Source organism: Nuphar pumila, chromosome 12, assembly GCF_984573655.1.
Source record: "Nuphar pumila chromosome 12, dmNupPumi1.hap1.1, whole genome shotgun sequence".
Lineage (NCBI taxonomy): Eukaryota > Viridiplantae > Streptophyta > Magnoliopsida > Nymphaeales > Nymphaeaceae > Nuphar > Nuphar pumila.
The window spans coordinates 104,059,955-104,124,772 of NC_143260.1; the positions used below are offsets into that span (position 1 = coordinate 104,059,955).

A 64,818-nucleotide genomic window follows, 5' to 3' on the forward strand; every position below is an offset into this window, starting at 1 on the left:
GTCATTTCATATGTACCCAATAGGGGTACTTGTTTTTCTCCTCATTTTATTTTTTGTATTTATTTTCGTTTTTATTTTTCCTTTTTTACCCACTTATAGGGGCCCCACCATTGAATCGTTGGGGCCCCCAACGGTCACATTTGTGACCGTTGGGGGCTCCCAATGACTCCATGGGCACTCCCTTTATGGCTCTTCTTTTGAGGCCTCTTGGCCTCCCCCCTCTCTCATCTTTCTTGTATAAATAGGGGTGGCCCCCTTTGTATATTTTCGCTCTTGAGAGCTCTCTCTCTTTCAATAAGAGACATTTATATTTTATGTTGTGTTGTCCCTTGTGGACTTGGGTATCATCTCTTTTGTTTGTCCATTGGTGGACATTGTAAGTGCTTATAGCACTCTTTGTATTTCCGCATATCTCGTTACAACCTCCAGGTACGCAACGTCTTCTTCTCTTATCTTCTTCCTTTTCTTTCTCGTTGAGTCGACAGGGGATGGGTCGAGCCCCCTCCCTGCGTTTCCTTCCGGCAAGGGAGGGGACGAGCCCTTTCTGTGCTCCCTGCGGCCAAGGGAGGGGTCAAACCCCCCTCCCTGCACCACCTTTAGCAGGGGAGGGGCCCAGCCTCCTCTCTGGTCCCTTTGACGACAGGGAATGGCCGTCCGACAAGGGCTTTAGCCCCTGCCACTTTGTCGACAGGTCGGCAGGGGTAAAACCCCTGCCGCCTGTGAGAAGGGTCTTGGCAAGGGGTTTTGGGGCCCCTGTCTGCCCTTTTGTTTTCACTAGGGAGGGTCGAGACCCCTCCCTGTCTCTTCTTTTTCACAGGGAGGGTCGAGCCCTCCCTGTCTCTTTTTTATTGCGTAGGGGAGGGGTCGACCCTCCCTGCCTCTGTTTGTTTCGGGGAGAGGCTCGAGCCCTCCCTGCTTTCAAGCTACACAGGGGAGGGGTCGAGCCCCTCCCTGCTTGTTTATTGCCCAGAGAAGGGGTCGGCTCCCTCCCTGTTTCGCTGAGGAGGGGTCGAGACCCCTTTCCTCCCTTGGTTTGGGCAGGGGAGGGACTGAGCCCCCTCCCTATACCCTCTTCTTTAGGGCAGGGGCATCGCCTCTGCCATCGGCAGGCACAAGCAAAGCTCCCTGCCTCTGTACTTTCCAATAGGCGAGAGAGGCAGACGAGAGCGAAGCCTCTACCTCTCTCATCTTCGTCAGGTAGGGTCTCAACCCTTGCCTCTGTCTGAACAATCGGTAGGCAGGGGTGCAACACCCTGCTTCCCTGTTCTTGTTGACAGCGGGTCAGCAGGGGCTCGCAACCCCTGCCTCTGTTTCTTGCACGTAAAGAAGGTTCGTCGGGGGCACGTTGCCCCTGCCTCTACTTCTTTCACGTCAGGACAACGGCAACACCCCTGTCCTCTCTACCTTTCTGATTGAGATAGCATGTTGACGTCTCACTTTTGCAACTCATACGATGGATCACACTCGCACCCCAAGACCTGAACCGTCCATCGCTTACCCCTGCAAACGCCAGCAATCTTGCGACTCCCCAAGGTAGGAGAAGATTGCACGGAGGACTTGGACAATTGAATTGAGTTCAATTAATTAAAAAGGACAATTAAATAAATATATATGCATATATATATATATATATATATATATATATATATATATATATATATATATATATATATATATATATATATATATATATATATATACGAGTGCGTATTTAACTTAAGGACGCAGTTTCGCTATCCTTGTCCTTTACTTTCTGTCATGTCTTTACTTTGTCGTCGCGCTTTACACCCAGGCTTCTGCTTTTGCAAATGTTTCGTTATTGCCTTGTCATTGCAGATGACGCTCAAGTTTTCACTCATTGCATGTTCTATAAAAGGCATCCTCGTGGAGGATGCAAGAGGCATTGCCACTTTTCCTCTTGCGATAAGAGGTGAGTCGGGGGCTTAACGATACATCATCGTCTAAGGAGAAGGATCCCTAATAGGGATCCTGACTTTCCGAGTGAGCAGTCCAGCAAAGTAAACTTGAGAATTTTGGGAGCTGCGTAAAAGCATCAAAGACTGCCCAAATCGAAGTATTTGGAAGGATGTGATTGGCTGGTTTTGTTTGTTTATCCGACATATCTCGTGTAACCTCGAATTGGGGCTTGAGTGAACTTCTTAGCGGGGGTTCTGTTAAGAAACCTGTATTCTGTTCATCGAGGTCGGTATCGAGTCATACGGGGCATGTAGATACCACGATAGCAGATCAGATTCTAGAAAATCGCATGCCAAATGTTGGCACAAGCTGTTGGTTGTTTCAAAAGATAAATAATGTCAAAAGTAAAGTTTGTGAAACATTACATCTTTGTGAAACACTTTTGTTGAGGCTTCTATTGAGGAACTATACCCCTTTCATCCTAGAGTACTTGTAGTCGTGTACTACACGCTAGTACTGCGATGATCGAATGAGATGGTCGTGCGACCTCAAACAGTGCTAAATGCACAATGCTATAAACACATAAAAATGTGATCGCCTTCATAGGTAAGATGCTCATTTGGTCAAAAGACCAGAGCATATAGAATGAGTCGTCAGTTAATTTACCCCTGACGCACTCATTCGCTTCTTGTAGTCTGTTAAGGGAGAGGACAGAGCGGTACACACTCCAATGGACAGGTTGTTAATAACCACCCCATGGGCAAAGATCTGACCTCTCCAGTCATTGGAGTTAGGGGAAGGGACTACCAGACATTATCCTAGGTGGTAGATCCAATGGACTTCTGCAGAAGTTGGATGTATCTGTTGCCAAGTACCTGCCTTTGGAGAATCCTCTCTCGGCTAAAGTCGTCCCCTTAGGAGCGGACTCAACTAGCTATTCGGGTTATTGAAAATACATAGAATAACAGACGCCCGAACTAGTCTCAGTTGTTTCTACGATTTGTTTGCACGTACCCGCGGGCCAGTAATATCGAAACATAAGTCTGTTCACACTGGTTGATGGGTCATAAGACTTGCTAGTTGCGTGGTAGTTCACACCTTACGATCAAATAAATCGTCATGTTGCGTTTGACAGTTGCATTTCTTACATGCTTTGAACTGCTTACCTATTTAACTGTTGATCTGTTTTAAACTGCTTAGCATGCTGAATTAAGTGCTCTTAATTCAATTTCATGTAATCTCTCTTGTGTACCTACTAGTTTTTCGCAAAACTAACCCTTTCTATGGGTACAGGTGATTATTAGGTACACCACGGGCGATGGCGCGATGACTTCAAGATTTCCTTTTCATGCTCTTAGCTCATGTCCTGGACATTTTTGGGTTTTATCATGAATTTTCCTTTGGATATCCGAAATTTGTACTATTTGGAAACTTCTTTAAATGAAAGTATCTTTTCCAAGTGTTTTGCAAGTATCATGTGTAGTGAGTTCTGGTTCTTTTAGCTAACGTGCCCAAAATTGTCAGCTTGCCTTTCTAAATTCAATAAAAGAATTATCTTCTGTTGATTACATAAACAAACTCTGAAAGGAAAGAGATTTTCTTTTAGTCTCTTGCATGTTTTCTGAAAGATTCGCAAGTTTGAAATTTTGGGGTGTTACACTGCTTGTGATGGTTAAACCGATGTTTTAATTTGAAAAATTCATTTGGATGTTTGAGAATTTTTAATCTATTCATAATTTTTCTAAACTCATCTTCTCTCCTATGAGAAATGGTTTTTAAAATAATTTCATGCATTTTGCATTATTCTGTTAAAATTTGCAAAGTATCACTTTTTTATATTTATGAGAATTTAATTTTTATACTTTTCACAAATCAGTGTCGATTTGCAAATATCCTTTTTTCTTGTTATATGAGATTTTTAAAAATCTCTCTTTGAAATTTCTATACTTTTTTTTGGAAGATGTTTTTAGATAAAAACTCCAAGCTTTTTCGCATACTCTTTATATTATAAGTCTTCTTGTGTCCCCCTTTGAGGGTTTTGTAAGTATGTCCCTTATATAAACACTTGTGTATTGTTATGATAGGGGACGTTGGTTCACAACTGAAGGTACTTGATTCTTTTCATACTTGTTATGTGTGTTTTATTGATAAAAATAGTTATCCTTTTATTGTTGTTCCATACACATTAAAAATGCTTGAATTGCATGATGCATATATGTGTGTATTAGATTGGTTCACATAATTGTATACATGAAGTTAATTAGCTCTTTCTAAAACTTTTGAGCTCTCTAAATAAAGATTCTTTTTCATGCCTTTGTGCATTTGTGCTCCTTTGTGAGTGTTATCTTGTGCCTTTGTGCACATATCTTCCATTAAGATTGTTGTGGGTTAATCAAGTCATTTTTCGGACTTGATTCTTTTTCAAATTTGAAGATATTTTCACATGGTGCATGATTGAAATGCTTAAGATATTTTTTATGCATAATTGTTTATCTTTTCTTAATGAATCATATGTCCTTTAAATAATCAAATCTTCTTATGATCAATGTTATGGTTTCTTGAAAAATGAGTTGATTTTGTGATTGAATTTATCTTTGTTGGGGAGCCCAATGACTTGTTTGAAAAATTCTATTATTGTTTAAAATATATTGGTTTTAAAACTTTATAACTGTTCGGCAAGGATATTTTTCTTGTATACTTGGAGCTCTCTGGTTTGTTTTACAGGTTCTTAAAGATGTGATGGAAGAGTACCTTTGATACATCATGGAGATAGTCAATGAAGGTGCTTGGGGATGATCACCATTAAAGACAATTGAAGGCTAACATTTGCAAAATTCTCTTATATGCTATAAAGATGGTGATTTTCATTAAAAACTCTTGAAGACTTGGAGCCCTTCCTTTCATATTTTCAAACTTTGTGTCCTCTCTCTGTAAATTTTGAGGGGGCGCGTTAAAATATATATATATATGTGTGTATATGTGTGTGTGTGTGTGTATTTTTCTATTTTATCCAAAATACTCGATAGGGGTATTTTGGTCTTTTCATATATAATATAAGTTGTTTTGAAACAACTTATTTTAGGTTTTTTCTTTTTCTTTATCTTATTTTTTTCTTTTTCTTTTTCTCCTTTTTTTAGATCATTGGGGTGCTCTGTTAAAATACATGTAATATATAAATATAAATATATATATATATATATATATATTGTCTAATATACCCAATAGGGGTATTTTAGTTATTTCACAAGTACCCGATAGGGGTACTTGTTATTTTCCTTTTCTTTTGTAGTTATTTTTTGCACTTTATTTTATTTATTTATTTTATTCACATAAGGGGCCCCACCATGGAGTCGATGGGGCCCCCAACGGTCACATTTGTGTATAAATAGGACCATCCCTCCTCTCCTTCTTTTGTGTATAAATAGGGGTGAACCCCTCTTGTATTTTTCACTCTTGAGAGCTCTCTCTCTTTTCAATAAGAGACATTTATATTTTTATGTTGTGTTGTCTCTTTATGGTTTTGGGTGTTACCCTTTTTGTTTGTCCATTGGTGGATGTTGTAAGTGCTTATCACACTCTTTGTCTTTCCGCATATCTCATTACATGGTATCAGAGCCTTGTGTATGCTCTTGATTCTTAGAATAACTAGTTGAGTAGTTATATATTGTTTTCTTTCTTTTTGTATCTCTCTTTGTTTGCCTTCTTGTGAGAGATTAAATGGAAGGGGAACAAAAGATTGATCTCTTCTTCAAGCTTAATGGTTCCAACTACATGATGTGGGCTGCCGCCATGGAGAACAACCTCAAAGGTAAAAAACTTTGGGGATACGTTATGGGCACCATTCCGGAACCCCAACTCCAACTCACCAAGATGGATGGTGATCAAGAAAAAGCTCTTGAAGGAAATGCCCGCATGAAGGCCATTGAAGATCACCAATCTAAAGTGGAAGATTGGGAAAGTAAGCATGCAAAGATTCTTGCTTGGTTCATGAACAATGTGGAGCTCAAAATTTGCGCCAACATTGCTAAATTTCGGATGGCCAATGAAGCATGGTTCTTTATGAAAGATATGTTTACTCAAAAAGACCTTGCTCGTCAATTCTTCCTCTAAGAAAAAATCCGGACTATCAAGCAAGGAGAAATGAGTGTAAGAGATTACTTTAGCACTCTTGGACCCTTATGGGATGAGTTACCTTTACTAGAACCAAAGTGGGTCTCTAGTGTGGATGTGGAACTAAGGAGAGAACAAATGGAAAAAGAACACTTTTTCCAATTTTTACATAGGCTTAGGCCCGAATATGAACAAGTTAGATCTTCCCTTCTTCATAGATCTAAGCCTCTTCCCTTGGAAGATGCCATAGCCGAAATATGTCAAGAAGAAACTCGTCTTCGCATGATTAAAGGAGGAGATGACGTTTTGGCTGTATCAAAACCCGACAACCATGTGAAAGCCTATAAGCTTCCACACTTTGGAAGGCAAAGTAATTATAATGGCAACTATAGAAAAGCCATTTGCCATCATTGCCAAGAACCGGGTCATATAAGACCTAACTGCCCCAAATTAAATGAAGCACCTAAAAATAAGGTTGCCTCCGTTGAAGAAGCTACTCAAAAGAAGGAGGAAACTAACAAAGGGAAGGAATCCTTTTCTCCTGCTCAACTATCGGAAGCACTACAAACTCTACTCAAGATACCATCAACCTCGGGTGCCGCCATAGCTTCTTCCTCTCCTCCAGGTATGTCTTTCTGGATCCTTGATTCCGAAGCTTCTTTTCATATGACTCCTCTTGAAAATGAGCTTTTCGACTTATATAATAACTCTAAAAACTTCTATGTTTCAACTGCCGATGGTACATCTTTAGAAGTAAAAAGTTTTGGAACTTTGAATTTTTCCAAAAATTTCTTTGTGCCAAATGTGAGAGTGGTACATCAACTTTATTTAAATCTCCTCTCTGTTGCTCAAATATGTGATCATGGATGTGAAATCTCCTTCTCAACTAAGGATTGCTCTATACAGGATCTCTGGTTCGAGAAGCAGATTGGGCAAGGCCATAGGAGGGGAGATCTCTATTACATGAGCAACTTAAAACTTCCTACTAACTCTTTTTGTAACCATGTCTAAGATAAAAATATTGAAATTTGGCATCAAAGACTTGGACATCCAAGTTTCTCAAAAATGTACTCCTTTCCATTTGGAAAGAAATTTTGTAATGAGAAACATTTTGTTTGCAAGAGTTGTATTTTTGGCAAAATGAAATCCACTCCTTTTCCAAATCGAACTTTTGTGTCCAAAAGACCTTTTGAGTTAGTCCATTCAGACGTTTGGGGTCCTTCCCCAGTCATGTCTAAAGGAGGATACTCCTATTACGTTATCTTCATTGATGACTACACTAGGTATGTGTGGATCTACTTTCTCAATTTAAAATCCAAAGTCTTTGATTTCTTCAAGAAATTTCATATGATAGTCAAAAATCAATTTTCAAGTAATATCTCTACTCTTAGATCCGATTCGGGTGGAGAATATTTATCAAATGAATTTCAAAAGTATTTAGAAATAAATGGAATTTGTCATCAAAGATCGTGTCTTAGGACTCCTCAACAAAATGGTTTAGCCGAAAGAAAGCATAGACACATCATGGAAACCACTAGGACTCTCCTCATTTCCAAGGAAATTCCAAAGAATTTTTGGGCCGAAGCCGCCTTAACCTCAACATACTTGATAAATAGAATGATATTTTCATCCTTACAAAATACATCTTCATATGAAAAACTATTTGAAAGAACACCTGATTTCAATAGATTAAGAATTTTTTGGTGTAAATGTTTTGTCCTTACACATAAAAAAGACAAATTATCTTCTAAAGCCATTGAATGCATTTTCTTAGGATATGGAGAAAATCAAAAGGGTTTTAGATGTTTTGACTTGAAAAATAACAAACTCTATGTATCCAAAGATGTAACCTTTTTGGAAAATGAAAATGGTTTTGTGAAAACTAAAGATATTGACGAAAGTGAATATGCTTTCTTATTTGATCTTCTCTCCCAAGAAGATGAGACTCTTCAAGAAGAGGAAATCTCTAATGAGTTAAATGACCTAAAGGATATTCCTCTTAACAATGTTGAAAATGAAAGTGATAGACCTATCCAAAGCTATGTTAGGCGTGGTCAACAAGCTCAAATGAGCGCCTTAGAAAAATACTCTCAAGGGTCCAACATAGAAGAAATCTCTTTAAGAAGATCCAGCTGAATCTCCAATCCTCCTAATAGGTTTGTTTCCTATGAGTCTCTAACTCCAAGATATAGAGCGTGTCTAATTGCGTTACACTCATTTCATGAACCTTCACATTATAATGAAGCTAAAAACATTCCCCAATGGGTTAAAGCCATGAACCTAGAGCTTAGTGCCCTTGAAAAGGCAAAAACTTGGGAAATAACTTCATTACCCACTGGAAAGAGATCGATTGGATGTAAATGGGTCTTCAAAGTTAAAACTAAAAGTGATGGTTCATTAGAACGCTATAAAGCCTGATTAGTAGCAAGAGGATACGCTCAAGAATACGGTATAGACTATGAAGAAACTTTCGCACCCGTAGCTAGGATGACTAGTGTTAGGACTCTTATTGCCATTGCGTTAGTTAAAAAATGGTCTATCTATCAACTAGATGTTAAGAATGCATTTCTAAATGGCGAATTAAATGAAGAGGTTTACATGGATCCTCCGCCAGGAGTATGTATTGGTAAAAATAAAATTCTCAAACTTAAAAAGGCACTATATGGTTTGAAACAAGCCCCAAAGGCTTGGCATGATAGATTTAGTAATGTAATGACAAGTTTGAATTTTTATTCATGTTATACTAACACTGCTTTGTTTGTGAAAAGTGCAGGGTCTTCAGTAGTTATTCTACTACTTTATGTTGATGATATGATCATCACTGGAAGTGATGAGCAAGGAATTAATGATATTAAGAAAGTTTTAAAAGAAAATTTTGACATGTCTGACCTTGGTTTTTTAAGATATTTTTTAGGAATTGAAGTGGCATACTTTCCTCGATGGTACATTCTCTCTCAGATGAAACTTGCTGCTGACATTTTTTCCAAGTCTGGAATTTTGGATGATAAGAAGACAGAAACCCCTGAGGTTATCAATGCAAAGTTAAGGTTGGAAGATGGAACACTTCTCGAGAATCCTACTCCCTACCGCCAACTTGTTAGGTCTCTAACCTACTTATCCATCACTTGGCCAGACATAGCTCATGTCGTCCACTCGGTCAGTCAGTTTCAACATGCACCTACAACCGTGCACATGAGTGCAGTCTTAAGGATTGTCAGATACATCAAAAACACCATAACTAAGAGAGTTTTTCTTTCCTCCTCTTCATCACTCAATTTAATGGCTTATACTGATGCTGATTGGGGAGGAAATCTCAATGACAGAGTCTCAACTACGAGTTTTTATGTTTTCTTAGGTGACTCTATGATTTCTTGGAGATGCAAGAAGCAACACAAAGTATCTTTGTCCTCAACGGAAGCGGAATATCGTGCTATGACCACTACAACTATGGAACTTTTATGGCTAAGAAGTCTCCTCAGCGATATGAGCATTGTCATCTCTACTCCTTCGAAGATGTGTTGTGACAACAAAAGCGCAATTTATATTGCAAGTAATCACACCTTCCATGAGCGTACTAAGCACATCGAGATGGACTGCCATTACGTACGTGATGAATACCTAAGAGGAACCATAGCACTACCTTACGCCACATCCGAGTACCAGTTGGCGGACTTCTTCACCAAAGCCCTTGCTGCTCCTCATTTTTTGTTTCTCCTTAACAAGCTTTCGGTTATATCCCCGTAAAGCTTGAGGGAGGGTGTTAAAATACATGTAATCTATATATATACATATATATTGTCTAATATACCCAATAGGGGTATTTTAGTCATTTCACAAGTACCCGATAGGGGTACTTGTTATTTTCCTTTTCTTTTGTAGTTATTTTTTGCACTTTATTTTTCTTTATTTTTCTTTTTTGTTTTTTATTCACATAAGGGGCCCCACCATGGAGTCGATGGGCCCCCCAACGGTCACATTTGTGACCGTTGGGGGCTCCCAACGACTCCATGGAAAGCCCCCTATGTGGCTCTCCTTTTAAGACCATAAGGCTATCCCTCCTCTCCTTCTTTTGTGTATAAATAGGGGTGAACCCCTCTTGTATTTTTCACTCTTGAGAACTCTCTCTCTTTTCAATAAGAAACATTTATATTTTTATGTTGTGTTGTCTCTTTGTGGTTTTGGGTGTTACCCCTTTTGTTTGTCCATTGGTGGATGTTGTAAGTGCTTATCACACTCTTTGTCTTTCCGCATATCTCATTACATGCTCTTTGTCACATTATGTATCTTCTCAATAATATTAATTTTTTTTTGCCTTTTGACATTTCTCTTTAGTGGGTTTGTGTATTTGCACTTTATATGCTTGTGATTTTCTCTTAGTGGGTTTGTGTATTTGCACTTTATGTGTTTGTGATTTCTTGTTCATTATTGGACCTTCAAGTCTTATCAATTGTTATTTGTATTTCTGCCTATTTCCTTACATAGTCCATCTTACATAGTTTCACATTTATATTTAGAAGCATTAGTTGTCATCATACTCATCAAATGTTAATATGGGATTTACCCAATTAATCCTAAGCAAATACCTAGATCATAATTTAGCTAGATTCAATAATGGTTAGTTTGAAAACAATCATGAGTGAACCTCACTCAAGAAGATATGTTAAGAGATGTGTTAATGAAACAACCTAATTCTGTTTGAATAAGCTTTCATTCTTAATGCAACAATATTTTAATCTTATGATTCAGATGGCATCAACCTATGTAACAAACCTTTATGTAAATGGGAAAGGGAAATGTAGTAAAGGTTCTAATCCTTTTTAGTTAAAGATGCAGGAATGCAGTGTCAGCATACTATGATGGAAAAACCAGACGATTCTGTATCTGAAATAGTTTATGTTTACCACAATAAGTTTGAAACATTTAATATGAGAAACAATGAGTTATATGTCATTTACTATTGTGCATGATCATATTTCCTTTGCTATGAACTTCATTGCTTTCAAGAGTTGCATTTAGATGTGAATTCTATTATGCTTGTTGACTTCTATATCAGAGATAGCAGAGGTAGTGGATTACCACTGGAAAGTCTTTATGAACTTGGAACTAGTCATTACAAGTCGATAGCTGAGTCAGTTATTCAAATGCGAGCATTGATTTGAGTTAGTATTGAAGTAGCAGGCTTCTGTTTTTTGGAGTCACAATATAGTTTCTGTGAACAACTAATTTATGTAATGTGACTGGTATCCTGCTTATGCGAAATCTGCTCTCTGTCAAGCTTGTTACAAGGCACTGCGGCTCAAGAAACACTTGGAAGATAAAGGATTGCAGCTGATGAGGGTGTTGCCCAATTCTTTCCTGTCCCTTCACCTTAGGTTTGAGCCAAACATGGTAGCCTATAGCCAGTGCGAGTACACAGGTCTATCTCCTGCTTCCATGGATGCCATTGATGCTGCTCGTGGCGATAGGAAACCCTGGATGGGCGATGTTGCTCGTGTGTGGAGAAACCGTGGCAAGTGCCCACTTACTCCCAATGAAACAACTTTCATCCTGCAGTCCTTAGGCATACCAAAAGATACACCCATTTATCTGGCATCTGGTGATGGTCTCTTAGAAGTTGAAGGTTTAACGAGTATCTATACTAACGTCTACGTGAAGTCATCCCTTCTTAATGATTCAGATTTCACAAGCATGCATGGGAATACTAAAGCTGCCCTGGATTATTTTGTCTCAATCAATAGTGAAGCTTATGTAGCTACATATTTTGGGAACATGGATAAGATGGTGTCTGCAATGAGAGCGCTGAATGAGAAGCCAAAAACACTTTTCCTGAACAGGAAGCTGTATGCAGAATGTGCTGCAAAGGGGATGGAAGGGGAGGAGCTTGTTGGATCTTTGTGGAATGCTCATAGAGATGATTATGTCATGGGAAGAGGATCTGCTTTGCCTGACTGCTTTTGTGAGTTTAGTTTGCAATAACACATTCTCAAAAAGAAAAAGGAAGAGAAAGGTATTTTTTTTCCATGACCAAGTTTTCTGATCATTGTTTGTGGATCATGAAGGCCAAAAGACCCTAGTTTATGGGGGTGAGTTCATTTGAACTACAAAAATTTATTTGTATCACTAGGAATGCAGGGTCATGGTTAGCTGCTCAAAGTTTGAAAGCAGTGTATTCTTTACCATTTGAGATGGTCATTTAATTTTTTTGAATTTATAACCTGAAGAAACCGCACCCGTCTAGAAGACTTAGTCGCACTGGCTCAGCCTGCCATACCTACAGTCACCATGCCGGCAGCGTAAAACTGTAAGGCTAGGACTCCTTGCCCCCATGGCCTATGCCATTCATTGGCTTGTGCAGAGGGGCAATGCCCATGAGGATCGAACCTTCACTGCCCGTCTCGCAGTCAAGGACCAACCCCCCTTGGGGTGAGAGGGGCATTTAATTGTATCATTTTTCCTTTCTTTTCCTATTGTGATTTCATGTTGAACTTGGAAATTATGTACTATATTACTAGGGTGGAAAGCCCTCCTCCATCAAACCTTTCCTGTAAAATCCTCAAGTTTTTTATTTGTATGTCTCAGTGTTGTGAAAAGCGTTGAGGCGTAGCGAGGCGCTACACCAAAAACCGAGGTGAGGCGTAAAGCGTAAGCCTCAAATTTCTTTTTTGAAAACTTTAAAAAAATTGTAAAAAAAAATATCTAAAAATATAAATAAATAAAAAATGCTTTATTGATGAAATAACAACCAAAAAGAAATAAAAAATCTCAAATAAGTACTAAAAATATGAGATATAACGTGAAAATATATGAGATTAACCCAAAAGTTAAAATATACTAAGAAACTGATTACATAACTGAAATAACTGAAAAATATATGAGATTAACCTATAAAAGTTAAAATATATGAGATTATTCTAAAAAATATGAGATTAACATATAAAAGTAACTAAAAAACTAATTACATAACTGAAAAATATATGAGATTAACCAACAAAAGATAAAATATACTAAGAAACATATTACATAACTGAAATAATTGGAAAATATATGAGATTAACCAACAAAAGTTAAAACATATGAGATTATTCTAAAAAATATGAGATTAACATATAAAAGTAACTAAAAAACTGATTACATAGCTGGTAAATATATGAGACTAACCAAAAAAAGTTAAATATATACTAAGAAACTGATTACATGACTGAAATAACCGGAAAATATATGAGATTAACCTACAAAAGTTAAAATATATGAGATTATTTTAAAAAATATGAGATTAACATATAAATGTAACTAAAAACTGATTATATAACTGAAAAATATATGAGATTAACCAACAAAAGTTAAAATATACTAAGAAATTGATTACATAACTTAAATAACTGAAAAATATATGAGATTAACCTACAAAAGTTAAAATATATGAGATTATTCTAAAAAATATGAGATTAACATATAAAAGTAACTAAAAAACTGATTACATAACTGGAAAAATATATGAGATTAACCAACAAAATTAAAATAAATTAAAAAACTAATTACATAACTAAAATAACTGAAAAATATACGAGATTAACCAACAAAAGTTAAAATATACTAAGAAACTGATTACTGAAATAACTGAAAAATATATGAGATTAACCTACAAAAATCTTGTTGATTATGTTTCAGAAATCTTGTTGTAAAAAAAAATAATAATAATAATAAAGTTTTTGCGCCTCAGGCTTGTACCTTGAGGCAGAGAGGGCTGCACCTCAAGGCGAGGCGATCCTCAAGGCACATTTTTTATAACACTGGTATGTCTAGAACTTTTCGTCTTTGGCATGAAACTATTGATATCCTGAATATGGTTTGAGCTTTTAAGCTACAACAATCATAGTCTAGAACATGGGCCATTTCAGTTAGTCTGTAAGTTGTTATTTTCCTTTGTTTTTTTCTTTTTCTTTTTCTTTTCCTTTTTTAAATGGATGGACTCTTTTTGGCATCATTGCATGAAAATATGAAATGTAATTTTAGATTATGTGGCTATGTCTTGTGGATGCAGCAGACACAGATGGAGACTCGATATGAATACAGGGCACGAATACACTTTCTGAAAACTAGAATGGACATGTTGTAGCCTGTCCATGTGTTGTATCGTGTCACCTCAAAACATGAACCTATATAGCATGTCCTTGTGTTAGTAAGTTACACAGCAGAGAGAGAGAGAGAGAGAGAAGAAAACAAGTACACACAACGACACGATTTACATGGTTCAGCCAATGGCCGATGTCCACAGGCGGCAGAGGATCAGAGATTTTCACTATATCAAAAAAAGGATTATAAAGGTAGATGATGACTCTGATACAGAAAACCTAAAGCCGCACAGAACACCCAAACTCACAAAAGTGTTAAGCAAGAAAACCCTAAAAAAGCATTTATAGGACCTTGTTACAAACAGATCGGGTTCATACCGTGGGGGCTTCATCCCCCGCACCCCCATGAAGTCGGTGGTGGGCTACGGTCCTCGCCTAACGGCCCGATCCCTTTGCTACCACCAGAGACTTTAAAAAAAAATTCTCAATATGATTTTCTTCAAGTGACATGTGTCGGGGTTGTAACATGGAATTCAAGGCACATTTCAACACCCTGCAACATAGTCCCACGCTATGCACTTTGGTCTAGGTCCTAGATATGCTATGTATAATACTACTTTCCTGAAATGGTATCCCTGTATTGTGCTTCACCCTTCAGTAGCCATTACAGTAGGTGGCCAATGTGACGATATGTGTAGGGGATGTGATCACGATCCGTCTGAAATCCTAGTCCAGCCATATGGAGCATACAATCTTTGAAGCCCAATTAGTGTTGGATGCTAGTGATTCTTCAAGGGTGCATTTGTTTGCCTTGAGCCGAAGGTAAGTGAATTTCAATTGGCATGAGCCGCACATCATCTGCAATATTTGAATCTGAGATCCAAAGCATTCAATATCACAGTGACTCCAATTCACTCTCATGTCATGTCCTCTTATTGATGGAAAATTATGCGAAAAAGGCATGCCACTAGCCCTTTTGCTGTGTCATTGTGACAGAGATCTCAATTTTATGTAGATCTATGCCTTTCACCCAGAAACTCAACATCTTAAGTTTGGTTGTTTCAAACAGAGGCTGCTTAAACTTGGGTGGGCTAATAACTGGAAATAAGTTGATCATGTTAGACCAATAACTCTGCTTGAATGCACATTGAAGTTGGATCTTGTCTCTTAGGCTTTTCTTTCAAGGAACACAAGGAACCATGTGGCCTTTGGAAGCTGTGGAGAGAGAGAGAGAGAGAGAGAGAATCCTTTATTTATAATTTATTTTCATACATAGCGATTGCTTACATGTTCTGCTATAAAGCTGACAGAACAACGCTTGCCAAACTCGGACCAGAGAGCCTTGCAGTCACAGAAGAATCTATGGAGACATTGATCAACCCTCTCATTAGGGCAGGGTGTATGCTGCACACACCAACTCAACATATCAAACAAGTGATTATAACTTAGAACTGATCATGCACTATGACTACAATGCATGTGGATTTCTTGAAAGAGTACGGATCCCATGATTTGAGATATGATGGGATCCATCCTACATTCAATCTTAGCCATCCAAGCAATGGCTAGGATTAGTTCACATTCTCACCTGGAGGACTGATCCTATCTGTCCAGGGATCAAGATAGGATCCTCTGTATCATATGTCAAAGGATAAGATCCTTTTTTGTTTCTTGAAACAGCTAAAGCATTATCCTGGATCTAACAAGTACTGCATCTGAAGTCTGAACATGCATGAAACAAAAGTGGATCACAACCACTCCAAGACTTGTCTAGGCAGCTTGATGAATCATGTCATGATTAAGCATCACGCCTAAATTACTCCCTGATATTGATTGGTTCGCGATATTGAAGTACACTTGGCACCATTTGAAACATGACCAAGTTCATGAAGTCTGTCATTTCTGTCACTAGAAACATTTGATTTCATGAACTTGGCCACAGCGAATCTCATAGCTGTAGCTCTGGCCAGTGGCGTGCAAGAGCCCCACTGTCTCAGATACTTGACTAAGCCAAGGTCAAATATTGATTATGGCCTGTTGATTGAGTACTGTCGAGCTCACCCAGTTCACAATTTAACTATGCATTAGGCACCATTTTGCTTAAAAAGAGGGGGCATTAGTACAGCATCCAACCTCCACATTTGTAGCCGATGGGCCTATCGGCCAAATTGCAACGCTTAGGGATGTTGATCGCGACCTCCGGCTGGACTCCAGCACTCCGTGCCGTAAGTGACAGCATCACTGCACAAAGACATGCAGGATTCTGGCCCAGTTTCTTCACCTGAAGGCAGCATGAACTGCTAACCGGGGCGTTCTCGTCATGCCCTGCACTGGCACAAGGAACCATCTTGAAAGCCTCACTCTCCACAGGAGCCCTACCACATTCATAATATCCCTTACTCACAGTAAGAGTCAGTAGGAGGATAAGAAAGCAGAGGAATTTGCCATAGGTTGCCATTTTTCTTAAACCTGACAATGTAGTGCGCCTTTTGTAGGTTTTTATACTAAAAAGAGTACCCTGACTATGCTGATTCCAGTAAGGTTCTAGAGTTTAAATGCACCTACCAATCCACTAATGGAAGTTAGTGGAATTCCCACTAACTGGGGGTTCCATTGTTCATCATTGCAACACCAAGTAAAGGACCAACATGGTGCAGAGGTGTGCTGCCAAAGACTATCACTCCCAAGTATTTAATGGGGAACAAGGGATAGTGGAAGGAGGTAGTTTATGTGTGGTTGGTGGACAATAGATTTAACCAAAACTAGGAGTGGACATTGGGCTGGATACTGGACAGGTTGTCAGGTACTCGGCCCATGACAAGACAAGCTCGGGCTCCGTCTCGGTCTCGGGCTCAGCACAATAAGATAAATGGACCTGAATTGGATCCAGTCCATTTAGAAAAATCATCAGCCCGACAGGCCCTGAGCCAGACTGATGTCCAAGCCTAATCAGAACACTGAATTGGGCACACCATTAGTTATCAGAAGCTTTTTTTTTTTGACAGAGAAAGCTGGGGTTAGGCAGGCCCCTACCAGTTATACAACTATATACCATTGGGATTTGAACTTGCTACGTCCCAACACAAGGTGACGTTCACTAACTGCTCCTGCCAGACAAGCTGAGCCCCTGTTGGCAGTTAGCAGAAGCTTCTTAAAACGTGTAAGTTGGTTTATTTAGAAGAGTCAAGCAATACCCTTTTTTCACTCTTATAAAAACTAAATGTTAAATAGCTTTCGAAAGATGAGAAACTTGCTTCTTACATCAAAATCAACCGGAAATTTTTGTTTTAGGGTTTTTTGCAAATTGGTCCCTGCCTTATGCCATTTTGCAAATCGCTTAGTCACAGCTGTTAGCTTTTTTGACAAATAGATGATTTTGCCCTTACAAGAAGATTAATTTGTAAAATGTGAATAAAGTAGGGACTAATTTGAAAAAAGTTACTATTTCATGAAGGGCATTTTGGTGACAAGTTAACCATGGTCAGTGTTTGAACATGGTCAAACTAACATCTGTTGACAGAAAGACCAGTTTGCAGTAACTGGTAAGAAGGCGAGTGAGGGCTGACTTGCAAAATGGCATAAGGCAAGGACTATTTTGCGAATCAGCAACAAGCTGGGGATCAATTTGCTAAAAAAGCCCTTTTTTATATTAAAAGAAATGTACTTTTGTGATGTTATTGGTATAAAATTTACATACTGATAGATTTTTTAACACACAAAAAAGAAAGCTTTATTTTCTAACTTAAAAAACCAAGTTCTAACCACCTTTTGATGGCGTTTTTAATGGTTTCCAAACACTTTCCTCTTCTGCTTGTTCAATGAATCTGATCGTTGGATTAAAATAAAGCTTGACATAGGTGAATGAAGTAGAGTGAATCTTGAAGTCATTCTGTACAAAATCATAAAGAATCAATGCAAACATATCAATATGATGGTCTGTGACTTGAGTTGCATCCCAACAGTTGAGAGGGGCAACCACATTAAAATTCAGTGGATTTCAACATCCTTGTGAGGACGTCTTTCAAATCTGGTCACCCCTCTCATCGCCTCTCCCAAAGACGCCTTCCAAACAAAGCCTAATTTAAAATTTGAAAAATAAGGCCCTCCCTGCAATCCGAGGGCAGAACAGGCAGTACAGTTCGGATAAGCTCGGCTCATATAGTTATATAAATAAATATATAGTCACTAAAATATGAAAATTAGAATATGATAATTAGAAATATGGGCATTTCCAACACTTTTTTTTGCAATTCCCAACCATGTGGGTGGATGTGCTTGGCGTGATGAATTTGCTAGGAATCAACCATTTGATAATGTATTTTCAAAGAAAAAATGTGATTTTTGAATGATCGAATATTTATGAAGAATATGAGCCATTGATTTTAAAGCTTAAAAAAAATCTAGTTTATGCATCAAAATATGACGACTCATGAGCAAGTTCTTATAAAATCAAGCGTGCAGATCACATATACTGTTAGATTCAAGAGTAAAGAATAAAAAATTCATGAAAATCGTGGTTCACACATTAGTTCTTATATTTCTAGTTCTCATATTCTAGTAAATCTCTCTCTTTATATATATATATATATATATATATATATATATATATATATGCACTTTGTTAGTAAAAACACAAAGAGAGGTCTTACCTTAACAGGTAAGTAGTTGGTAGAGTAGGTTCAAGTCCCACCATTTTCCTCTCTTTTAAAGCTAGGCTTTTTATACAAATTTCAAAAACTTTGAATACATTTTTAAATTAAAGGTATTCAACTTGAACAGAGCTTGACTCAATCCAATCTAGGCAAAGGTTGCTAGTCAGGTGGTTTAGCTTCAAATCCTATGGGCATCACCTCTTGCACAAGCGAAAGTGTGGCGGCTCCTTGAGGGCAAAGGGTAAGCTTGCGGAGTTTTACGCTGCTAGGACAATGACCATAAGTATGACGAGCAGTACCAGCATGGCTAGGTCTCAGTTTTTGGGGGGCAGTTTCTCCATGTAAGTATCAAAACAAAATAAATATAAGTGCTTGTTAGATAATTAGATTTCACTCTAGAGTATAACCTTTATATATATATATATATATATAACAGGGATGGGACCTGCTAAGCAGGCTCAAATCCTATTAGCATTACCTTTTCCTCAAGTGAAAGAGTGGTGACTCCCTGAGGGCAAAGGGTAACCATACCGAGTTTTACGCTACTAGGATAGTGACCATAAGTATGACAAGCAGTACCAGCATAGCTAGGTCTCGGTTCTTAGGGGTGGTTTCTCTGTGTAAATATCAAAATAAAATAATTGCAAGTGTTTGTTATATAATTAGATTCCACGGTAGAGCAGAACCTTACATATATAGGATTCTGGATTTCAAATCCAATTCCATTTTCAGATCTCATCTGGACTTCTTAAATCCATTTCTATTTTTAAATACCATTTGGATTTCTCAAATCCAAATTCCATCCTGATTTCAAACTTTAAATCAAGAAATTCAATATCACTTCAAATTTTCATCTCCTTCTCTTAAAACCGAGTTCAAAATTCAAAATCAATTTCTAACTTTAAAAATTCATTTCTTTTCCTTTTATAACGGTGATCAGAAAAAAAAATCATCAAAGCACATAAGAACCCAGTTAAGTTATATTATTCCCCACTCTTGGCATGGTGATATCATCTTTCTAGTTTTAATTTACAAGAGTACCAACATGACTTCTAGTGGGTTTATAATAATGTTTAAAATTGAAAAGTGAATGGTATGTGCTTCTTTATTTTATAAGATGAAGTCTTCTAAAATAAGCATCACCATGTTCATATGTACGTCAGCCAATGGGCTGGATCTGTGTCAAGAATCCATCCTGAGCCCGACCAGAATTTTCAAGTATTGGTAAAAAAAAATGCTGACCCAAATATATTTCAAGTGGACACAAACCTGGCCCAAAATAATATATGGGTCCAGTTGAGTTTATGATTTTTATTAGATATCCAACCCAACCTGGCTTGGCTCCAGAAATCTGTGTGTATTTTTACCCATCATGTTTGATGTGTATGACCCGTTCTTCAGGGTGGGCCCTTTTGCAGTTAGAATTAAAGAATAAGACCCCGGAGGTCTACGCTGCCAGCATGGCTAGGTCTCTGATCCTGGGGTAGTTTCTCAGTGTAAATATAAAAAAATGCAAATAAGAGTATTGTTGTCAATTGCTGAATTCATTTTGGTAGCGTGTCCTTAATGATACTATCAAACACGCTCAGACATGTAGACAGGGACACTAACATATATAGAAAAAAGTTAATATTATTTTATCATTTTTATTGTTTTAAGGTTTTATTTTAATAAAAAATGCAAATTGTAATATTAAAACTTCAAAAAATCATCTTGTATTGATTAAAAAATTAAAAAAACTCGTGTCATTGCAACCCGCGTCATGTCTTTGTGACATAGCTTTTATGTGTTTCACCAATAGGGATGTAAACGGGTCCAGCTTTGGATCGGAAACGTGACTGAGTCTGAGCCCAGCGTAGTGAGAATCAATAAAAATCAATTGATAAGCAACACGGATTTGGTTATGGCATTTTTCAAATCAGTACCCAAGTTGGAGTCTGGATCTGACTCGGTTTGCCAAAACCTGACCTTTTTACATGTAAATTAGTATCCGGTTAGGATTAGGTATCCTAATTGGATCTAGATTCCGCAAAGCTTCTCTCCATCAGATAGTCTCAATGTAGCTCCGAATCAAATTGCCTTATACTTGACTGTATCCGATCCAAACCCAACCTAATTAAGTCCGACCTAACATTCACCCACAAATCCACCAGCTTCCAAAACAAGAGTTACTGGCACAGTTGTAACTCTACACTAAAGCAAAATATTATTGTTCTGTTTTTTAATGTGATTACCAGGATCTGGGCAAGATCCATCCCCACCGTGGAAAATGATCTGAATACAGTGACAAAAATTCGAAGCGGTAATTAACGGACTGTCGATTTCTAGTGTCAATCTTTTATTTAAGAAAAAGCACTTGTTTTTACTGTTTGCTGATAAAAAACGTACATGTTACGATAAATTCACAATATTTATTTTCTCAATCAATGGAAAGAACATCCTCCTTGTACTTAGTCTATAGATAAGACAATAAGTAAGTGGCTGTCAAATTCTTGTGAGAAATTTTAAGTTTGGTATTATATTTCACTCACTTTTATAAATATTTTAGCAAAAATGCAAGTAAATAGAATTAAAACTATAAAATATGCAAAGCCAAAAGCTCAAGATAAATACATGACACTTTCTTTTTCAATATATGCAAAGTAAATGGGTTAGTTTGCATGCCACTGAAAGTTGGGGCTTTCTACTTTTGATGCATTTCTGCGGGGTGCACTCTTTCCGGGTGTAAAAAGAGACTAGGGATGGCAGTGGACAGGGGGACAACTAGGCTCCGCTCTGCCTCGCCCCGTTTGGATCGGGGATGAAGGGCATGAAACGGGGATGGAGGCAGGGATGAAGGTTAAAATCTATCCCTGTGCGGGGATGGACTTAAGCTTTTCCCTGCCCCCATCTCAATCCCCGCTCCCAAACTTTAAGGGATGACCAGTGGCGTAGCTAGGATTCATGGGGGGGGGGGCAAACAGGGGTGTAGCAAAAAAAAACTTTTTTGTGTGATAGTTGGGGGTTGGGGGCAGCGCCCCCGAATTTTTTTTTTTGAGATAAAATAAAAAATGGCTATAATTATTAATAAAAATCTATTTCATATGGACAAATCAAACTATTTGCTGCAGTCAGGGCAGGGCTGGGCTGGGCTACAAAAATGGATAAAAATCTATTTCATATGGAATCAAGGCTGGGCTAGGACTGGGCTTTTAAATTATTTTTTTTAACTGTTTCGGGAGGCAGGACTGGGCTGGGTCAGTCCTGCCCCCCCCCCCCTCTAGCTACGCCTTTGGGGATGACTATAGACTAAGGGGAAACGGGGCCCCACCTTGCTCCTGTTTGAACCGGGGATGAAGGACATGAAATGGGGATAGAGGCGGGGGTGGAGGTTGAAGTTCATCCCTATGCGGGGATGGAGGCGGGGGTGGAGGTTGAAGTTCATCCCTATGCGGGGATGGAGGCAGGGATGAAGGTTCAGATTTTGAAACCGGGCAGGGGTGGAGACCCTGTCCCCCACCCCGGTCCACTGCCATCCCTAAAGGAGCCCCAAAATCAACGTAGTAGGGGAGGGATTCTTTCACTGTGGAAGGAGGCTCTTTAGCGACATGCAAACACCCCCTAAGTCTCCATATTAACTAAATGGCTGTAAAATCATTTTTTTTCTATTTTTTTGTTTTTATCAAATATAAAAATATATTTTAAGATTTATATTTCATAAAAACTACATCCGACACAAATACTTTGTGCTGGCTCAGCCTGCCATATCATATCGGCCATGTAAAATTCAAAGGCTAGGACACCAGACCCAGGGCCTGTGTTGGATGTTGGCCTACGCCCATGATAATTGAACCTTGACGGCCGGCGTAGCAGCCAGGCCCCATCCCACTATGCCAGCAAAAACAAAAATAAAGTATTTGCAATATTTTTTAATAAATACAAGCATTCTGCTAAAAAAAAAAGAACAGAAACTAAATTACATAAAAAAATAAACAAAGCGAGTAACTTATCGTGCTCTTACGACAAACACGTAAATATCGCAATAAAATCACGATATCGAGACAAACTAAGGAAAAAAACGAAGCGCCCTATATTTAACGACCTAGAGGAAGAGGGAGAAAGGCAAGGCTTGATTCGGCGCGTACGTCCGAGGGTGCGTGCAGACGAAGCAAATAGAGAGGTCTGCGAGCAGTTGCAGAGAATGGAGGGGACGGCGGAGTTTCAACTCTACAACACGATGACGAAGCAGAAGGACGCCTTCCGCTCTAGGGTTCCGGGAAAGGTCGGCATGTACGTCTGCGGCGTCACCGCCTACGATCTGAGCCACATCGGGCACGCCCGAGTCTACGTCGCCTTCGACGTCCTCTACAGGTCCCCCTCCTTTCCTCCCTTTTCCCTTTTCCTGCAACTAGCTCTCGATCTCTTGAAATTCCCCGATTCTGCGCCCATTTCGCCGAGCGATCAGCGATATTCCGTTGTTTTTGCTTCGGTTATGTGCGTTTGCTTGCTGTACGGTTTCGTTTTCGTTCGGTATCGGGAAATCGAGGGAGAATTCTCCTTTTCTTCCTCTTGGTTGTGCTCCTCTTTTCGATTTTTGAGAGACACTGTTTGTTTTCCGTATATTTGGACTATCGGAGATAACGGCGTATTGTTGAAGCGGAAGTGTGGTTTATGGTTGCGATTACCTCTCCTCCGCTTCTGTTAATTTGATTGTGTTCTGTCGGCTGTGTGTTTCTAGGTTATAGAGTAGAAAACTGTGAACTCGGTAATGTATCGGGAAATTCATGACTAGTTTTTCTTTTTTGGGTAAAATAGTTTTGGTTCATGAAGATTATGAGAGGCTATGCTATGGCGTTGATTATTGATTGTTTTTTTATTGCGTTTATAGATGTGGGCTTACGGTTGTTTATGCTAGTTCTTGCCATTTTAGTGATTCAACACGATGTGAAAGCTCATATATATTTAGTGGTTTTTTGGCGTGGTCGTTGTGTGAATTCTAATCGAAACTATTATTTGACACGGCGCAGATATCTGAAACATTTAGGCTATGAAGTACATTATGTGCGTAATTTCACGGATGTAGATGACAAGGTAAGTGAATGAGTCCTTTTTTCGTTTTCTTTCTAATGTATTAATGCAAATAACAGGCTTGTTTCTATCGCATTATCTTCTGTTCGAAGTTCAAACTGTTCTTTGCTTTCTACTTTTTCTTTTAGTTTCTTCAATGTACAGACCATGACCATTATATTGCAAAGAATTTTATTAATTTAATTTGTTGAGAGTGCATTTTCATATGTTGTCTGCTATTTCATTCTGACATTTTAATGAATCTTAAAAAATGTATTTAGAAGTGATCTCTATCGAACACTTGATGCATCTATCTGTGTCATGGGACCTGACGCATAACTGCTCAAAATATCATCTCATCTTTTACAGAAATAGTTGATACTACACAGCATATATCTATCCTAACAGAACCGATCAGTTTCTGCATTGAACTAAAAATTGAGGAGGTTCGTGGATATTGTATGAAAACCCCAAATAACTATCAACACGGAAGCCATCCTATAGATATTATATCCGTTCCTGTTCGAAATGTGAATGGTAGTATTCGTTCTTTTGGTAATGGCAATGTTTTATGTCTGATTATGCACAATATGTTTGGAATTTGTGTAAATGGAACACATCACTCCTTTAATTTCGTGAAAAAAAAATTTGTTTTCATTTGAACTGAAATATCTCCTGAAAGATTTCCATATTAGGTTTTTGTAATCCTTGTCTGTTAATTTTGTAGCATTTTTAGGTCCTGATTGGTTATTGCGTGTTAATGCAATATGGGCCATTACTTCTGTTGATGACTGTAGAATCATTTGCTATTTGACCCTCCCAGAGTCCCATAAGGGGTTTGACAATGAACAGTTCTAGACCAAACCATGATCGTAGTTACAGCACAATATCAATGTTGTGGATGTAGCTAGTCTTAATCAAACGGTGAAACCATTCTAAAATAGGAGTCCTCGATTACTATCGTAATATTACCGTGTGAGCAACAACTGAGCTTACAAACTAAGTGAAACATGTTTTAAGGTTCCTCTAAGTAGATTCTTTCTGTAAGCTGGAAATTGCCCATGCGAAAATGAAGGTAAAAATGGTCAAATAAATTAAGCATATTGATATGTTTAGATTCTGCAGTTTTAGCTTTTTTCCCAAAAGAAAGGTTATACTAGTGTTTTTGAATAGCTTACCATGGTATGGCTGGACAACGGTTCATTGAATATTGCTTCGGAAATCTTCCTTGCATTCTTTAAGTGATAGTTGTCAATGTGACTATAGTACTTGGGCTAGATTCATGGAGGACCCATTGGTGTCCGAACTATCACCTTGGCAACATTCTGAGTGATATTTGTCAATGTCAGCTATAGTACTTAGGCCAGATTCAGGGAGGACCCATTGGTGTCTGAACTGTCACCATGACAACATTTTGCTTTCATAGCCATAATCAAGATGTACAAGCTTACTAGTGCCTATTCCAATGCAGGGGTGGTGTATAAGGTTTTACCAAGGTATCTGAGTCCCAGAATCTGTGGAATTGATTGGCTGCCAGAACTTTTACAGACAACTGGGGAGCATGAGCTGCGAGCACCTTTCTGTCATTTTGAAAAAAAAAACAAAAAAAGGAAGAAAAAAAAAAGGAACATGGTATCGTCTTTGTTAAATATTACATGATATCATTCTTGGAAGTAGTAAAGTATTGAACACATCCCAGAGGATAATGACGTATATGTGGCTATTCCCATTGGCAGAGCCATTTTTGTAGGGACTATAGTAAAATGTAGCAGTTATTTTCAGTAGGTGTGGTGCTGCACCGTGATGCCTGAAGACAATGTACAATTTTTTTTTACAGTTTTCACTTATTTCAAGTAGCTTGGTATAGTAAAAAACATGGAGATTTTCAATTGTCATAAGAGTTGTAGGGCACTAGTGGAAGCTAGCTTGATTGTCCTGCAAGATAAGAGAAGTTCAGTTTTGAAGATGTTGAGTAGTTGCAGCTTGATCATTTATTTGAATATGTGACTGGATAGGAGCATTGCGTTTTCAAGGGAAAAAGCAAATCAATTCACTTATTTCTTGCAAAGAGGCAATTCTATTTCAGGATATGTGTGGAATCAAATGTTCGAATCTGGATTATGCTGGGGTACCCCTACGCAATTGACCACGACCTCTTATGTACTTTAGGTGATTTCTGGTTAATTTCTTATTGTTGTATACTTTAATATGATGGTATGTTTCATGTTTTTATCTTTTTTTTCTTTTGTGTGTGTGTGTGTGTGTGTGTGTGTGTGAGAGAGAGAGAGAGAGAGAGAGAGAGAGAGAGAGAGAGAGAGAGAGAGAGAGAGATGAACTGCAGACTTCCTCTGAGTGTGTATCTATGCCTTGCTACAAGGGTGATCTGTTCATATGTTTCTTCCTGTTACTGACAGAAGCATGCAATTGTGTTTTAGTTCACGCATGAACGTGTAAAGTTGCTGCTGCTTCCTCCATGATATTTCCTGTTCTATTTGGTCATATGTTCTTCCTCTCATTTAATAGAAGCATGCAATTGTGTTTCAGTTCATTCATGCATCTTTAAAGTTGCTGTTGCTTCCTTCATAATATCTATTGTTCCATTTCTCATACAAGTGGGCTACCTAATTGACAGTAGATAGCATGACTAGGCCTTTTACTATATTTTACCTTGCATACATCTCTCTAGATGCAGGACATGAGGGCATAACCACATAGAGTGTGTGTTCCATTTATCTTGTTCTCCCTTTACTATAAAGAATGCACATTGTGGATGTGCTATGCCTTTTTTTTTTGATATGTTATATCAAGCAAGCAGTTATCTAATGAGCTATGTCACATGGGTGCGGGTGCGGGCGCGGGTGCGGGGATTCGGCACTTCCAAAAAACCCGGGTGCAGGGGTGCGGCAGGGGCAAAAATGTAAATATATATATATATATATATATATATATATATATATATATATATATATATATATATATATATATATATATATATATATATATATATATCATGTATAGTCTATATGTATGAATGTATGGTAGCTGTTAAGGTCCATGACATTTATGCCCAACTTACTTTTTACCATTTTTTTATCTTATATGGTTATCCCCAAAGATGAAAGTGATGAGTTGTGGAGCCTGATTCATTGTTTTTGCCCTTGCAGGAAGGGGGGTCCAGGGGCTCCCCCCGGCACGGGTCCCGCTTCATAGGGCCAATTTTTAAAAAAAAAAATCCAAAAATGACCCTGGGTGCGGTCAACGCACCCAGGGTCGGGTTGGACGCACCCGCGTCGAGTCGCGTCGACGCAGGTGCGACACCCTGCTAGCCGAAACCCTGTGACATAGCTAATGAGGAAACCATGCAAAATCACCTCACTCTTTATAAAACCAATAAAGGATTTCTGTCTGTCTTGGAGCTCTCCTTCTGAAAAGGATCAAATTATGATTACAAGGCTTGCAGATAACAGTAGCAGGCTAAAGATCAGCCATCTTATCTTCTTCTAGAGCTCATTTTTCATTAAGATAGTGCAGGAGTAGTAAGGTGTTAATAAGAATTGCTAGTTGTGGGAGAGGGAAGCGATTTGGGAAGCGGAAGCGGGAAGCGGGAAGTGAGGCACTTCTAAAATTTTAGGAAGCGGGAAGCACGGGATGACTTAGAAACGTACCAGGAATCGTCTCGGGAGCGAGAAGAGAATCAAACTAGAAGCAACCTAGGATTCAAGTGGGAAGTGAATAGGAATCGAGTTTTTCCGATATTGGGCAAAAATAATTTTGTTAAAGGCTCCAAGCCCCCCCCCAAAAAAAATTTACTTCTTGATATTGCCAAGCGAGTGGGAAGTGATCGGGGAAGCGAAATGGGAAGCGCTGGGAATCACGCTTCCCATTTAAAAGGGTCACTTTCCCACGCGTTTCAGAAGCGACACGTTTTGCGCTTTTGAGACACGTTTCATGGAAGCACGCTTTCCTGAGTGCTATAGCATTTCCAGTAACCCTGGTATTAATATCTTTGTGATTAGAGAGATAAGAACTATCTCCATGGAGTTGTAAAAACGTGGTTTCAATTGTACGGGGGTCCACCCTAAACATACCCATCAAGCATTACATGAGAAGATATGCATATCTTAATCAGACCTTTTTTTCGAAGATGCCCAGAACAAGTGCAGCGTAAGATGTCCGGCTTAAAATTGAGGGTATGTCAAAGACTAATTTTTGGCGCTAGTAGAACAGTTTTATGACCTTTTTTCGCATAGTTTGCATGTTGATCTCTACATGGAAGAGAGACTGATGTATAGGCTACTTGTGATCTCCACTTCTAAGATCTTGGAACTTCATTGTTAGGTCTAGAATCACAAAGTTGTGTATAGATTATTTGAATTTCATTTTATGCACAATAATAGTAATTGAGACAGTATCTATCTTTCTCATCGTTCAGATTTTCAAACTTGAAAGTTGGGGAAGTAGAACATAGAAAAATTTCGGAAGACAGAAATTTTTTGGAAGACTGTAGCTCTTATTGTTTCACTCCTAGTTATTTTGTTAAATAGTTTGAGTCTGTCTGTATTGTTCTGGTTCATTGTATTAAAGAGATTTTTTGTAGTGTGTGGTGGTACTACCACTCTTTTCTATTCAGTTCCACTGTGTACAGTTTGAAGACCATCTTAGTAACTCCAGATGGGGTGGCCTGTTGCTGCAGATGTGCTTATACAAAACCAAAACTCTGATTGTGTTATTGGTCTAGCTTATTATTTTTTGGGTTTTGCATTTGAAGACTTTTAAATGTTGCCGCATGTACTTTGTAATTACTTTTTCTGTATTAGTTCTGTCTTTGCTTCTTATTCGTCATCTTTATCTAATATTTGGTAGCAACTTTTTTGTTTTCATAGCATGGAAACTACTAGATTTCTTGATGATCAACCTGAGGTGTGAATTTTTATAATTCTACAGATAATTCGAAGAGCAAATGAGTTGGGAGAGGATCCAATAAGCTTGAGTGCTCGGTTTTGCAAAGAGTTTCTTCTTGATATGTCCGATCTTCAGTGCCTGCCTCCTACTGATGAACCACGTGTATCAGATCACATGCCGCAGATCATTGAAATGATACAGAAGGTATTTCACATTTTATAATCTATTGAATTTCAACCTAATTGTCTGTGCAGCATTTTATATCTGGTTAAATATTTACTGTCGTCAAATCTTTTAACCATCTAGCAGGGAACTATTTCTGTGAGTTCTCTTATGCACATTTCTATTTTAGTCTGTTTTTACCTTTCCACTTTCATATCAAGTGTGTATCTTGTTCTTGTTGTCATGTACGTATACTCTGCTTCCCTTGAACATTATTCAATATGTTGGCAATCATAGCTTATTGATATTATAGACAGTCTCATGCATGTTTTAATGTATTTTACCATTTTCGTGGAGCCTCATTTTGGGAGTTGTTGCTTGCCCTGGCGTTTGGTCTCGGTGAACTGCAAAATGGGCCAAGCTTCTTGCAAAAGCACACTATCACATTGCTTAAGCTCGGCTTCGGAATTGCTTATTTAGCTAAATGTGCCAAGTTGACCCAAGACTCAGGCTTGTTTAACGAGCCAAGCTTGAGCCTGAGCTTCAAAGCCCATTTACAATAATTTATGAAAGTTAGAATATGTTTATGTAAAATTTACATTTATTAGTTAGAATACGTTTATCTGAAACATAAATTTATTATCTAATCACATATGCAAGTTTATTGTAATTGAGTTTGATAGTCACCTCTTATTCATTAACCTATAATTTGCTAAGATAAAAGTGCCTCTTTATTTGTATCCTTATCAAGCTTGACTCAACTGAGACAAGCCAAGCTCAAGCCAGGATCTCAAAACATAGTTGGCAAACTCGTGACTTGGGCTAGGATCGGACCCCTACTGGGTCACCGAGTCAGCGGGTTGACTCGGACGAGTCAGGACTATATTTTATAGTGTAAGCACATGTCTAAGACATGGAAATTACTAAACTTCAAGCTAATATGTCAATAGATACGTTACAAAAACATATAATTATACATTATTATTAACTTTTTTCATTGAACAATATTAGATTCTTCATAAAAAGTGACTTTATATAAGAATCATGCATTAAAATAATAAAATACATGATAAAAAATGTTTAATGGGTTGGATCGGCAGTCCTGAGTCGTGACCCAGTTGGGGTCTGATCCAGGTCGACTCAGGCGATTCCCGAGTCGACTCTCCGGGTTTGCCAACTATGTCTCAAACAGCTCATTACATGTCGGTTATCGAGTTCACTTATTTGTTTCCTTGGCTCTTGTTACATAGTTTTTCATATCCTTAAACCCTTTAAGTATCATGACTGCTATGTGGGCATCATGTTCCCTTTCCCTTTGGGGGTAAAAACTAAAAATCATGATTAACTGCTTAGTCTATGAATGATTATCATATATACTTGGCCATAAATTCAATTAGTAGGATGGTTGTTCAAATGTGTATTGAAAGTGTAGTAGTTCTGTTCGTTTTGCTATTTTGTGTTATATAACATCATGCAGCTGGAGGCTGTTTCTGATGCCACTTATTTTGTGATAGATCATTGATAATGGATGTGGCTACGTACTAGAAGGAGATGTGTATTTCTCTGTTGATCAGTGCCCTGATTATGGTCGTTTGTCTGGGAGGAAGCTGGAAGACAATCGAGCAGGGGAACGAGTTGCTGTAGATGAAAGGAAAAGAAACCCTGCTGACTTTGCTTTGTGGAAAGTAGGTTACCCACAAATGATGACAATTTTTTCCCTGGATATTTTTCAGCAGAATTTATAATTTTGCCATTATTTGCATGATTTATCTTGACTGCCAAGTCATCTATTATTTCAGTCAGCAAAGCCTGGTGAACCAACATGGGATAGCCCATGGGGTCCAGGTAGACCAGGGTGGCACATCGAATGCAGTGCCATGAGCAGCCATTATTTAGGTCATACTTTTGATATCCATGGGGGCGGGTTGGACCTGATATTTCCTCATCATGAAAATGAGATAGCTCAAAGTTGCGCTGCCTGCCCAGATAGCAATGTTAGCTACTGGGTGCATAATGGATTTGTGACCGAGAACAAAGAAAAGATGTCCAAGTCACTGGGTAACTTTTTCACAATACGCACGGTAAGGGGAAATTTCCTAATTGGTGAAACACAGTATTTTCACACTATTTTCTTTGCTTTCATCTTCCTAGGCATGCATTTTTTATGTATCTGTTACTTTGTAGGTTACTGAGAGGTATCATCCACTTGCTTTGAGGCTTTTCTTGATGGATACTCATTATCGTTCTCCAGTTAATTATTCAGAAACTCAACTGGAAAGTGCATCAGAACGTCTCTTTTATGTATATCAGGTATCTGAATTCTTAGCTTTTTTTTTCATCTAAAATCAAAGCTCTCCTACTATACAACATGCATATGAGTTGCGTGAAGATTTTAGAGTATTGAGTTATTTTCAGACGTTGCACGACTGTGAAGAGACTTTGTCCCAATTCAGAGAGAAAAGTCTCAATGGACGTGTTACTCTTGACACCAAGAATTGCATTGACAAGTTCCGGAAGGATGTTGAGGCTTCAATGGCAAATGACCTGCACACTAACGATGTCTTGAAGGATTTGTGGGAGCCACTTAAGACCATAAATAGTCTCAACTCAGGCAAAGTATGGATTTTGTATCTTGCCCTTTTTGTTTTAGTTTGGCTAAACTTGTTGTCTCCGACTTTCCGCTTGGGTAATTCAATCAGCTTCACTTCAATACAGGGGGGTCAGAAGCAGCAGCCTTCCCGTATCCTTTCGCTAATTGCATTGGAAAAGGAAGTGAGGGATGTTCTGTCTGTTCTTGGATTGATGTCACCGTCTACTTGTGAGGTAAAAAAAAGTTTCACAGAAGGCTGAATTGATTCATCCGACACGAAAGATTAAACTTTTATTATTGAAATAAAACAGGTTTTGCAGCAACTGCGAGAAAGGGCATTGAAGAGAGCACAACTAATAGAAGAGCAGTTGCTTCAGCGTGTCAAAGAAAGGACTGCCGCAAGAAAGAACAAGGAGTATGAGAAGTCTGACAAAATCAGGAACGACTTGGCGATGCTGGGGATAGGCCTCATGGATAATGATCCAAGGGGAAGAATCTGGATACCAATTGTGCCACCTGAAAAGGAGGAGCCTGTTACCTAAACACAACGGTTTGCTCTATTTGCAAGAGCCCGTGTTTTTTAAGTGCTCTTCTACAACAGAGTTCCTGTTTTGGTATTGCCTTCCGTGTACCGTGTACCGTGCAAAGCAGCAGAGCCTTGTATTCTTAGACTACCTGATTATAATCCCTTATTTTAAGATGACAAAGGGAAACAAACCATGATAGCGTCTTTTTTTGATAGGCATAAAGTTTTTTAGCATCTTAATAGGCATAAATTTTTTTAGCATCTTATATTTAACTGTTTTGTGTTATTAAACAAGATGAGCTCATTCTCTGATTTGTGCCATGCTTCTCTGCTGAAGTGAGAGAGCTGTGAAATTTTGTTGGTACATTATTGTTTAGTAATATGATACTCTTGTTTTGTTGTAAATAGTCTCACTGTAATCTGTTGTTTCTTTTAGAAGTTAAGCTGTGCCATTTCTTGAGGCATCTATACAAACTTTAGCCAAATACTCTTTTTGCTTTGAGGCTGCTCTCCTTGTGTCCGTCGGTCATATGTTTGCTTGGTGCGATGGGCCTGCCGATTACATTGCTGGTGGTGAAAAATGAGATATGTGCTAAGAAATCAGTCAGCTTCTGTGCATGTTTTTTTCCTAATGCAGAGCTTGACATTAGTTTTGGATATCTTGTTTACTTTGGTAGGCAAAGAGCATGATTATGCTTGCTAAGATCGATTGCCAATTGCCAAAAATTGAGGCTTACTGAGACAGTTTCCTCTTGTTTAACGATTGAATCGAATTTGTCCGGTACGAAGCATGGGGACTTGAGAACAAGTTTGCCAGTGGTAGCAAAATCACCGGCTTTACAAACTGCAGTCTGAATTATAGAAATCAACAATTTTTGTATTTTTATTATACATTGAGTGATCAATGTTAGTATATTATCATTTAAAACAGTGGTTTTCAAGCTATTTGTGCTTTTTACATGTATAAAGAGATTGGGCATATCTGGTTTTCTGTGAAATATACTTCAGTAGATGTATGATGTGGATGGCGGAACCAGCCAATCTTCTTGAGCGTACCATTTGAATTTGAAATGAACTGAAGAAAGAGAAGAGTGGACTCTTCTCTAACAAGGGAGAGGGAGCGAACTTTTTTGGAGAATGGATGTTTCTCTCAGCTTGTATGCAACCTTTTTTTCCTGAGGAGATACGGTAGTACCTTATAAAATTTGGATCCAGATGCAACCCTACTTCATCAAATGTTGCTCAGATCTGAATTTGTATTTGGACATATTGCTTAAAATTTCACTATTCTGATGTGGATCAGTCATGACATGGCCTGTATCCAATTTAGCACCCCCGTGGTCACGCACTTCCAAGACCTATGGTTCAGCTGTCATGTCTTGCCTCCAGAGCCGTACCTGTGTTTTATGGGGCCTGAGGCAGAGGGAAAAGATGGGCCCCGAGTTGGGGGGCAGGGCCTCCGATTTTTTTTTAAAGAATCAAAATAACAATAAAATTTGCATTCACATTAAACAAATATAATATTTCAAATATTTATATTATATTAAATAAAAATGTATAAAATATTTATATAAACTACCTAAACAATACTCGTCTGATTGTTTTAGTGGGAAAAAAATCAATTTAATCAAGTTGTTCAACATTAATTAACAGAGACTAACTAATACAAATATTTATATTATTTTTAGATTTAACTAGCAATAACATTAATTAACAAAAATTAACTAACAATAATTAATAGTAATTAACTAACAAAAATTAACTGCTAACAGAAATTAGAAATTACAGTGAAACAAAAAAGTCAAGAGAATAAGACACAACCTACCTGATAGTATCATCATTCAAATAATGATAAGATTTATATTTTTATTAAACAAATATGATATTCTAAATATTTATATTATATCAAATGGGAAGCTCGGGCCTTAAAAATGGGCCCCTAATTTTTTTTTTGGGCATGGGGCCCTGAGGCCCAAGCCTCATTGGCCTCTTTACAGGTCCGGCTCTGCTTGCCTCCCACTGCAAGTGGGTTCAAGTGACCCACTTCAGTCCATTGTATAGCTAAGTACCGGGATTACCATCATGATGTGAACATGCAAAGAAAAAATGGTGAAATCTATGCCGAGGCTAAGACCTGATGCAGGATACCAGCAAAAATGGTGAATAGTTTTGGAGGCCAAGACTTTAGAAGGGCCTTTTGTAGCACTCAATGGACACACAAGTTTCGGTCCATATAGAACCAAAACAGACTTGTTTAGGTCTGGTGTGGAACGCATCAAATATGAGATACAACTTTTGAAATTTGAGGCAATTGACCAACAATTGAGGATATTGCCCCAGATTTCCACAATCAAGACGAAACTGCCCGCTTGGAAAAGAGGGTAATAATAGCACTTTACTATTATAAATATGATCAACTGTTCTATCAAGTTCAGCCATGATTTTAATGCAGTGCCAGCTCACGCTTTTAGCTTTTAATATCACTGTTTCAGAACAGCAGCAACATCAATTGCAGCCTTTTAACAGTTTTCATTATGGACTCTCGCTTAGGATATTATTGCATAGGGATTCAAGATCATCATGTCAGCATGATCATGCTACTGAGGTCTAGACCCCAAAGTTTAGGTTTAATCAAGAATTCCAAATCCCCATACATATTTAAAATAATGACAGATAGAACCTTCAAATATTTGAAAAATAATATTAATGATCAATTGAATGAAAAGAGTAAGAACGAGTAAGCTCTCATCTATTTGATTCAAAATCAAGCAATGGAACTTAGCACTATGTACAAAGTTGTTGCTGCCATGAGAATCAGCAAACTTCTCAAAGACCAAAAACACAATTCAGATGAATTCCCAGGATCCATAGAAAATCACTCCACATGTCAAATTCATAGTTGGCAAACTGAAGGAAGAGCTGGGCATTGTTGATCAGTCGTGAAGCGTTGGACCAACTGTCTCCTTCCTGTTCCCCACATTTTCATTTTTGCTGTTGATAGAACTCAGAACATCTAGAGTGTTCTTCTTCCCCTTGGCATCGACACCAAGATAATCTGTCAAAACTTTCTTCACACCAAACCCACGAGAAGGGGGCTTGTTGTTGATAAATGGGGAGTTACCTCCCTTTGCAGGGCTGACTAGTGGCACTGGTGAGAAGCTCGGCGTGGTGAAAGCAGTTGCATATGGGGTAGAAGACACGGGCATAGAGTAGGGCAGCGTGACCTTCTTATGTTCTAACACACTGACTGTAGGTACAGATAAGAACTGATCAGCATGTTTGGTTATGTCATCTACATAGAGAACATCGTCGATCCGAGCTATGATGTTGAATGCCAGACTCTCTAAAACTCTAGAGTAGCTCTCTAGAATAGACTGCCCAACATCCTACAAGAGAAAGTCATGTTTCAAACTTGTTAGCAATAAACATTCAAACTCCAACTGAGGTCAAAATCTGCAAAATTAGGTAGCAGAAAATATGAGAACCTTGTTATATTGAATCTTGCTCATGTCCAGGGTAGTCTGTGAAAGACCAGGGAACCTCTGTTTCAACCAAAGAAAGAGGTTCTCAGCTCTTCCTGCAAGTAGTTCTCGTTTATCTGAGTCCAGCATTAGGTCCCGAACCATCTCCCATGAAGATCTTGAATTAGAATGATTCGCAGTGTTCATAGGTTTCGTGTTTGACCTTCTCCATACATAAATTGATGCCTCAACACGGTTTGCGATTTCAAGAGCTTGGTGCTCAGAAGACAAGTCCAGGCAATCAAGAAGGCATCCAGGAGAGAAATGGTCTGAAGTAATATATCTATGTATTACATCTCCTAGACTTGACCTCCCATTCTAAAACAATCATAATCAACATTTCTCAATAAAATGGATGGGTAAAGATATTGTACTGAATAGAAGAAACCAAATGAAGTAAACTCATGGGAAACTTATACCTTCGGAAGAGATTCTAGGTAGCTTTCAGGAATCTCCATTTCTGCCAAAGCATTGCTGTTTATAGCCACGGCTGCTTTAAGTATCTGATTTGTGGACTCGCGTTTGTGTTGCAATTGCTTCCTTGATTTTTCATGGAGGCCACAGGGAGGAACCCTGGGGACAGGCAGCCACCACTTCTCCTCTTGGCGCCTGCCAGGTCTTCGGAAAGATCCCCCATTATCGGCATCAGGTGCTATAATACCTTGATCAACATACCAGAATTCCGTGTCGCTGAAACTATCTAGTATTTCCTGTTATACTAAAAGTTTTCAGAAGCAACTTAAAACACGGGGATAAGAAACGCAGACTGTTGTTGAAAGCTTACAAGCAGCATATTGTCAAGTTTCCTCAAAGCTGGAAGATTAATATAAAGATCTGAACGTGGCCTGCATGTCATTACCTATTCCACAAACCAAATGCTTAATGCACTAATCACAAAGCCTAGAGAATAACAATGTGAAAATAGAGAGTAATTGCTATAAACATGAACAATGACTAAATAAGACAACTTAGCGATCAGTAGAATGTGTTCCTGTTGTTGAACTAAAACAAACATATAATGAAGAATTGATGAACTCCTGGAAATTCAATTACCTCCATCTTAGTTTCATCAGGAAATGTTTGCCAGGAAGGGATCATTTCAACAATGTGATCGCTAACACAGACAAGACACTCAATTTCTCTGCGCCACATTGATTTTTTCTCAGGAGGTAGGGGTTCTAATCTCCACAATTGCCCAAAAATAGTAGCTGCAGAAGGGAAATTCAAATGTAATTCAAATTAAAAAGGGGAAAGGAACAGCTCTAGTTCCATTTCAACTAATCCCCACTAAAATTTTCAAAAGGAAGGTTAGAAGAAAACCATACCACAAAGATTGGTAATGGCATTTGAGATAGCTAGAGCAGTACAGACGCCCTTTCCACTACCTGACATGTCTTCGCCGAGCAACAGTTTTGAAAATCTCTCCTTCATCATCTCAATTTCTTCAAAAGAAAAGGAAGGATAATTATGCCTTGTCCTAAAGTAATATATGGACCAAAAACAAATGCCAAAACTATTCGTCTTTATACTAGAGTTGCTTCTTTTCATCATTTAATTGTACCGTTTACGCAACACGTTTCCATGTGCAATGCGAACTGTTAGGAAAGTGGGTACTCACCATTTTCTCTAAATTTGGTAAAAGGAATAACCAGATAAAAAGAAAATACTATATTACCTGAAATTTTCTCATCCATTTTCTCTTTCTTCTCTTCTGAAACATGGGTGTCCTCTTTCTCGCCAACACCAACAGCAACCGAGCAACTTTTTCCCTCACCCTTCCCAATTAACCATCCCGACGGAGGCGATTCCTCCGAGCAACTCTGCTCCTCATTCGTCCCACAACACGTCGAGCTCTCACAGCTAGACCCACTCTCTCTGAAATCATCACTCCCATTAGACACTGACCCACCTCTCCTTTCCTCGGCTTCTCCCTCCTTTTCTACAAGCCCCTCCATTCCAGGAAGAGGGTACCTCTGCAAACCACTCGAACTCACCTTCTGAACGTTAGCAGAGACGGACCTCCCGACGACAATGGTGTTCCTCCTAGATAGGCAGCCACTATGACAAGCAAAAACTCTCAGAGATCTCGCCACCCAGAAGCCCAAACTCGAAGCTGGGTTTTGGCCAAGAGGCCTATAAAAGACCAATGCAGAACGACCATCAATAGGGCATCTATCCATATGATGACGACCATTCTTCAGACTCCACTGGAAGGTGCATTTCTGATATTTATATGGATGAAGGAGAGACACGGCAATGAATGGTAGTAATTTGAAGTGAGGGGTGTCATCATTAACACTGGAAATAAAAAAAACCAAGGAAAAGGAAGAGGGTAAAGATGTAACGGAAAGGCCCCTCTCTCTCTCTCACACAGATACGGAGTGAGGAGCCTAAAGAGTCAGTCGCTCTCTCTAACACATGATATGGAGTGAGGATCCTAAAGCGTGAGGGAGGATTCATGTGAGAGAGAACTGCTGGAGGGGTGTCCCAAAATGTGTTGTCAGTATCGGAATCGGAAGTATCGATTTGTCCAACCATTCAGGTGAATCGGCCGATACTGACTCTCAAGTAAATCATTCTGAATCGGCTAAAAAACAATTAAAAAATATTATGTGTCAATCAGAACATGATATGTATTAAAATTACTAAATTAATATTAAATTTTTAATTTTAAGATATTTTTTATATTTATTAAAAAATAACCAATTCAAGTCAGTATCATATCACTTTTCTCTGGCCGATAAGCACCGATACTGACAACACTGCTCAAAAAGCCCATAACACTCTCTATCTTTGGCATGATGGTCACATCAACCATAGTGGTGATGACTTTCAGCTCACATGTTGTAAGCCATGAGAATGGCCAAAATCTCATTTTGGGTATAGTGTGAGTGCAAGAATGCAATGATATCATAGGAAGTATAACATTATTTCATAACTAATATACACTTTGAAATGAATGGGTCCAAGCCAAATTTTGACATAAATCAAGATGTTTGAGTAAAGGTTGCACAAAAACCATCTTGGAATTTTATTAACTAGATGTTTATGCAGGAGCATGGTATTCCACTCGATCACAAGGGCATTATCGTCATAATCTTTCTAGAAATTTGCTGGCCCTAGTGAGATATATCTGTAATTTTGAGAACATTAAAAGGTTTCTTGGTAAAACTGGTCAACCGATTTGAATCAGAAATGGAAAGCCGAACCTTGACTCATTCGTTTGTAGAGTTCTTAGCCTTGGCACAGTTTGGCTAGGGCAATGAGTAGTGGTGGCAATCGGGTCGGGTTGGCGGGTCGTGTCAGCAGGTTGGCGAGTCACCAACCCGTTTACTAAACGGGTCGGCTGTGGCAAACACGAACCCGACCCATTTATTAAATGGGTAACCCGACACAACACGGTTAACCCGTTTAATAAACGGGTCGGGTAAGTGGGTTGGGTTCGTGTTAGCGGGTGGGTCGGGTAAACAGGTTGGTGGGTTGGGTAAATGGGTTGACCCACCCGCCTAACCCATTTATTAAATGGGTCAGTGGGGTTGGCGGGTTGGCATACCCCTAACACGAACCTGACCCGTTTAATAAACGGGTTAGGCGGGTCGACCCGACACAAACCTGTTTAAGGCAAACCCGAACCCCCTAAGGAGCGGGTCGGGGTGGGGGGTCGTGTCAGATTTGGCCACCCCTAGTAATGAGGCTTGAAAAATGATTGGACGGTCAACGGTCAAAGTACAAAATGGTCAGAAGAATCTTGAAGTTTTGTGCTACTTTTGGCTTCTACAAATTATGAGGAGTTCTCAAATCACCAACATGTCAGATCTTTCACTCTCTCACAGTTGAGATACGTGACTTGAATAAATAGGGTTGATCTTCCAACACAAGCAGTGTTGTGAGAGGTGTACGCCTCAGTACCTGAAGGGTACGCCTCAGAGGCGAGGTGCACGCTCAAGGTACTAAGGCGTTGCTATGATGCGCCCCCTCATCAACCTCCGACCAGTTGTGACCACCCACCATCGGAGTTGCTGTGCTGCAGCTGCTGCTCAGTCTTCTTCGACCACCGGATGACCGGCATATCCCTCGCTTCCGTACCAGCTGGGCGCGTGGTCCTTCTCTTACTGCCTCCCCTCCCACCGCTTCACTTCCATGCCAGTTGTGAGAGGCGTACGCCTGGCGAAGCGCCTCGTTTCGCCTCATCGCATTTAACAACCTTGCTCGGAAGTGTTCACTCATCCAATTAAACTAGTTAGTGCCTTCTCTCTCTCTCTCTCTCTCTCTAAAAAAAAGCAACTAGTTAGTGCCAACAAAAAAAATATGAAAAAATATGAAAATTTAATATTTATTTTTGCATGAAAATTCTACATGTAATAACAATAGGCTGCAAAAATTTTGTCATAAAATTAAATTTAGAAGGATTTTTTCCTTCAATACCAATGCAAAAACTACATACACATTACACTAACTGTATTTTTACTCCAACAAATACCTAAAGATTCATTGTTAAGTAAAATCCTCAACATACTTTGAAAACTAAGGAACCATGGATGGTTCAGATTTAAGAAACATGAAGTGGGGACCCCCTTTTTTTCATATGGGTCCCATCTATGATTTTTTTTTTATCCAAGGCCAAAGACTTAGTAGCGCTAGCTCTGCCTGCTGTATAGTTTTAAAACCCTGTGACTCGACACTCAGCTCCTCCTTGATTACTCTTGACTCTGCCGAGTAATGTTAACTTTATACTTTATATCATGTTACCAATATATTGTATATAATATATGATATTATTATAATATATTTAATATATAATTTTATTAATATATGTATAACTACATGTTTATATATAATATTTATATTATATTTTATATAATATATGTAATTTTATACAAAATATATTACATATATGTATATATGCTTGACTCGGATGAGTCATGGGCAAACTAGGTTGAGTCATGCTAAAACTCAACTGGCTCGGCTGAGTTATGCTAAAACTCAACTGGCTCAGCCAAGTTTTGTATAGACAGAGTTTGTTACGTTTTTTGACCAAGTAACTGGCCAATCTGGGCCGAGTCAACGAGTTGACCTGACGAGTTTTCAAACCATGGTCTGCCATACTTAGGGTCGTTGTCCTGAAAGTGTAAAACTCTGTAAGCTCACCTCTTGCCTTGGGGAAGTCATCACAGTTCAACTTGCATAAGGAATGATGCCCATGAGATTTGAACCTACACCACCTGCCTAGCGGCCTATATAGGCTAGGTCACATTACCCCAAACCCGTTTGGGGCTACAGAGGATGGTGGTTGAGATCCATCTATCATTTTTTTTGCTTATGTTTTTTTCTTCTTCCATTTTAAGGCTTGACTTGTTTTGCAGGGGTTGAGATGGGCCTCCAACGGATTTAGTATTTTTTTTTATCTTGTTTGGTGGTTTTTTATAGGTAGGAAAAGAGAAATCAATTTGAAAAAATTGTGATCAGTAGCCGTTAGTTAGGTGGCGGTGGAGGGGCACAAGACTTTGGTTTTGGTTCTGCTTTTGCAAACTGGGAAAAAGCCAACGTTTGGTTCCATGCATTCCCAAACTCCCAAGTTCTCAACCAATTCAAATTTTAAATTTGAGCCCACATTGGAGAACACCCAGGTTGGAACAAGGCCAGAATATCACCAACCATCTCTTTGGTGCTCACAAAACTGACCATGTTCATCGTGGTGGTGCTGCAAGTGGGTCCGGTAAAGCAGACAGACAGGCCAGGGTTGCAAACGGGTCGGATCTTGGTTGGCCCAGTATTGTAAGACTCTCGACTCAGAACAAGTGGTACCAATGTTATCAGTATCTGTGTGTATCGGCATGTATACACATCGGATCGACAGAAATTCGATACGCTGCAAGCTTGAATTGACTATTTTTTAATAAATATAAAAAAATACCAAAAAATATTTTTAATAATATTTTAAATTATTTTAATGGTTTTAACCCATGTCACGTTATGATTGATATGTAATAATTTTTTGATTATTTTTGGGCTGATACAAAATGATTCAGTTGAGTATCGGTTGAATCGGTGGCCAAACGATTCAGGGCCTATATTGATACTGACAAAATTGCCTGGTACAGTTATGGACCCTGGTACACTACACCCAGTTCCAAACTTATTTGTTTAGCTAATCCCAATCAGGTCCAACTGGACCAACATTATTTGTTCTAAATCCAACCAGTTTTGTAAATGGAACTGATCCTTTTGGGCTCTATCCAATCATGTTTGAAGAGCAGCCCATGACCTTGCCCATTGGACCAATGAACCAATGTTCAAGATTAATGAAATTCATAAATTAATTCTTATAATATAAAAAAGCAATGAATTAAATGAAAGATTAATGCACTCATCTATTTATCTTTCTATTTTTCATAATCAATAAAACTAATTAGGTAAATAGTAATAGTTATCAAGTTACTATGCAACCAATTACTAAAAAATTAATTAGGTAACTCAAGCCCATTGGGTCGGCCCGGTAGCTCGTGTGCCAACCCAAGCCCGGCCCATGCATATAACGGGCGAATTTCAGACCGGTAGGTAACGAGTCAGAACCTAAACCTTGGCCCACCAGGGCCCATTGCCTACCCCCTACTCACTGCTAAAGAGAAGGGAGGTATAGTGAGGAATATCGTGGCATTTTTTTAACATTATACGAAAAAATGTGATGTATTACCACCCGTTTTACAAGTTTAAAATATTGCCATATTTGTAAGTTATCGTAATATTTATATTTTGTTGCAAAGAACTTGAATAAAAACATTTAATTTTTTTTTTTATACTTCTCAACCTTCCTTTTTAAGATAACCAGCAAAGACAGCATCGCTCACCAAGTTCATTGACGTAAAACCTCAGACACACTTGCCAACTAGGGAGTACTCCCTGCTTTGACCACACATTGAAAGATGCATACTAGTAGGTTTGCAATATATATATATATATATATATATATATATATATATATATATAGAGAGAGAGAGAGAGAGAGAGAGAGAGAGAGAGAGTCACTACAATATGAGAACTAATGTGTGAACCACAGATTTTCATAGATTTTTTGTTCCTTTCTCTTGAATCTAACTCGATGTGATCTACATGCCTGGTTTTATAAGAACCCATTTGAATCATATAATTTTGATGCATAAACTGTATTTTTTTAAGGCTTTAAAATCAATGGTTCATAATCAACATTAAAAAAATCACAAAAATCACTTTTTTTATCGAAAATACATGATCCAATGATTGATTCCTAGCAAATTCACCATGCCAATCACATCCACATAGTTGGATTTGCAAAAATAGTGTTGAAAATGCCCATATTTCTTGTCCTTATATTTTAGTGCTCATATTTCAGTGACTATATATAATATTTGGTGATATTGAAGGCATATAACTACCCAGCATAAATCACCTTGTTTCCATATTTTTTAGACTTTTTTTTGCAGATCGGATCTTATGGATGTGATAGATAAGGTTAGTTTTGTAGAAAATGAGTTTTGAGTCGTGGTTGTAACATATAAGTAGGCTTTTCAAGTGCAAAAAAAAATCAATGGCCTGCAATACACTAGAATTTCATGACCCAAAAAATCATAATTTTAAATTGAAATAATACCATCCAAGGTTTCATTATTAGCAAACAAATCATGTTAAACCCATGTATGTGATCAAATTGAGTTGATCAAGCTTGAACCTATGATTTTTAGCCCAATAGTTTCTAGCCCTCAAAATCATCAAATATACCCCAAAGGGGTTTAGCATAGTGGGATGGGGCCAGAGCCGGACCTGTAAAGAGGCCAATGAGGCTTGGGCCTCAGGGCCCCGTGCCCAAAAAAAAATTAGGGGCTCATTTTTAAGGCCCGAGCTTCCCATTTGATATAATATAAATATTTAGAATATCATATTTGTTTAATAAAAATATAAATCTTATCATTATTTGAATGATGATACTATCAGGTAGGTTGTGTCTTATTCTCTTGATTTTTTTGTTTCACTGTAATTTCTAATTTCTGTTAGCAGTTAATTTTTGTTAGTTAATTACTATTAATTATTGTTAGTTATTTTTTGTTAATTAATGTTATTGCTAGTTAAATCTAAAAATAATATAAATATTTGTATTAGTTAGTCTCTGTTAATTAATGTTGAACAACTTGATTAAATTGATTTTTTTTCCACTAAAACAATCAGACGAGTATTGTTTAGGTAGTTTATATAAATATTTTATACATTTTTATTTAATATAATATAAATATTTGAAATATTATATTTGTTTAATGTGAATGCAAATTTTATTGTTATTTTGATTCTTTAAAAAAAATTCGGAGGCCCTGCCCCCCAACTCCTACTATTAATAGGGGGCCATCTTTTCCCTGCCTCAGGCCCCATAAAACACAGGTACGGCTCTGAATGGGGCTTAGACCGCTAGGCAGATAGTCTAGGTTTAAATCTCATAGGTGTCACCCCCTTGAGCAAGCCTAAGCATTTAACACTATCAGGACTGTGATGTAAGTATGGCAGGCAAAGCCAACAATTTTAGGTAATTATAAGAAGAGAAAAAAAGGTGTTTCAAGGGGGTAAGCTCACCAAGTTTTACATTACTAGGATAGCGACAGTAAGTACAACTCGCAGAGCCAGGGTATCTTGGGGGTGGTTTCTCCCTCTAAATATATAAAAAATTGCATCAAATATTAACCCATATATATGAGTGCTGAAAATATTCTAAATGGATTTGTTGAGCTTTATTTATTTATTTTAAAATTCATATTGTACAGATGTGATCTATGTAATTGATTTTATAGGGATCAGCTTTTGGAGCATTTGATTTTTGACACATGGGTGTGTTTTCATAAGGTTTGAAAATTCAATGGGTCCAAAAACTTTGTAAATTTTCAAGACTCCAACTATCATTTTTTTTCATTGAAAACACATGATTTAGGTGTTGATTCTTAATAAAACAACTACGTTGAACACATCTATGGGGTTGGAATCATGAAAAAATAAAAAAGATAAAAAAACCTATTTAGCATAACCAATCTCTCTCTCTCTCTCTCTCTCTCTCTCTCTCTCTCTCTTATATATATATATATATATATATATATATATATATATATATATATATATATATATATATATATATATATATATATATATATCAAGGTTTAAAAACGCCTTGGGTTGACCCGATGACTTGGTTGACTCGGTCCAAATTGTCCAATCACCAAGTCAAAAAACAGGTTTAACTCAGCCGAGTCATGGGCGAGTCATGCATAAATATACATATATAATATAGTTATATATAATTATATATATTATAAAAATATAATATAAATATTATGTATATTAATATAATATAAATATTATGTATATTATATATAAAAATATGATTATATATGTATTAATAAAAGTATACATTAAATATATTATAAAAATATCATATAATGTATATTATATATAATATATTGGTAAAATACTACAAAATATAGATAATATATACATATATTTATATATTTTATATAAAATATAAAGTTAATATGACTCGGGAGTCACCAAGTTGACCCGGCCAAGTGACGAGTCACTCAAGGATGAGCCGAGTGATGAGTCATCGAGTTTTAAAACCTTGATATATATATTGGTTCCGCTTAATGGTAGGAGGGTGCAAGACGGTTTAAATTTTTACTTTTTTGTTCTTTTTATAGAATCTAACCTTATAGATGGGATCTATATGTGTTGTTTAGTAGAAATGGGCTTTTGGATCATCTGATTATGACATGTGAGATTTATAAGGTTTCAAAAATTGATGGCTCAAAATTTTTATAATTTTAAAACCTCATAAAATCATATTTTTTATTGAAAAAACATGGTCTAACAATTGGTCCCTGGCAAATGAAATATGCTGAACACATTTGTAAATTAAAGTCAGATTTACCTTGAAACATTAAAATCCAACATTGTCCACACTTTATGAATAGTTAGGTGGAACCAATTTTCATATATATATATAGTGTAAACACCTCAAATTTTTTTGCAACGATCACAATGAGTCACTAGAATATGAGAACTAATGTGTGAAGTGTGATTTTCATGAATTTTTTGTTTTTTCTCTTGAATCTAACCATACAGATGTGATCTACATGCTTGGTTTTATAAGAACTTGCTCAATCATCTGATTTTGATGTCTAAATGAGATTTTTTTAAGACTTTAAAATCAATCGCTCATAATCTTCATAAATATTCATGCATTTAAAAATCACATTTTTTATCAAAAATAAACGATTCAATTGTTGATTCCTAGCAAATTCACCATGTCGATCTGCATAAAAAGTATTGAAAATACCCATATTTTTAGTTCTCATATTTCAATTCTCATATTCTAGTGACTATATATATATATATATATATATATATATATATATATATATATATATATATATATATATATATATATATATATATATATAAGTGATGAAAGGATGTTAAATAAAATATACTATTTCATGGGTTTTGTAATACCCGCAAAATCTTTGGAATTTTGAAATAAATAAAGTGGGATCATTCTTCCACATTCAACGTGATTCATTGTCATTTTCTGACAAATTAATTAGCTATTGTTTATCGATTTAAATTATCAATTATTTATCAATAATATTTTAGGTTTTTATTAAGTTATTTGACATTTATTTAAGATTTATGAGGTTTTTAAAATGTATTTGGGTTTGCACCTCAACGGGGGATCCATGAGAATCAACCCCCATGAATCCAGTTCAGAATATTCGATTTGAACACATAAGATCTATTGGATCTTAAAATTTAATTGGCTTAGGTCTAGAGAGATCCGAATTAATAAACCTATATGATAGGGATACAAATCCATTTGATTGGACTCGGTCCAAGTTAAAAACTAAGATTTGGATCTAGGAGGGATCCAGTTAAATCAATCCACATGATTAGGATTTGGATCCATTAGGTGAATTTGATTCAAATCAAGTTTGGACCCAGGGGAGATCCAAAGTGATAAACCCACAAGAGTTAAGCCCCCCGGGTTTTATGCTGTCAGGACTAAGTTTGCAGGCAGAGCTAGCGTGGCTAGATATCTGATCATGGGGACGGTTTCCCCATGTAAGTTCACGGAGTTTTACACTGCCTACGGCAGGCAGAACCAGCGTGGCTAGGTATCTGAGGGCAGTTTCTCGTGTGTGTGTATATATATATATATATATATATATATATATATATATATATATATATATATATATATATATATATATATATATATATATATATATATATATATATAAGTGCTCTATGTGAGCAAATGCTGGGATTGTTCCCCACAAGAGCTCACCAAGTTGATGAAATGTTTGGAGTTCAAAACTGATGGGGGCATCCCACATGACAAGATCAAAGCTGGGCCTACTTAGTAGGCAGGCTAAACTTTGAATTAAAGCAGCTGGCGGTTTGCAACTCAAACAATCATACTCTTCTCTTTCTTCAAGATTGTCATTCTAACGGTATCATACTCGATTTGTGTGTAGAGAGAGAGAGAGAGAGAGAGAGAGATGAACTATAACCATTCAACATTACTACATAGGTTCAACCAACATTGAACCTGTCTAAAAGACAAAAAGGCCAAGACATGCTAAGAAGCCTAAAAAAGAAAAAACAAGATACAAAATACATGATACAGGTAATCGACGAGCATCACCCTAGATTCAGAGGGGGCCATGGTGAAAGATTGTGCTGAAGATCAGGAAGGCTGATGCGCAGAATGGCGTACACGCCAAAATAAGATTCACTAGTTTATTGAAAACAATCGAAATATGCCAAAAAATGGCGTTGTTGCGGGTCATCCAAACGGCCCACTAGGATGAGAGAGAGAGAGAGCTGAACAAAAGTTACCAGTACTGAAGGTGATATACCATATTGGGTGGGGGTATCAATGGGACGGATTTGGTTCTGACCCAGTGAGTCTAAACCCAGATCCGACTTTGTGGTGCGGGTATCAGGTCTAGACCTGAGTCTGATCAAGTTCACCATAAGAAAAACCATACCGTGGTCTGATAACGATTACATGAACCAGACCTGGTCCATATCTGGTAAAATTATATATTTTTTCTTTTTATATTGAAAAAATCATGGGTCTTAATTAGAAATCAAGTTGGACCCCGGTCTTTTCTGAAATTTCACAAACCATGCCCGGCTTTATATACTAATTGAACCCTTTGAATCCAACCTAGTTTCTAATCGGACCACCTTCTTTATCACCAAACTCTGACCCTATAGGGTTTGGTTCGGGTGAGGTCCCAATCAAACCCAACCCATTGACACCCTTGATATTGGGTGTTTGGATACAGTGACAAAGAACGCCTGTCAATTTTGTGGGCATTGCCATTGTTTGCTCCACCAGCACCAGCACCACACCACAGAACATGAATGACAGTCAAACACCGAAGCAGAGATCTGAGTCAAGACTTGCACCAAGTCTGTCCTTCGGAACATTTTTCGTCAGCTTCATGAAAACAACAGAACACCATCAATTACTGGCTACCTTAATCCAAATTTTGTGGGCCAAATTTTCCTGGCTACATGGCTCCGTAATGACCAATGTTGTCAGTATGGGCCTGAACCCTATCGTATCGTATCTCGTATCGTATCGACAGAAATTCGATACAATGCTAACCTGAATCGGCTATTTTTTATAAATATAAAAAATGCTTAAAAATATTTTTAATAATATTTTAATGGTTTTAACACATTCTAATTGACACAAAATATATTTTAGCTGATTCAGAACAATTCACTTGACAATCAGTATTGGCCGATTCACCTGAATCATTGGCCAAATGATTCAGGGCCGATATCGATACTGACAACATTGGTAATGACATTTTATGACTAGAAGGCCGCTTGGTTGTGTCGTTAAAGAAAAAAAGAAAAAGCATTTTTATGACTAGAATGTGAATTAGATGAAGGCACTTACCTATACATTCTAAGCAATGTTTGTCTTGTTACAACAATGATGTGGGTCTTTACTTCAATAGTGTAAACCATCTGCACCTTTGGAACATGCCACAAGGCGTTCAAAGTTGTCCAAGGCTATGTTTGGTTTGCTGGCACAGGCATGTGATCTGGAGTCGTGTGAATCAGAATCACAAGGGGCCCCTCGCGATTCTGATTCTCCCCCCGAATGAGAAAACCCACTCGGTTTCTCATGCCCCCCATTTTCTCAGGTTTGTTTCGACGTGAGAAAATGGGGCCAATGAGAATCACTCTCATTTGCAGTAGAGAATGATTTCATGGGGCACAAACAATTGTCCCCTTAAAGAATCTAACTTTATCTTTTCTTGCTTTTACCAGTTTGGAGTCCAATACACTCCACAGTGTCTACATTTTGTGTCCCACCTTCCCCTTGAGGCCAAACTTGTCATCATTTGTCTATATGGCTAAGGCAATCTCCCAAATGTCCTTTGTACCTTTTTTTTTTTTTATATTTTCACTGAGAAACCGCCCCTAGGATCAGAGATCTAACCGTGCTGGTTCTATCTACCGTTAAATGAAGTTCAAAATAATTAATGGTTGATTATGAAAATTGTCATTAAGTCACTCCACATGAAATGGTTATGACATTTGATAAGGGCACATGTGGAGAGAACAGAAATAGAAAGAACAGAAAAGTTTGCTATCTCTGAGCATGCTTTGAAGATCCCTAAGGAATTCAACATTGGCTACTGTTATCAACTCGTTCATATATGCCAATGAAGATTGAAGATACACATCAGATGTGTCTTTTTCCATGTACTGAGATCCTCTCTGTCGAGCCTTTGTCAAACTAAAATGTTGTCATCATCTAATCGAATCAAAACGAATCCGTATTGTTTCAATGCCTGACCAATTCAGGCCCCCAAATCAGCTGTGATTTAACTGTATCTGGCTGAATTGTCTAAATCAGAGTGAAGGAAACATGCTAAATGGGGTTTTTGAGATTTTTTTGTTTTATTTTTAAATTCTGATGTGATCTACATAATTGATTTTATAGGGATCATCCCTTGGAGCATTCGATGTGACCTCATGGGTGGATTTTATAAGGTTCAAAAAATCAATGGTTCAAAATTTTTTTGTACTGGATTTTGATGTTTCATGCCATGCTTAGTAAATCTGACTATACAGATGTGTTCATCATGTTCCATTTGATAGGGACCAATTGTTGGATCCTAATTTTTCAATGAAAAAAATAGGCTAACTCACGTCATGATCAGATGATCCAAAAGCCTTTTTCTACTAAACAGAGCATATAGATCACATCTATAAGGTTCGATTCTAAAAAAAGAAGAAAAAAATTAAAAAAACTAATACTCTTTGCACCTTCTTCATGCTTTTTCTTTGGGAAAACCAATCCAATTCAGAAACTGATCCTGACAGCATTGTAACAAACCATTGCTAAGGAACGAAAGCCCCGTTTATCAGAAAATTTTAAGCCACAAAGTAGGTAATTTCAAATATATAGGCCACGCGCAACGGCAAGCTTATCAAGGTGGCAATGGTGGTACAATTGTTTTTTATTCCTAAGATGAAGACAATGGCAGTACAAGTTTCAGTAGTGACTAGTGACTAACCGGGGCTCCGCTTGTCTGGTAAGAGAAGCTAGTGCACACCACCTTGTGTTGGGACGTTGCAAGTTCAAATCTCAATGGTATTGTTGTATAACTGGTAGGGATCTGCCTAACCCCAGCTTGCCTATCAAAAAAAAAATCAGTAGTGGCTGACCAACCGGGGGGGGGGGCTCAGCTTTCTTGCAGGAGCAGTTAGTGCACGTCACCTTGTGTTGGAAAGTTGCAAGTTTGAATCCCAATGGTATAGGATTGTATAACTGGTAGGGTCTAGCCCCAGCTTTCTCTGTTGAAAAGTTTCAGTAATGGCATTTTGTTGCTATCACACTAGGATTGGGGGACCAAACTTTCACAAACAAAATTGGCTGCCCAGTGAATCCATGCACATTTGACAGGGTGTAAGATTGACTTGAACCATTTGAAAGATTAAACTGAAATAAATTCATACAAGCACATCGAAGTAGGGCTGATAAAAAAGCCAAACAAGCCCGAACTAAATGAAAGATTGTCTCATTCTTGTTATAAGCCAAGTCGGGTTCAAGCTCATAACAAGCCCGAACTAAATGAGCCAAAAGCTCTAGCAAGCTTGTTCATAAAAAAATACATTGTTTCAGCACTGAAAGCAACAGGATTACAAAACAGATTTATTTCATAGCTGGAAATAGTAAGATCTTATCTCCAAACTCGTTGCTTGCAAACCAAATGATTCAATTGTAGGCTCTATTTGAGAGCCGGCATTGCAGCAAAGTGAGAGGTGATGAAAGTAAAGATCAAAATGGGTGATGAGAGTGAAGCTGTCTGCACATCCTCATGAGGATGTAGTTGAAATGGTCTATCTCCACTCCCATCTTCCAAATCCAAGCTCCCAAACAGAAGTGTGGGTAGGTTGTTCAGTGGATCCCTGTCTTCCTCTCACATGTGGCTAGCAGACAGATCTTTATTCTACCTGTACTATATGATATAAAATAAGGCCAAGATATACTTGTTACCATAGTTACCAGGAAGCTATGCGTGAAGCAGAAGCGGAGAAGCGAGTGTTCAAAAGTAGTATGAAGCGTGAAGCAGAATTCATGTAAGCATGTGAGAATCGAAAAAGGGAACATGAAGGAAACGAGTGGAAAATGAATACATCAACATTTAAGATACTAATTTCTAAACTTCATATAGCCAGCAAAAAGAATTTACAGCAAACTAAGATGGCACCGCACCAATTGAAAAATTAACCCAAGAAGCTGTTATCTGAAAACAGTAATGGGCAAAGAGTTTAAAAAATGAGGGAATAATAAAAGAGGTCGGCTGATTCAATATAGAAAGCATGGAAAACACTTTCTAGGTACATCAGAACATGACAAACAAGAGCCAACTAAAAGGAAGAAATCCAAATCCTTGTCTAATATGTGTTGGATTTTTAGATCGGATCAGATCCAACCTTGATGTGACCCATATTGACTGGGGCACATCAAGGGTTCACATGTTTAGTTTTGGGGGTTACAGCCATGCATGCCCATTATGATCCCATCATGGTCCTCCTACCCGTTCTCCCTGTAAATAGGAGACCCGTAGTAGTGTGATGAGTACTACCTACGTTATTTGGGTTTCTCTGAATTTTTTGGGGGAATCAAGTGTCCTACTCACTTCTCAACATTGTGGCTTGGACACATTGAAGGTGTTGATTGGATGAGGAGAACGCCAACCACCCACCTCGATCGGATCGTCCATTGCAACTTCTGGTAAGTGGCTCTTCCCGATCCATTTAAGCCTATATTGGGTTATGGGCCCACATCGTACTTCTATTGCACGCATTCTGGGTGTGGGTCGCCTGAAAATTCAACGGAGTTTTCTTTTCTTCCTCGCCAAACTCCCGTTCAACTTTAAGAAAGTCAACTGCGAAAGACGATGGGAGGAGGAGGGGGTGTAACCCTCACCCTAAAAAAAAAAAATGCATTCAGGAGTCGAGGGGTTAATTGTGTTCCACTGTACAGTGGATCCCAACCGGGGGGGCTGATTCGAACCCGTTTTGGGGTTTTCAGGTAGATCGAGTTTGCGACCGTCCCTAGGGGGACTCAATCCATACCAAAACCCATTAATGGGTTTTCGAGTGGATCGGGTATGCACCCCACCCGGCAGGACTCGATCAGGACCCGGACCCATTAATGGGTTTCCGGGTGGATCGGGTCTACACCCAACCCGATGGGACCCAATCTGGGCTTGAACCCATTAATGGCTTTTTGGGTGGATCAGGTCTAAGACCGATAAGGTCAAACCCGGTCCAAGACCCGAACTAGTTTCGGGTGGTCCGGGTCTGACTCTAATCCGGTGGACCCGATCGAGGACCTGGATGGGTTGTGGGTGGGCCAGGTCTATGTCTGATCCGAAGGAACTCAGGACCTGATTTCAAGTTGAACTGGGTTCTGTCCAAATCGGTCCAAGGTCTTCTTGGATGCTTGGGTTGGATCATGTCCAGAACCGAATCCTGTTAACCGGAACAAAACTAGTTCAGGAATCGATTTGGTCCTTCTAGGACCGGTTCAAGGGTTTTTGAGACCGGTTTTGGAGTTTTTGAAACTGGTTCATGCATTTTGAGACCAGTTCTAGTTTTTAGGATCGGTTCAGGGCTTTCCAAGACTAGTTCAGGGCTTTTAGTGTCCGATTCAGATTCTTTAAGGGTCATTTTCAGGCCCAATCTTGGATATTACTTGTAAATGCATGTATTTCTCATAACTCTCATACTTTTTGGTGACTTATAACATGATATTTGGTATGTTTCATGTTGTTTTGAATTATCCATGCTTATTTATGCATGAGATTATGAATGTATGAACTATTTTTTGTATTGTGACATGCTTTACATATACTTATGGTAATAGATCTCGATCAACTCACTCTTATAATCACCAAAGTGATTTGAATTGTATTGATTGAGGGTTCTTTGGACCATGTTGATATTGAACTTCGGTATTGTGATTCTATATCTTTATGAAAAATGATTCTACCCAAAGACAGATCATTGTGTTCCAAATTCACATAGGGCGTAATAGTAGGTGTGTACACCAGCACATGAAGCATGTTCGTACCCAAAGGTACAATACCGAATTGCCTCTAGTTACATGATCTACTAGTTTCACAAATTGGAGTCAATTTCTTGCGAATTGAATAGGCGAAACAACTATGAGTATTATTGTTTTTACCAAAGTGGAACGATAATGACCTAATTGTGCTTGCCTTAGAAAATGTAAATAATAAAGGTCTCATGTTTGCCTTTTCAATATGAACCATGTATGAACATTTATTTAGCTTTGAGAACTGACGAATCTCCTACTCCTACAGTGGATAACACAGCTGATCAGGAAGTTGACTATGAGAAGTGGGAGTGCTCAAATAAGCTTAGTTTGTTGCTTTTGAAATCATGAGTGGCTAAGAATATTCGAGGCATTATCCCTCACTACAAGACAATAAAAGAATTTTTGAGTCATTGAAGCGCAATTCATCAGTTATAATAAGGCTAGAGTTATTTATTGCTTTATATGAAATTTTATTTAGTGTGTATGGATTAAAAACTTCATTTCGGGTCTTGGTATTGTGAACTCTAAAGAGGCTACTGAAGATCTTTTGTGATAATAAAATTATTTTTTACTTTGTTGTTAAAGAAAAAATAGAGAATCATTTAGTATGTATTGATATAATTAATTCGAAGAAAATCACTGTGGATCTTTTTACTAAAGAGCTAGCACCATGATTGTATTTTCAACATGTAATGATGATGGGTCTAATTGATTCTTTATGATGTATGACGATATATTATGGTTTTATGTGATCACATCTCTGAAATTAAATTGATTCTCTATGAGTTTGTGCATTGTTGATTTTGTGTAAAGTGTTTCGTTTTGAAGAAAAAATAGCATAATAATAATATTGAAAATACCAATAGAATGGATTAGAAATCAACTTATTCATAAATATATTTTTAACATGCTAAACATTTAAAATGAATAATATTGTAGTACATGAAAATATGACATCTCATATAGAGATGTTCATCTCCATGACTCATATGTTTCATTCTTGTGATACAGGCTAGTATGTAAACCTATATGAAAATTGAATCGAGATAACAGTAAAGAACCTCGATAATGTACTTTTTCTGTGTCAATGGAGAATGTTGGATTTTTTTATCGGATCGGATTCAACCTTGATGTGACTTATATTGACCTAGGCACATCAAGAGTCCAGATGGCTGGAGAGACCTTTCAATTTTGAGTGTTAAAGGACATTTATGAGGTCTCATAACAGTCTATGCATGCCCATTATGGTCCTCATACTGGATCTCCTTATAAATAGGAGACTCGTAGTAGTGTGATGAGTACTACCTACGTGATTTGAGTTTCTTTGATTTTGTTGGGTTCAAGAGTCTTGCTCACCTCTCAACATTGTGGCCTGAGTTCATTGAAGGCGTCAATTGGTTGAGGAGAACGCCGACTACCCACTTTCACCAAAGCTTTGATCGGTTCATCCATGGCCGCTTCTGGTAAGTAGCTCTTCCCAATCCATTTAAGCCTACAATATGAACACCACAAGACCATATAAGGATAAGTCTTTGGTGTGGATGTGCATACGGTTGAAACTCGTATGTTTTGACTCACTCCAACGTTTCAGATGTTTTCAGCATAGCCAATTTGTTAGAGATCAACCATCAGATTATGTTTTTTGGACAAAAAAATACCTTTTTTTAAGTCGTGAAAAATTGGTGCACTTATGACCGTTGATTATTGAATCGCAAAAAAAAAACCTGTACACAATGGATTTTGGGGATTCAAAAGTTGACTCCCACCAAACAGACCATACCATGTAGATTAGATTTATAAGATTAGATTCACTTAAAAAAGAACACTAGCAATAAGATATTACTTGTTTCAAGTCATTGATAATGTATATACATCCCCACCAGAGACTTATCCATCATATAAAGAATAGCCAGTTGTCAATTTGGGGATAATATTGACTACGGGTAAGGAACACCCTAATTAAAAACTGTAATATTTTCTTAATGTTTTTTATACAACTAACCCAAAAGATGAGATCTATATGTTTAGGTTAATAGAAATCCGTGTTTGGATCATGTTATTTTACTGGGTACGTAGGATTTTGTAGAGAGTGAAAAATCAACAGCCTACAATGTACTAAAATTTCAATCATCTTGTGGTTTTATGTCCAAAAAATATGATCCAAGAGTTGTTTACTGCCATTTTCATCATGCTCAACACATCCATGGGTTTAGTGTTGGTCAAGACAACCTCCTACTATGAGTTCCACCTATGGGTTTCCTTACCCACGAGTGTAGACAATGGTATCCCGACAAATTGCTACCAAATTCTACATACATATCCAACAAAGGCACTAAAATTATATATTTCCACCAAATTATAGTTTAATTATAAAAATTCTACATCCTAAAAGAAGAAAAAAGTTTCCTTCTTAAAATTGCAACTTACATAAAGAAACAACAGATCATCAGTGTGAAGGGTAATAATAAGCAAAAAATCAAGAAAAAAAGAGGAAGCAGCAGCAAACCACACTTTTTTGACACAAGTATCTTACATACCAACCTTGATTGCATGTAGATTTTCCAATTGGATCATATTTGAGAAGGCCAAGTGGACACATGACCAATTGTTTATCAAAAGTTTCTTCAACGTTTGGCACGTGATTTTGCAGAATGCCACAAACATTGACAGAGTTCGTGTGTATATATATATATATATATATATATATATATATTTTTTTTTTTTTTTTTTGAGAAAGGCAAGCTGGGGTTAGGCAGACCCCTACCAGATATCTCTTAAGCCCCCCATGTGGCAGAGGGATTCGAACCTGGGCCTTCAGGTTGGCACAGGACCCCGCTTACCACATTGACAGAGTTTGTATATCTTAGTCACACTAACTAGGATAATCTTGCTTCTCCAGGCAAAAACAGGATAAACACATGGATGACATAAAATAGGGAGGCTTCCAACTTAAGAATCATCCTTTACCATTTTGAAGCCACTCATAGCTGCATAAAATCATCCAGACTTTTCACACTGGCATTGCATGTGCCAGGCCTTTCCATTATAAAGGCTTGGCTTTTCACATGAGAATAAGCACGTGCATTTGCTCACATTCAGTCAAGTTGGGTTAATTCCATATCTAGTGAAGAGAATAGCAGTAAAATCCAACCGAATCAATAGGAACTTCATAAACCCAATTTTAGTTGCAGCTAGGTAACCAAGTTCATGTGACACAAACTTTGAAATTGAACCAAAACTGGTAGAGCTACACAAAAAATAATGTTCTAGTGGATCATCGACTTGACAGAAAAGATAAAGACGAGACAGATTCATGGTCCGATAAAATTGTTGAGCAGTAACAGTACTAAAGAGTCCTACAGATGTATCGCTCTTTCTGTGTATTCTAATCAATCTGTTTTGCCTCACAACAAATGGAAAACCACATATGCGATGGCTTATTAGAATCTTATAACATAAAAGAAGATTTGTGAACAAGTTGCAGAAAATTCCTCATGGCTTGGACTTTGGATCTTTCACTATGGTCACTGGGCATGAAGCATGTGACAGAACGAAATTTGTAACACTTCCCAGCAAGAGCCTGTAAATTACAGAAACACAAAAGATGGTAATCAGTTGAGGAGGAGCCATGAAATTGAACCAACATAGCATACAAAAAGGTAAATATTTTCATGATTAAATTTCTACTTTGAGTTTCCATTTCATTCTACAAGAAAAAGGTGTTTTGTTGAATGAAACCTCCATTTCCAGTGACATAAAAACAATATCCACGGCAGCATGTACATGCATTCATAACTGTGATAATGACAATTCAAGATTCATGAGATGATCTCTCTCTCTCTCTCTCTCTCTCTCTCTCTCTCTCTCTCTCTCATACACTACATTTATTTTTATGTATATGCGTGAGATATTAAAGGCTTCTTGATAAATCTTGAGAAATTCTCTAATATAAAATAAATGCAAAAAGTAAGAGACAAATATGTTTTGCTTTTAAATTTGAAAAAGCTCCTGCTTTTCTGCAACACCATGAGATATTGATGTGATGAACTGTTCATTGAATTTAGATTACTGTCTGTTACAGATGGAAAGTAACAACCAATCTAAAGCACTTAATTTTCCACCATCATAGTATCATGATATTTTTCAGAATAACAGTGATACAAACACACACACACACACACATGCCTCCTGCTTTTGTGCAACACCATGAGATACTAATGTGATTAGAATCTGTTTACTGAATTAGGTTACCGTCTGTTACAGATGAAAAGTAACAACTAATCTAAAAAAGCACTTACTTTTCCACCATGAAGCAATCTTTTATTCACTAGCTTCATTACCTGCCATCTCCATTTCTCTTTGCTGGCATCATCGTAACCATTCTCATCCTTTGTGATGATCCCTCGTTATTTTATCATGTGAATTACCATTATTGGCATCATCCCATCATCACCACTATCTACAATTCAACAAAACCATGTAGCATCATTTTATCAAGAACATTATCTAACATGAAAGAGCCATCACCATCATCATGCCTTACCATGAGCTAAATTTCATGGTCTGACAGCAGACCACCATCAACATCCTGTCATGATCACCATTACAGTCACCTTTAATCAACCATCATTCTCAATCATCACCATCATTTAGCCATAAGAAAACCACCACCACCACCATCAACAACAACAACACCACAATCATCACATCAATATCCCCTATTTCCATCGCCGTGTATGTAAAAGGGTGAGAAGGCCAGTCCTTTAGGTTAGATGATAAAAATCTGGACCAGCTTAGCCCATTGTACCAGTTGGTTTCCTTCCTTTGGCTGACAAATGGCATGCCTCACCTACATGTACCATGTCACTCACATGGTGTGGAGCTCAATGAGTCTCTGTTTGGTTTACCGCCATTTCAGATCTATTTCTAATTTACTATGTAAGATAGTCCACAAATGGGTAAGAGTGCATGTCTACATCACATGAAGTATAGCAATTGGTTAATAGCAGTAGTATCACATTCTTGGCATAAAAAGACATTTTGCTAACACGTAAATTTCATTGTGTCCCAATGTTTATGAATGAGACCATGTCAAGATATGATTATATTATCTCTAGAACATTCCTCAATGTTCGCCTTTGGAATGTTAGAGCCCAGACATTTCATGTATGATCTACTGTACTTCAATGACAAAATCATGAATACGTTGTAAGGAGTGTGAATCAATGCTTTCTTTAAATACTATCACCCAAACAAATACATAGGAAGATAGTGCATTATCTGTCCCAAGGGAGATATGCATGTGCATAATGCAATGACAGCACGATTAATCACTTAAACCTTGATAAAAGACCGAACATCGAATGTGTTTACCGACAATACAACAAGGTGAACAAACAGCATAGACTGCAGCAAATACCTCACCCTTTTCATCTAATGTAATGGCCAAGTAGAATTATGAACATCCACTAAAGCATTTAGCATTAAGACAAGAAGGTGAAAAAACAGCACAAAGTACCAAATGCCTCACCTTCCTCTTCTAATGCCAATAGCCAAGTAGAACTGTATCTGCTAAGATTTTTAGATTTCAAATGGATCAAGCTAAGCAACATCGCAGTCTGCAGGGAAATGCTAATGCATCACCTCAGTGATTCTTGCACCAGTTTCTCAACTCAGGAAGAACTCTTTTAATAAGGACCATACAAATTACATCCAATGGGCATTGCACAAGAACAACTTATTGAATCCTCTGAATCTTGTGGAGCCATCTGAGTTGGGAACCAATCCAACTCATGATCAGGCTGGCTGGATAAAGCCAAGACAGAAATTTAGAATGATCGACCTGACTTAGGTTAGCTAAGAGTTGAGCTAGTCAATTTTACAAGTCAGCAGTATGGATTGTGGCAATTATAACAAGACCATCTACAAAACCCAATCCATTCAATCTTATCCAAGATGCATGCAAACCCATCGGCAACTGTTCTAACCCATTCTATCTGACTAATCCTACAAGCTAATGACGTGGACTCTCACATCCATCCTTCGCAATCACAAGTTCGGAGTCAAAACTAGCACTCTTATGCACAGCTTGAAATTTCCCACTTATCAAAAAATCGAAATGAGTGGAAAATCACATTATATTTTGCCCCGCAGTATAGTAACGCTTTGATACCATTCATCTGGGGTGCACCAACTTCTCGGAAAAGCAGGATAAGCTAGGAAATTACTCGACAATTGAAATTCCAGCTGACCCCAATTTTTCTGGGTATGTGGGTGCATCCCAAAACCCAACAATTTTCTTTGCCTCTTCTTTGCTAAGATAGATCAGATCTCTATCCATATACCCAAAAGATCTTACCGATTAATGATCAGGAGAAGAAGAAACACTAAAAGGCAAAAATAACAACAGACACCATACTCGATTTTCTTCTCGTTTCTTTTTTTTTCTTTCAACTATTTACAGTAGGAATAAAACGAGAGCAAGCACCAAAGAGATGACAATTCTTCCTCTTTAATTTTTGTACCCCAAAAAAAGAAAAAAGAAGAAAGAAATGTTCTTGGGGTCTCACCTTTGGATTTGTCCGAGCCCTCTGGTGCCCATCACCAACGAGTCGAGCTTCAGATCCTCCACCGCATCGCACAGTTTCTCCCTCTCATCACCCCAATAAATCTTCGCCACTATGATCGCCTAAAAAACACACAAACCAACCACAAACCATCAACCAAAATCACAAAAACAAAAAACCATTCCCTCCTAAAAAAAAAAAAGACCAAAACCAAGAGATAAAGACGGCATGCCTCCTTCTGCCTCGCAGCAGTATCAAGCAAGTCCAGGACTTCCGCATCAGTTGCAACGTCGTACTTCTTCATCGAACTTGGTTCTCTGAATTCGCTCAGCGGAATCAAAGCTGCAAAACAAGATCGACTCTTCATATAAGACAGAGCCAGAGAGAGAGAGAGAGAGAGAGAGATGCTTACGGGAACCGGACTGAGCCCAGAGGGCGTCGCGAACCTCTTCGCCGTGGTTGTGCTTGACGTGGATGACGAAGAGGGTCTCTCCCTTCTGCAGCAGGTTGTCCACCGCCCACTGCAGCGCCAGCTTGCTGCTACTCGAGTAGTCGATAGCTACCCCGATCTTCCTATCACCCGCCATTTCTCCCTCTTTCCTTCTCTCTGAAACAATGAAGATGGTGGAACGTTTGCTTCCTCTCTGAACTCTCTGCCTCCTCCTCCTCCTCCTTCTTCTTCTTACAGGCGAACGTGGAAACACACTGTGGAGTGGCTGGAGCCTGAAAGCTCACTCAATATGTCATGGTACGCAATTGACCCTGAATTTTCTGTCGGATGCGTCAGGTAGCAAGAATTGCGAGTGCCGAGAAACGGAAAAGGAAAATGCCTTGAGAAACGGAAAAGGAAAATGACCTGTCTCAGGTGCAGCAGGTGGTTTTACCTTTGGCGGTGCTGGTATGGTGGGCGATACGGAGGAAAAGAAAGTTTAGGACTTTTGAGAGCCGGACCAGATCGGCTCTTGTGTTTGACAATTCATATCCTTTATCCTTTCTGATGTACTTTATATGATCATGCTGAAATGGCTAAGGGCTGATGTCTCTTGGGGTTGTTCTATTTTCAATGCTTTTCTTTATGTTTTGGGTCGATCTCTCATTGCCCTGCCCTAGGTCTTCCGCCTTATTTCATTAATAAAATTAAGCTTAGTTTTTTTTAAGTAAGATTTTTCAGGCTCACGTGAAAAAAAAAAGACTTGAGTAATGTTTAGGAAAAAACAAACTTCAGAAACATAAAAAAATGCATCTCTAAAAAAAATAAAAAAACATAATAAATTAATATAATTAATCATGAAAATGTGTATCCCACAAAAAAGAACCATGTGAGAAATGTGTTTCCCTTAGGGCACGTTTGGAAGAGAGGAAAACTTTCATAGGAAAAAAGATTTTGCCTACAAGAGTTTTTGATATGAGAAGTTTTGCAAAAGAAAAATTTTCACTTGTTTGTGTAGCATGAGAAAAATGGAGTATAAAATGTAAAAAAATGAGAGGGAGGGCGAGGAAGGTGGTGGTGGGTGGTGGTTGTAGTGGTGGGGAGTGTAAAAATATTTTTTTTCTTGGTAGAAAACATTCCTCCACCCCCCATGCAAGAATGTTTTCTATCAAAAAGTATACTTTTTAAAAAAAAAAACTCTTTCATCAAAAAAGTCACTCTTGTTGAAAGGGTCAAAAAATCTATAAGGATTTTCTATTTTGCATCACTTTTCCTATGTCTTTCTCGCTTTCAAAAGTGCCCTTAGTATGCGAAACATGTTTCTCATAGAGCAAGAAACTTGTCTCTTAGGACACGTTTGGAAGCGAGAAAGATGTAGAAAAAGTGATGTACAATGAAAATTTTCGTACAAATTTTTTGACCCCTCCAAATGAAAGAAAACTTTTTGCTAAGAAAGTTTTTTTAAAAAGTACACTTTTTGATAGAAAACATTCCTCCATAAAAAGGTGGAAGAATGTTTTCTAGGAGAAAATTTATTTTTACACTAACCTATCTCAATACATCTCACCACCACCACCCATCATCTCACCATCACCACCACCCTCCTCTTCTTTTCTCTCATTTTTTCACTCTGTTTTTATCATGCTACACAAACAAGCGAAAAACTTTCTTTTAAAAAACTTCTCATATCAAAAACTCTCATAGGTAAAACTTTTTTTTCCCATGAGTTTTTTTTCTTCCAAACAGTGCCCTTAGTCCTCTTTGTTTTATTCAATTTTTCATTGAAAAAAGTGCTCAGCTGGCAATCTTGATGTAATATTTTTCAGTCTTAAATGAAACAAACATCACATTATCATGTAGGAGGAAAGTGTCATGTTGGTATGGAACAAGTGAGTTCTAGTTTTTTCGACCACCTACTACTTTTTATGTGTAAATCTTTTCTTATCTCTTTCTCATGATAAATCTGAGCAAACAAGATTTTTTATAAATTTGTGCCTTTTTTCATGAAAAGCTTTTTATTTAAATGAAAATAAAATAAATATGCCCTTGGAGTGTGTTTGATACACGCTTCTCTCCTTTCAAAAGAACACTTTGAAGGAAGAGTGTCTTCCCATGCAAGAAGTACAAACTCATTTAAACGGGAAAACTGTTTTTTTGCATTTATTATATAGGACCCACCACATTGTTTCATCCCTTATATGAAAGAGGCCTTATTTTCTATAATATAAAGCTTTTTTTTATAATCCAACGAAAAAAAAACCATCCCCACCTTGGTTGGCCTCAAGGTCTCAGGTTGGTAGAACTCTTAAGGTCTCCCTGCCCACCAGAGAGTACAGTCAGCTTCGACCTTGTGGCAAGGGATGCCACCTGTGGGTTTCGAACTTGTGACATCCCATCAACCTGGTGACATTCACAAGTCACACCTACCAGATGATCGAACCCTTGTGGGCAATATAAAGCATTTTTCATAAGAAATGGCACGAAACAAAACAAATGCCCACTTGGAGTATTAAAGTGTTTCTTACAATTTTTTTTGTGGTTTAAAAATGCAGTGTTTCTTATTTTCGAAATGCGTTTTTCAAACTCTTATGATGTTTCTGTAACCCTATAACCCTGGTTCGGGTATTGGTATAAGTGGGTTTGGATTCGAACTCTAAGCCTGGTGGGTTATTGGATCTGGATCAGACTGGTACCTTACCCTTTATCCGGATTTAAGTATACGTGCAAATAAATGACTTGTAAGGCTATAAGTAGGGGTGGCAATTTCTGACACGACCCGCCAACTCGCCTCTTAGGTGGGTTCGGGTTGGGCTTAAGCCAACCCATTTAATAAACGGGTCGACCCGCGTAACCCGTTTATTAAACAGGTCGGGTTCGGGTTGGGGGTATGCCAACCCGCCAACCCGGCTGACCCGTTTAATAAACGGGTTAGGCGGGTGGGTCAACCTGCCAACCCGACCCGCCAACCCGTCAACCCGCCAACCCGATCCGTCAACCCGCCAACCCGACCCGCCAACCTGACCCGCGAACCTGAAAACCCGTTTACCCGACCCAACCCATTTATTAAATAGGTTGGCGGGTCGTGCCGGGTTACCCGTTTATTAAACGGGTCGGGTTCGTGTTTGCCACAGCCGACCCGTTTAATAAACGGGTCAGGTTCGGGTTGAGGTATGCTGACCCGCCAACCCGACCCGATTGCCACCCCTAGCTATAAGGGGAAGGACAACCCAGTCACTATTTTATTCAAGTGTTTTTAGATCTTTTTCAAATGCCAAACTTAGGGTTTGGGTTTCCATGTAAGGATATTAGATCCTGGCACTATAGGATGCACGTTAAGGTACGGCTGTTTGAGTAAATATTGCTGACATCAATAGCGTCATACCAGTCCCTAAGTGTTAGTATCACTTTAAAAGGAAGATATTTGCTACTAATGAAGGTAAGGAACTAATGAATTATAAATCAGAGCTGCAAGTTGTATCAACTCATTCTAACCATATAAATGTGTTCAGGATGATTTATTTGCTTAAGGAAGAAGCCTTGGATCGTGCTTTTTATGTAAAAATGGGATCTTTAGAGTTATGAAATTTTGGCACATTGTAGGACGTTGATTTTTTAGACTCTATTAAAAACTTAATTACTTGTCTTAATCACATTATTCAAAACCAAAGTTGTTAAATGTGATGAGGCGAAGCGAGGCGAAGCGAGGCGTTGAGCCTGCGCTTCGCCTCTGAGGCGTACGCCTCACTCGCCTCTCACAACTGGTATGGAAGTGAAGCGGTGGGAGGGGAGGCAGGGAGCGGCGGAGGAGCAGTTGGCCGGCACGTGACGGTGGATCCACCAGCACTTGGGGTTAGCACAGCAGACGAATCGGGCGGAGGAGGAAGACTTGGGGATGAAGGAGGGGGTTCTGGAGGTTGATGAGGGTCTATTTGCGCATCACAACACGCCTCAGTACCTTGAGTGTGCGCCTCGCCTCTGAGACGTACGCTTCAGGTATTAAGGCGTACGCCTCTCACAACACTGTTCAAAACAAGTTTTTTATTAAAAAAACTGATGTAGATCACATAAATAAAAGTAAAAATTGAAGAAAAAAGTGATTTCTACTCATTAGTTTCTTAGTAGCCAATATTGCCCCACTTTAAAATCATGTTGTTTTCTTTCAGGTTTACATTGTCTTTTTAAAATATCATGGGGTCATAGATGGAGCCAGAAATCTAAATAGGTTGGGCACAAATATGTTTACCAGCAAAACATGTTTGCTAGTTTGAACTAGGCATTTTCAACTCTTTTTTTGCAAATCTAACCTTGAAGATGCATTCAGTGTGATCCATTGCTAGGAATAGTTTGGATCATGTATTTTTATCAAAAAATATATTTTTTTATGCTTAAATATTTACAAAATTCCGAGTCATTAATTTTCAAGCATTAAAATGTCTTTCTTAATTATACATCACAAATGGAGGATCCAAGATTCTGTTTCTATAAAACCAAGTATTTACATCACATTTATACAGTGAAATTTTAGAAAAAAAATATAAAAAACCTATAAAAATCTCGGTTCATTCCAAGTAAACATATTTTAGTTGCCACATATATATATGAAAAGCGGTAGCTGCCTACCACCAGTAAATAAGTGTTTTCGAGTTG

At 38.1% G+C, this 64,818-nt stretch overlaps 4 protein-coding genes and 1 pseudogene across 7 annotated transcripts; 2 read left to right on the forward strand and 3 right to left on the reverse strand.

Moving 5' to 3' along the window:
- Positions 1-11,259: 11,259 nt before the first annotated feature.
- On the forward strand, positions 11,260-12,045 carry LOC149821423 (O-fucosyltransferase 13 pseudogene; annotated as a pseudogene).
- Positions 12,046-16,215: 4,170 nt separating this feature from the next.
- Positions 16,216-16,557, reverse strand: LOC149821424 (uncharacterized). Its single transcript, XM_089981950.1, has one exon. It carries the CDS (start codon positions 16,555-16,557, stop codon positions 16,216-16,218), a length of 342 nt encoding a protein of 113 aa, XP_089838076.1.
- Positions 16,558-22,867: 6,310 nt separating this feature from the next.
- LOC149821425 (cysteine--tRNA ligase, chloroplastic/mitochondrial-like) lies at positions 22,868-32,382 on the forward strand. Its single transcript, XM_089982740.1, has 9 exons — positions 22,868-23,101; positions 23,758-23,821; positions 28,742-28,903; positions 30,376-30,546; positions 30,661-30,942; positions 31,046-31,171; positions 31,277-31,477; positions 31,577-31,684; positions 31,763-32,382. The coding sequence occupies exons 1-9, from the start codon at positions 22,932-22,934 to the stop codon at positions 31,991-31,993; spliced, it is 1,515 nt and encodes a 504-aa protein (XP_089838866.1). The 5' UTR covers positions 22,868-22,931; the 3' UTR covers positions 31,994-32,382.
- Positions 32,383-34,666: 2,284 nt separating this feature from the next.
- On the reverse strand, positions 34,667-37,700 carry LOC149821426 (rop guanine nucleotide exchange factor 7-like). Its single transcript, XM_089982120.1, has 7 exons — positions 37,174-37,700; positions 36,824-36,940; positions 36,552-36,706; positions 36,283-36,357; positions 35,918-36,208; positions 35,463-35,816; positions 34,667-35,363 (listed from the first exon to the last, which is right to left on the reverse strand). The coding sequence occupies exons 1-7, from the start codon at positions 37,676-37,678 to the stop codon at positions 34,911-34,913; spliced, it is 1,950 nt and encodes a 649-aa protein (XP_089838246.1). The 5' UTR covers positions 37,679-37,700; the 3' UTR covers positions 34,667-34,910.
- An 18,645-nt stretch (positions 37,701-56,345) lies between these two features.
- Positions 56,346-60,715, reverse strand: LOC149821427 (universal stress protein PHOS32-like). Of its 4 annotated transcripts, none has more exons than XM_089983229.1 (5): positions 60,626-60,706; positions 60,154-60,512; positions 59,974-60,083; positions 59,745-59,863; positions 56,346-56,755 (listed from the first exon to the last, which is right to left on the reverse strand). In XM_089983229.1, the coding sequence occupies exons 2-5, from the start codon at positions 60,326-60,328 to the stop codon at positions 56,668-56,670; spliced, it is 492 nt and encodes a 163-aa protein (XP_089839355.1). In that variant the 5' UTR covers positions 60,329-60,512; positions 60,626-60,706; the 3' UTR covers positions 56,346-56,667. The 4 variants fall into 4 exon arrangements, with proteins under 4 accessions (XP_089839355.1, XP_089839357.1, XP_089839356.1 ...); XM_089983231.1 differs by having other exon boundaries at positions 60,154-60,503; positions 60,626-60,650; XM_089983230.1 differs by having other exon boundaries at positions 60,154-60,503; positions 60,598-60,638.
- Positions 60,716-64,818: the final 4,103 nt, after the last annotated feature.

Coding starts and splice junctions, on each gene's coding strand:
- LOC149821424 (XM_089981950.1), bottom strand. CDS start 16,557: ATGGCAACCTATGGCAAATTCCTCTGCTTTCTTATCCTCCTACTGACT.
- LOC149821425 (XM_089982740.1), top strand. CDS start 22,932: ATGGAGGGGACGGCGGAGTTTCAACTCTACAACACGATGACGAAGCAG. Junction 30,547..30,660: donor CTGACTTTGCTTTGTGGAAA/GTAGGTTACCCA, acceptor CTATTATTTCAG/TCAGCAAAGCCTGGTGAACC. Junction 30,943..31,045: donor ACTTTTTCACAATACGCACG/GTAAGGGGAAAT, acceptor GTTACTTTGTAG/GTTACTGAGAGGTATCATCC.
- LOC149821426 (XM_089982120.1), bottom strand. CDS start 37,678: ATGGATAGATGCCCTATTGATGGTCGTTCTGCATTGGTCTTTTATAGG. Junction 36,358..36,551: donor CTGATGAAACTAAGATGGAG/GTAATTGAATTT, acceptor TTTGTGGAATAG/GTAATGACATGCAGGCCACG. Junction 35,364..35,462: donor GCAAGATTCAATATAACAAG/GTTCTCATATTT, acceptor TTTCTCTTGTAG/GATGTTGGGCAGTCTATTCT.
- LOC149821427 (XM_089983228.1), bottom strand. CDS start 60,328: ATGGCGGGTGATAGGAAGATCGGGGTAGCTATCGACTACTCGAGTAGC. Junction 59,864..59,973: donor CTGCTGCGAGGCAGAAGGAG/GCATGCCGTCTT, acceptor TGTGTTTTTTAG/GCGATCATAGTGGCGAAGAT. Junction 56,756..59,744: donor GGGCTCGGACAAATCCAAAG/GTGAGACCCCAA, acceptor TGTAATTTACAG/GCTCTTGCTGGGAAGTGTTA.